General features: G+C 37.2%; 1 protein-coding gene across 1 annotated transcript; it reads left to right on the top strand.

Moving 5' to 3' along the window:
- The first annotated feature begins 4,367 nt into the window (after nt 1-4,367).
- PPP6R3 (protein phosphatase 6 regulatory subunit 3) lies at nt 4,368-42,997 on the top strand. The gene is made up of 24 exons (XM_074149473.1): nt 4,368-4,379; nt 6,625-6,857; nt 8,270-8,456; nt 9,347-9,484; nt 9,999-10,064; nt 10,362-10,474; nt 10,663-10,776; nt 11,486-11,615; nt 13,445-13,597; nt 16,022-16,171; nt 16,688-16,752; nt 19,326-19,441; nt 19,808-19,893; nt 24,450-24,536; nt 27,840-27,937; nt 29,989-30,043; nt 30,761-30,891; nt 32,116-32,234; nt 33,665-33,818; nt 35,125-35,231; nt 36,139-36,289; nt 38,847-38,864; nt 39,182-39,304; nt 42,946-42,997. The coding sequence occupies exons 1-24, from the start codon at nt 4,368-4,370 to the stop codon at nt 42,995-42,997; spliced, it is 2,658 nt and encodes an 885-aa protein (XP_074005574.1).
- Nucleotides 42,998-60,948: the final 17,951 nt, after the last annotated feature.

Raw genomic sequence — 60,948 nt, 5'->3', positions numbered from 1 at the left:
CTTGATCTTCGGGTGGCCATCGCTACCATGTGGCTGATGGTGCCCCTCCTCTGACGCTGCCTCCTCTTCTGTGTCTCCTGCAACCACCCATCTGCCTTCCCACCCAAAAGTGGTCAACCACTTGCCTTGCTCTTGTGGGACCTCTTTGTTCCAATCATCCTTGGAATCCAAGGGCCTCAAAGCTCAGCAAATTGAGCCAGCTGCCAGGTTCCCTGTATTTATAGGGCACAGAGCAAAAGGCAGTGAGGTGGCTCATGACATCAGGAGGACCACTGTCAAGGCAATGTGTGTGGCCTTACATGGCTCTCTAGGAGTTGGGGGGGCTGTGGCCTGAAAAATGCCCTCATGTGGGAGAAAGAGGAGGGCTGGGGGGGCTGAGGTCCCCTTTCCTGGACATTGTTCCCCTGTGCCATTCTGCTGCCCCTTGGGGACAGGGACTACCCTTCACCTCCCCTTGTATGCCTGGGCTCCAGCCTCATCCTGTGCTTGGGGTCCCCTGGACAAGATGGTGGCAACAGTGTTGCAGGAAGGCCAGGACTCTTTGGTGACCTCCCCCACTGACCAGGTTCCCCAGAAGTAGAGGAGTCCCATGTGGCTGAGAGTGGGCAAAGCATTAGACATCCCACAGGGAAGGGAGGTGCAGCCAGCCTGCCCAGGGTCTCCCAGCACTCCATAAAAGAATTGTTGATTGGTTTTGTTTTCCTTTTAGTATCTTTTCTAGTTTGCTATGTCCTTTTGCAAATAGGAGGACTAGAACTGTGCACAGAATTTGAAATACGGGTGCAAAATATATTGAATTGTTGAAGTAAAGGTGTTTGTATTTTGTGTTCTATTTAATTCCAAATCGTCTATTGGCTCCCCTCTCCACAAAGTTTCTTTGAAACTTCACTAGCATATAATCATTACATTCTAATTGTTAGTTTAAGTAATGGAGTAATTCTCAAAAATGAATTTCCACTAGGGCTCACATTTGTGGCCTGGACAGGCTCTTCTGACACTGAAGAGACTGCTACATCTTACTTTATGTTCACATGAGATTTATATTCTGTCAAATTGATCCTACATTTTGTTTAAGGAACATAGAAACAGTACCATGAAAAATCTCCTGTATTACTCTTTTGGTTTTTTGTTGTTGTTTTCTTTTTTATTTGTGATTGCTGGATGTAATGGAATATAGTTAAATCTAGGGACTTGGAACAGTACCTTATGTCTTTCTAGCTAATAACACTCGCAACAAACCTCACTGCTTTAATTGAAAATAAATTTATTCTCAAATAGGTTATTGGGTAAGTATGGTCTCTCTTGTATTATTTGAGTTATTTAGAAATGAAGCTAAGGAATAGTTAAGAGCAGAGTTCTTACACTGTTTAAAAATCATGTTATTTTAATGGGATAGAAGATAATTCCTTATTTTCTCCCTGAGCTCTCAGTGCAGAAGCAGGAATGTAAGTGTTGCTGTATATGAGAGATTTTCTTGCATTTATCAAGTGGAAAAGTGGTGAATTTAGTTATGGCATAACTGTATTGCTATAAATTACCATTACTTTATGGAAAAGAACTGTTTTGGTCTAGATATTCAAGCTAGAATGCAGATGTCTTAGTTTTTCATATTTTGTTCAGGTTGCCCTTGATTCCAGACTAAATGCATAAGTGCTTAATTTTCCCATTCTTGGGATGGTCTTGGGATGTTTAATGCCTTGAGGAATTGTGCCCTAGCTGCAAAGGACAGGCAGTCGTAGACAGTAGGTTCACAATGAGTGATGCTCTGGCTGAGCGAAATAGGCAGTTTAAGAAGTAGCCACTAGAGTGTCTTTTCTGTCAGTTTGTGTGACTGGTAGTTCTGCTCTAAATTTTTTTTCAAACATGCACTTGTGCTTAGCTTTGTTTTGAACAGATGGTCCATTTCCAGTGTCAAAATAAGCACTTTATAAATGCTAGTAAGATGTCTAATTACTGTTCATTGTTTGGAGAAAGGAGAGAAAAAAAGAAAACATAACTGGGAATTAATTAATTATACCTAGGGACTAAGTGGTTGAGGTTATGTGAAGCTAGTAGAAGAGCATGCTTAGTCTTTTAAAGAAGTCAATGCATTTAAAGGTCTTTAAAATGTTGGTAAATTCTCTTTTAATTATAAAAGCATAGGAATGTCTTCATTATTGCTTTGTCCTTCCCCAAACCTACCTGTCTATTTGGTTTTTAGAAGGCAATGGATTGTTTACTTTGGAAATGGCTTTTATCACTAAGAAATATAAGACCTTCTTGAAAGCCTGTGGTGGTACCAAGGGCTTCTTTGGTGGTTGCTCTCTTTGCATCCAACAGCTCAGTTTTCTTTTGCTAGTTGCTACACAAGAATTTTAAAAACATGTTTTACTGAAGTAGGCTACATTATTTAGGATGTGTTTCAATCATGGAAAAGTTTGTTGGTGCAAAAGTAACTGATTTACTTTTTTTCATGTGTGCACTTGAACCCGGTAGTAAGAAAATAATGATGGTATATAAAGAAAATTGACAGTTACGTTGTGAGTTTACTTTCATGTAATGCAGTCCTTGTTACAACTCTCTATGTAGTGTTTCTCAGGCTTTCATGTATTACAGAACCTTCAGCTTGATACTGATACACTTTTTTTTTTTTTAAAAAAAAGACTTTATCTTGTTTGAAAAAATGAAAATGGGTATTGCTGTAAAATCTGCAAAGTTCATACCAGAAGCTCTGTGTACATGCTTTTAGCATCCAGTTGTCAGGTAAAACAACCTTCAGCTGGCTAGCTGAGGTCCTTTTAGTTTGCTTTCTGCACTTGTCTAGATCTCCATGTCTGCCTGTAGCTACTAATACTCAGATGTTAGGTAGAAGTACGAGGTAATCAAGTTGGAAGTAACTCCTTGCAAAGTATGTTTGACTAAAGTATGATGCTTAAAGGTTTAAATGAGCAGCTTTAATATTTTTCTTGTTTATTGAAGGGACTTCTGGGTGCTTTAAAGTAACAAGTCTGTTTTGTAAAAGGTTCAATATAAGAGACATTGTCCAAAATTAAACTATATGCTTGTCTGACTGGAATTCATGTCTTCGTCCTGTAGCTTGGAAACAGGAATGCATGTATTCAGGGAAGGTGTTTCACAGCTACATTAATTGGAAGCTAGAGAGAAACTTACTGATACAGTTGTTACCAACTTTTTTTGATGGAGATTCCAATTAAGCACTTGGCCTCTAGAGAGAACCACATACTAGTTACTGTTAAACAAGACAGAGTGTAGTTTCTTCAGCTGTAGTATGCAGAAGACTTCAATTCTTTTTCTGGTCTGAAAGGATCACTTCTAAGCTTTATTTCTTCACTTCAGCAAACAATTCAAGTGAAAATTTCAGTTACCTGTATCTCGGAGCAGTTGATGGATTTTCTTCATTTTGGTAAACTGCATTTTTCTTTCAGATTTAAGTCAGGTGTTTACTTCATGGAGTGTTATGTCAGCATTCATTTAGAGAAGAATCTGTTAACAATATTAACTAAGAAAACAAAGCGATGTTTTTCTGAATGCTAGGCGTTCCTTAGGATCTTGAATTGTCATAACTTGTATATCAGCGAGTTGAGGTAAGCTTTCAGAAGTACTGTTTACATGAATTGAAAGTCTGTTAGTCTTGCTTGCTGGGAACTTTCAGAGATTATGGAAAGCTAACTCAAGTTACAAAAGACAGTAAAATATCTGCAGCAGCTTTAGCGTCTTTTAACACAGTTTTTTTTCCCCACATCTCAGTGTTTTTAGTATTATCCTGGATTATTTTCCTTCTTGTAGTATCTAATCTTGAGCATGTCTCATTTGGCAGTCTTTTGCATCTTTCATTGAAACCAAATGTTGTGATTTTTCTGTTCATACTGGCAATGGAGTTGAACACTGGGAGTAACACAACCCAACTGACCTGTGGAATTTGTCATAAATTTGCAGATAGTGAAATTTTGGGCGGAGCACTCCTGATTTGTGGACATAAGGCCTAATTCTGACTCTGTTAATGGGACAGAAATTTGAAAAAGCATGAAGGTAATTCAAAATTTCAGAATTGGTAGGTTTTGGGAGGGCAAACAGTAGGCTGTGGGAATAATAACAGTAAGTTTTTGTTTTTAATACTTCCAATCAGAACTATGGTAGGCTGATTTTTAGATTATCACCAGTGATAACACCTAAGAAAATTCTCTTCTCTTCAGGGTTCCTGGACTTCCTCTTTGGCACATTTTATGTTGTTTATTTTTCCTTATTTCAAAGGACCTGGGCTCCTGTTGAAAAGTGATGGAATAATCTCTGGCCGGCACCTGACATGTTGAGGGAGCACACCCTAAAAGAGCTTGCCTGGGAGACAGTTTGTGAAATAACGCAGTAACATGTTTGCAGTAGTATGCCTCTTTTCTTGTTGTTGCTATTTTCCGTTGTTGAATTTCTCTTGAAATAAGTAACTGAGAAATACATTGAAGCTACTGAAATGAGCTTTAATCACTTCAGAGGGATTTACATCTGGAATTAGCATTGATAGTGGTTACTTGCAAAGATGCTACTTTCACTAACTGGGGCAAAGGGAAGGATTTAATCTACTTCCTGAAGGCTTAAAAAAAACCCAAACAAAAAATATCCTGTGACTTCAATGCACTAGTTTCACTTGCTTACAGTAAGTCTTTGTGCAGCCTGAGTACCCACACATTTTTAAGAACAACTTTGTATACAATTTGATTTAAGCTAATTTGTGAGATCAGGTGTTTTGAACCCTGCTTTGTAAATTTACTAATACTTCTAGTAGAAAAGCATTTTTTTCTGTTTTTTAACCACTTAATCCTTGCATGGGGTCTCAGATGATTATAAGTGCCGATGCTGCAATTGAAATTCTGTACCTTTTCCTGATAGTGTTGTGTTTGAAAATAGGGGAGTCAACTGCTTCTAGATTACATTGATTTTGTTTATGTATGCTTACAACATTTGACAGAAGGCTGAGCAAAGTAAGGTTGTATTAATTGATTAGTGTGTAATGGTTAAAGTAACAATGAAAACCCTAAAAGCAATTAAAACTTCCCTGTAGTGAGTATACCAGGCTTTTCAATATTTAGGACAAATATTGGAAGTCTTGCTAATAAAGTGAGTCATAAGGGTTTTGATGGATCCTTGGACTTGTGTCTGTTTTCTAAACTGCTGAAGTACTAAATTTGATACTTCACTGTTCTAAGTAGTTGTAGTGTGCATACTGAATCCAGTTTAACTTGGAAATAAATGCTTATAGCTGTCTATCTCTTAGCTTGCATAATAATGTGATATTTCTATTTTAGTTTTTGTAGGTTTTTATAGGAGTGTATGATGACAAAGGCATATTTGATTATTGTCTTGAATGTCTTTAAGCTTGCTCCTGCATATAACCTGCAGCTTACAGAAGTGTTCTTGCTAAAATAGTACTATTCACCTACGTTCTCTGGTAACTACGTGTCCTCGTAGCTGGTATCACTAATGCCCAGCAGTAATTAACATATTGAATCAGTCCTTCACACTTGGAAGGCAGTTATTAAAGGAGTGTTTCTTTCCTTATTTAAATGAGTACTGCTCAAAACCATGCTGCTTCCAACTGTAAGGAAAGAAAACTTTTTCTTACTGTTCTCTAATATCTGTATTATCTCTTTCAATCCACTTGAACTGTGCTGATACTGACCAGCTGATACTGTGTCAGAGGTTAAATGTCATGTAAAAGCCCTGGTTTGGAGAGGGGGTAATGGACTGAATGGTTATATTGAACTTAATGAGAGCTGAAAGCAGGAGTTAATTGCATCTATCATACTTTGAAATATTTTTTTCTGATAGCACAGTTGTCTCAGTAGCAACTGCTTGCAAGGTGTTGTAGAGCAACAGAATTAACATGGAGGTGCCAAAACATTTTATAAGGAAAGGTTAAGTTGCTCATCCCTATATGCTTCTGTTATGGCCTTTTACAGTGTTTCAGTGGTTGGGGCCACTGCGCTTTCACATGTTTGCATAAGATATTTTATTGTCCCTTATTCTTCCTCCTGTGCCAAGTTTGTGGAGGGAGGTACAGCGAGAGAGTAGATCCTGTGTTGAAATTAGCTCCAGCACTGTGTGCTGCCTGTAAGATACAGTTATTAGAATTTATCCACCTTTATAGATGTTTTCTTCAATGGCAGGGGTGATGCTCTAGTGCATTTGTACAGTGCCCATTTTATCTTCTCCCAGCTCTAGTAATTGCTGAGCAAGTTGTTTTGAATCTGAGACTTTCTACATAGGTTCAAAACAAAGGTTGGGAAGAGCAAATTCAATAAATTGAAAACCAAAGTTATGCTTTTTTCCTTTAATGCAGATTAGCATGTTCCTTTCATGTAAGTAAAACCCTGGAGCTGCCTAAGTTTATCTTTGGATGTTAGAATATTAACTATTGTTGAAGGTACAAAAATTACTAAAGAGTATTCAGTCATTATTTAATCAAGCCTGGTTTTGTAGCTCTTGATCACCAGCATGTACTGTTTTATTCAAGTTCTAGAAAGTTTCCATGCATGCAGGTACCTTTGGGGTTAGAAGCTATGAAATGCTACTATGAAGTGTTACTATAAATAGATTTCTAACCTTAATGCTCTGTGTATTCTTCTTATCCAGACCAGCATGTTTTGGAAATTTGATCTCCATTCATCATCCCACATAGATACGCTTCTGGAAAGAGAAGATGTAACACTGAAGGAATTAATGGATGAAGAGGATGTTCTGCAAGAGTGCAAGGCTCAGAATCGCAAACTTATAGAGTTTCTGCTGAAGTTAGAATGTTTGGAAGACTTAGTTTCATTTATTATCGAAGAGCCACCTCAAGACATGGATGAAAAAATTCGATATAAGTAGGAAAACTTTTGGGGATGGGGGAGACTTGGGAAGGTGGAAAGAGGGGTAACTTAATCCCACTAATTTGATAGTGTGTTTTGAATCCCTGCATAATGATGTGTAGTACAATGCTGGTACCTTTAGAGTAAATTTGTTTTCAGTGGGCTTTGTAGAACTTTTAAATAAATTGTTCTAATACTTGCATATTTTTCAAATGGAATCCTCTTATCCACAAATGCTTCCAAAACTAATTGCTGTCCAAAGAGACTTAAAAAAAAAAAAATCAGAACTTACATGAAGAACCTTGTAGCTGTGATTATTAAGAAAATAGTTGAATGAAACCTCTTATTTGGGTAGTATAATTAAGTGCTTAGCTTTGTTTTATTGATGATTGGTAAGATGTTTTGAAGATGCTTTTTAGAGGGTCTGTAGCACTCCTTGGAAGAATGTACTTAATGTCTAATTGCTGGTATTTTCCTTTGCAGAGCTAGAAATGTAAGGATTGGGTATAGCTATGACATGAGCTAGTTTGCTGAGAAGGTTCAAACTCAAAAGTCAACCCGGCAATTCATATAAAAGCACTTTTACTATTTTTTGCCTATTTTAGAGTTGTCTATACAGAAAGCTGTTTTTTTTTTTCTTAAAGTAGCATTTAAAAAAAAAAAGTGAAATGAGTTACGCTCTTCATTGCAGCACTTCACTGTTTCTGGTAAACCAAGCCTCTGCTAAATATTTCTAGTAGAGTTTGAAATTGAAGCGTCTTTCGTGTAGAAACCTTAAGCTGCTGATGCTGTCAAAATTACTTTTAGTGTGAGTGGGTAATAGTGCTGCCAAACGCAGGAAACTGCTGGTATTGATGGCTTAGTTTTGTCTTAGTTTAATTAGTGTTCTGAACTGTACTTTGTCAGACTTTGAATAGTTTACTGAGTTAAAATATGTATATATATAAAAAAAAAAAACCCTGAAGCTATTCCTTTTGACCTTTTTAATATAATCCCTCTTACTAGAAAGGGTCAAACACTCTTTAGTCTGCTTAACTTCTTGGTAACTAACTTTTTTCCCTTCAAAAAAAAAAAGTGGCTTCTGAAATGAGAGATGTGTACTTGAACAGATGGATTTAGCAGTAGAACAGGTGGATTTAATAATAGATCTTAAAATAAAAGCTTGCCCTTTCCTTTCCCCACTTCCCTAGTGTTGTCCTGTTGTTACTGGAGAACCAAGTTGTTCGTTTCTTGAATAAAAGAACAGTTTCTAGGCTGAACATGCAGTAATGTTACTTTACAGTAGTTTGCTGCTTTAATTGGTGCAGACCAACCCTGCTTGAAAACTTTGGTCAAAAGCCTTACCAGGTTCTGAATTCAGAGCTGAAAGTGTGAGATTTGAAGCATGAGGGATGGATAATTCTTTTTTTTTTTTTCTTTTTCCCCAGATACCCAAACATATCATGTGAGCTGCTCACATCAGATGTCTCACAGATCAATGATAGGCTGGGAGAAGAAGAATCCTTACTTATGAAACTGTACAGCTTCCTCTTAAATGAATCTCCTCTAAACCCTCTACTGGCCAGTTTCTTCAGCAAGGTGCTAAGTATTCTTATAAGCAGAAAACCAGAACAGGTAAATACTTACAAGATTTCCAGTTTAAAACTAGTTGATGTAATAAAGTTGTAGTGCTCTGCAATGCTGCTTTAAGACTACAAATTTGAGGGATAGCAGCCTTGTCAAAAAAGAGCATTCGCCTTCCATACTAGCTGAAGACACTAACTTTTTTTATGATATACACAGGATTAAAGAAATATTTCTGGATGAGTAAGATATACTTGATTCAGATTTGCCTGAGCTGTTTGTGCAATCAGTGTGAGTGTGCTTGCCTCAGTATTTTATATGGTGATATTTGCATTAATTGCTGTTAGAGGTGAAGGTAAGTGAATCAGTGGGAGTGAGTCTGATTTGGTGTGAGGCATTGTTATAGAAGGAAGTGAGAGACATTTGGAGTACTTGTTCGGAAATGTCGTTGTGCTGTGTGTTCATGTGCCCTGATACGGCAAACAGCTATAATGAATGGCTCTTGTACCTGGGCACGCTAAGTTTGTGACTCTGTTCTGTATCTTTAATTTACCAAGCTCTGTATTTGCTTGTATTGTGTTAAGGTTTTGCTGTGTTGAGCTTTACTCACTAAGCAGGGATGGGAGTAGTTCATACCAAAAAGAAAGGCTGACTGTGCATTGGATTATAAGTAGTTTATGGTCAGCAAGTTGGGCTTGAGAGGAGGCCCAAGACACACTGCACATAGTATGCAGCTGTCCTGTGCCACTTTTGCTACTTTATAGGTGTGTATTATTTTTTTATCTTGCCTTGTACTGTAAGCTTTAGGTGGCAAAAGTGTTTAAGAAGTTCTCATTTATTTTCTCCATTTGGTAGGAGAAAGAAACTAAAACTAGTTGGTGTAATTTACCATGTGAAATTATAGATAAGCAAATGTAAGCTTACTTCTTTTTAATTTCTAGATTGTCGATTTTTTAAAGAGGAAACATGACTTTGTGGACCTCATTATTAAGCACATAGGGACCTCTGCTATCATGGACTTGTTGCTCAGGCTACTGACTTGCATAGAACCTCCACAGCCCCGGCAAGAAGTACTAAATGTAAGGAAAATGTCTCAAAGGATTTTTGTCTGACATGTGAACTGTAAGATGGCTTAAGTTCTGCTACTTTTGCTAAGTTTATTTGTTAAATGTGCTGAAATTAGATGGGCGGAGGTCTTTTTGGTGTGGTTTGGTTTTTTTTTTGGAGCTGACAGTACTTTGCCAGTGGACCCACAGTGCTGGTGTGGACAACTTAGAACCTGAGTTCCGAGTTCTTGTCTTTAATATCTAACTTACAGATGCAGTTTTAAAAGGATTTTGGACCTTACCAAATGGTTTTTTTGGCACCAGAAAGTTTATTTTAAAATTATACTTAATTTCTTTTTTAGAATTGCTCAGAAACACGAATTTTGCTTTTTTCCATTTTTCTGAAGTTTGTTAGTCCTTGTTTAAAAATATCAACAGTATGACTCACGGCAGTTGTCAGACAGCTTCTTTTAATTTGTTAATTTTAATTCATTTAATTCATTCACTTGAATAACATTCTTACTAACACCCACAAACGCTTTTACAGTGGCTAAATGAGGAGAGAATTATCCAACGGCTTGTGGAAATTGTACATCCATCTCAAGATGAAGATGTAAGTATCGGTCTGACACTCTTCCGGGTCCATCTATTCAGCAAGTTGCTGTACAATCTAGTCTTAGAACTTCTAGTTTTATTGTTTTCTGTTTGTGTTTTTCAGTAAGCTCATTTCAGTATTTAAGTGTGTTTGTTTCCCCTTCCCCCTTCTTCCCCACTTCAGGCTTTTGCCTGAATGTGTTTTGGGCAGGAGAGACTCTTGTCCAAGTTGAAATTTTGAACTTTTTTTAATTGAAGAATTACAGCTCAGCATGTTATTACTCTTACAGTGAAAAGCTATGTTTTTCTATTCCAGAGGCATTCAAATGCATCACAGTCACTCTGTGAAATTATTCGTCTAAGCAGAGATCAGATGTTACAAGTACAGAACAGTTCAGAACCTGATCCACTGCTTGCAAGTCTAGAGAAGTAAGTTGGTTTGCTGAATTTCTGATTTTATTTTCGGTTCATAAAAAAACCCATAGTTTTTAACTTTTGACATTGAAAACCTTACTATTATCCCTTTATTAATTTCACATGGGTGAGTGGTAGCTACTTCTGTTAAAAGTTGTATCCTGAAGTAGTAGCATATCTGATGCCAATGCTTTTCTTTCTAGACAAGAAATCATAGAGCAGCTGCTGTCTAATATTTTTCATAAAGAAAAAAATGAATCTGCAATAGTCAGTGCAATCCAAATACTATTGACCTTACTTGAGACAAGACGACAGACGTAAGTATTCTTTCACTTAAATTATGTCTGACAACTTAACTAAACTACTGTTCAGCAGTAACAAGTGTCTTCCATATACTTACGACTGAACCATATTTGTTGCCTGTTGTAGTCGAAGGAGTAAAAGAACAAAACAAGTGATTGTGGTTGGCATTACTGCACTTTGACCAAACGATTTTGGTCTTTCTGCATTTTTTTTTTCTAGAAGGTAGTTTAAGTGCCACTTGACAGATTAGACTAATTACATTTCATCAATTAGTTTCTGAATACGAGGAATAGCGCAAATAGTGCAGTGACTGGGTATTGACTTCTTTTTACAAAGTTACTTGGAATTTTATTAGAGCTTCACTTTGTGAAACCGCTGAACAGATCTCTGTGGTACATTCAGTTTATGTTGCTCAGGATAGATGAATGATGCTCTTTATCTGGCTCAAAAGAGGAAATAGAACAGCTATAATGTTTAATCCCCAAACCATATTGGAGATTTCAGGCACAATAAACCTAAAAATACTAGGGCTAGTGTTTGGGGAAAAATCCTGTTCAACCATTACTTCACACATAATTTATATTTGTAACCTTATGTTTTTACTTGCCCTCTTCATTCGTTTCATGTGCCGTCAGAACTGTGACACTGTCAAAATCATACCTTAAAGATGTTTTAGAACTAGTTTTGATATTAATTATCAGGTTTTGCTTCTGTGTGTTTTAGATTTGAAGGCCATATAGAGATCTGTCCTCCAGGCATGAGCAATTCAACATATTCAGTCAACAAAAGTGTTTTAGAAGCCATAAAAGCACGACTTTCATCCTTCCATGAACTCTTACTTGAGCCTCCAAAAGTAAGTGAAACCTTGTGTTATCAAATTAATTGAAACAAGGCTGTCATTGTGTGACTGTGTTTTAGGCAGGTTATAATAACAAAAAAAAAAACCAGTTTGACAACTTTCGTACTAGTGCCCAGCCTCCTTTGCAGCCTGTTGTGAGCTTTGCTGTTCATTATTGTTGCTTCTGAGCCAATGTGTTGTGCTAATTGACATTCTTTTCCAGCTTAAACTTTGTTTAATTGGCAGAATAGCCTTGAAGCAATTGCTTCTTTCTGAAAGCAATGAAAAGAGATTTGCTATATATTCTTAGGGTAGGTCCTGTTTTCTGCTTGGAAATCCTGTTCTGGATAAGAAACATAAGCTATGGAAGTTTCAGTTGTTTGGCCCACGAGGCCTGCACAATTCCTCTAGACTTGCCCAGGACCCAAGTAGACCAGCTCCACGGCATGCACCCTGCACTCTAGGCACGTTAAATTCTTCAGGCTTTTTAACTGATATAAGCAGCTTACCTATGTCACACTGTTGCAAAAGATAAATACAAGACTTATAAATACAGGGTTTACCCACGATCCATGTATGTTTTTCCACTCAAATTTTCACTGGCAGAATTTCAGCTGGGCCACTGCACCCTGAACTGGGTGCCACAGTCCATAAGAGGACCTGTGGGCCAAAGTGAAATAAAGACCTAAAGTGTATAAAATACTGGACGGGAAAGTCAAGGTAGTGTTAAAGTTTATTTTAGCCTGGAGAAGATCAGACCTCCAAGATTTTCAAATGCTGAAGAGGTAATAAAATGCAGAGAAACTCTTTTCTTTATTGCAATAACACAACCAGTATGCAGGTCAATATTACAGTAAAAGCAGGGTCACATAAGATACTTAAGTATTTTCTGATGGTCGATCATACTTAGCATTTGAAAAAAGTAATCTAGTGAAGTTAATGAACCTGTTGTTCATTTTGAGCACTAGTTAAATAAGCATCCTTAGACTTTTGCCTTACATAAGGACTGGACTAAATGAACTAGCAGGATATCCATCTTTTTTCTGATGCATCGGTGGTGCTGGTCAAGCAAAAATGACATCCAGTGTTACAAAAGGCAGTAGTGTGTTTGTGCATTAAGATAGGAAGATGTTTTTATTATGAATTCCCCTTTTTGTAGCATATTTGCTGCTAGATTATTATTTTTTTTAGCTACTGTAAGAGCTAATACCAGACTTAGTTATGTGACAACAGTTCTGGTTTGTTAACCAGCTAAAGTTTTATGAAGGTTATGATTTGTAATACAAGGACTCATTAATGCACGAAAAGAGATTCTTGCTGTCTTGGAAGTAACTCTTTGAAAGATTACAGATGGAGCTTGTTTAATGTATAACATTAGAATAAGGCAACAGAGTAGCTTGTTGCTTAATGAAATGGGTTCCAAGTATACAAGCTAGGGTTGTTGAGGCATTAGAGACTGTCCACCTAGCTATTTTGTGTATGTTGCAGCAGGATAGACAGTAGCTGTACACAGATTAACCAGTGAGAAGTATTTCCTAGGAAGTATCTCTTAATTCCTTTGAAGGTTAGGTAAAATGCATCTACTTTGAGATCCTGTTTGTAGTTAACAATCAATTTTTACAGTGTCGTTGGTTTCATGTAGCTGTGTTAGTGCTTTCTGTCTATGGAGTTAAAATAAGCTATAGTGTTCAGAACTAAAAATTGGTTTTTTGCAGTGTGAAGGTAAGACTGTTGCTCAAGGACTGTGTATATTTAAGTGCTACTGTCATCGTGCATAGTAATGATGAGCTGTTGTTTAAAGATATTTTAATGGATTTCATGTATGTACCTTATTCATTTTACAGAAAAGTGTCATGAAGACAACCTGGGGTGTATTGGATCCACCTGTGGGAAATACACGTTTGAATGTGATTAGATTAATATCTAGCCTTTTACAGACAAATACAAGCAGTGTGAATCAGGAGCTTATAGAGCTTAACAGCATAGGAGTAATACTGGTGAGAACTTCATGCTGCCTTCTTTATTTTTGTGGATTGCTATTAAGATCTTGTTTGTCTTTTTTCTGTCAGTGAAGATAATTTGTAGTATATTTTCCAGCCTAACTTTTCAGCCTGTTAGTGTTGGTTTTGTTGCACTGTTGAAGAACTTCTAATACTGGATTTTACTGTGAAATTCATCTGTCTGAAGCCAGTGTTTTCCTCTGATCACTTGAGTGGTTCTTACTTTCGACATCTTCGTAAGTATATGAAGTGGTCTTGTGGTTTAACTCCAGCTGGCAGCTAGAACCACGCAGCTGCCTGCTCACTTCCTTGCTCCCCAGTGGGATGGGGAGAAGAATCAGAAGAATAAGGAATAATTGTGGGTCGAGATAAAGACAGTTTAATAAAAAAAGCAAAAGCCGTGCACGTGAAGCAAAACAAGGAATTCATTCTCTACTTCCAATGGGCAGGCAGGTGTTCAGCCAACTCCAAGAAAACAGGGCTTCATCATGTGTAATGGTTACTTGGGAAGACAAAATGCCATAACTTCGAATTTCCCTCCCTCCCTTCTTCCCCCAGCTTTATATAGAGTGTGACATCATATGGTAAGGAGCATTCCTTTGGTCAGTTGGGGTCAGCTGTCCCACCTGTGTCTCCTCCCAACTTTTTGTGCACGCCTAGCACATCTGTCTGCAAACCCAAGTTACGCAGAGAAATTGAGATGAAGACATTACAGCTGTAGCTGTATTAATTAGCTGTATGAATCGCTGGTGGGGCAATATGAGGAGCAGAAAATGCCTTGACTGCTTATCAAAAACTAAAAACATTAGTGCATTATCAAGATTATTCTTGTCCTAAACCCAAAACCAGCTGCTAGTAAGAAAATTTAATTCTATCCCAGCCAAAACCATGAAAAGTCATTTTCTGAACAAACTTATTTTTTTCATTTGCATGTTCTCAAGCTTTCAGCCATGTTCAAGGCTTCCATACTATTTTCATTCTTTTCCTAAGTTGTTCCCTCAAACCCTCTTTTCCTGTCTTAATATATGGCACACCAAATGGTATCTCAACACTATCCTATAAAGGGACAGCTATTCTTGGTAGCTGATATGCCTTCAAACCTCTGAAAATAAGATTTGCACAACAAACTTTGAGTCAGTTAACTCAGTGCTTTTGGCTAATGTGGAATCCCTTTTTCCTTCAAGTAATTAATACAGCTATGGTTGTAATGTCCTCATCTCAGTTTCTCTGCATAACTTGGGTTTGCAGACAGATGCTAACTTGTATACAAATAACTAAATTCACCGTAACTAAAGTTTTTCCTAGATGTGTTTTCTAAGGGAATGTACCTGCTATGAACACTTGCATAAGTAGATTATTTTGAAAAACTAACTTTAGTGAGGTTTGAACATGCTTCTCTGTTGCAGGTTTTACATAACAGGCGGGGGGAGAACGTAATTGTAGCCATATAAACTTCTCAGGGCTTTATGCTGTTTACTGAAATAGCATATGCTTTACTGTGCAGACTTGACTGTTAAGAAAAGTAATTGTCTAGTTCCAGTAGCATATCTTTATGGGAGGATGTCATTAGTTTAGGAGGACTGAAGGAAAGTTGGAGATCTTCGGCTGTATTTTAAATGAGACTTGAATTGTCTAATACTGTTCCACTCACTGCATGTACTTCCATAACTAATTTCATTTTACCAGTGACAGCAATCATTTAAGTTTTGCAGTAAGCAGTAGTTTAAAGTAACTGGACATAAAGCTTGAGAAAAGTCTTTCCTGTGTTTGAGAGGAAGAATGTTGAGAACCAGGAGCATGACTAAATGAACACTGCTTATTGTATCTCAGCCTCAGTATTTGTCTTGTGGAAGGCGTTTAGTAATCTTAAACTGCATCTAGATTATCTGAGGTAGCCTTGTGTAATAAAAGAATAAAATTAGTAGATGACTGGTTCAAAATAGGTAGATAGGATTTTGTAAGGAATGTCACTGAAGTGAGGAGCGCATAATAAATGGTATTGTAGATACTAGGAGGTTAAATGAACTCAAAGAAGAGTAATCTGTCAAGGTCATAAGGTCATAAATAACACTTTTGTCTCTGGGACTCTCTGGGCTGTGGCTAGCAGAAAGAATGTAAGTGGTGAGTGTCATTCCTCCCTGTCTTTGTTCTCTGAAAGTGCATTATTGGTTACCCCTGGGATAAATACAGTTGATTTTTTGTTCTGATCCAGTATGATAGTCCTTGTGTTCAGGTAATAGCAAGCACAAGAATTAACTTTTTTGCAGGTCACAAATTTTCTCTTGTGCTGTAATACTTACTGTAAAACTTAAATAACTTCTTCCAGTGTAGTCATTCAAATATCTTGCTGGGGTGACACTATTGGTTATAGTCAATGAAAAGACCTTGGTTTGTCTAAACCTTGTTGAATTTGTTTTTCAGGACATGTTCTTTAAGTATACGTGGAATAACTTTTTGCATACTCAAGTAGAAATCTGTATTGCATTGATTCTTGCAAGTCCTCTTGAAAGCACAGAAAATGGCACAATTACAGATCAGGATTCCACTGGCGACAATCTCTTACTGAAACATGTAAGTTGTGGGGTTTTTGGGACTTTCTTGAATTTTCCTGTCTCCAGGGTATCGTAGCAACTGTTCTTACATAAAATATACCCCAATTTTACTTTATGTATAGAAAGAACAGGAATATTTTTCTGTTTTTCCTTAAAATGTTAGTTCAGGGTGTTAAACCTGAAAGTGGCATAGAGTAGGCTTTTGCTGCCCCAAAGCGAATAGGTGTGCAGAGCTGCAAGTGTTTATTTTCCTTGAAGTTCCTCTTATTTTTAAGAATTAAAGTTGCTACTTCAATAGCTTTATGCTACTACAAGTCAGCAGTTATAGAGAGAAGTAGAATTAATGTAGGTTTAGCTTTTACGTTTCTGGTTGGGATCTGACTGCTGCTTCTGAACTACAAACCCTTTAATGAAAGTATTTCTCCTGAACCTGAAATTAGTTGTCTTGTAAGACTTCAGTATTTGTTAAAATCAGCTGTAAAATGCAAAAAAGTTCCACTTTACTGCTACTAAGCATATTTTGCTTTTTTGATAGCTCTTCCTTAAGTGCCAATTAATAGAACGAATACTTGAAGCATGGGAGATGAATGAAAAGAAACAGTGAGTAATTAGTTTTCTTATTCCTGCAAATGTCTACATAAGACTTGAATTGTGAACTGAATATATGACTGATTCATAACTGATCTTGATGGTTCTAAAAACACTTGTATGTTAATACTTGTATTAAAGCTTTCTCTCATACTATTTTCTGGTAGCGTTCTAATGTTTGTTTTTTTTTTCCCATGACCATTTGACAATACAATAGTTTGTCACTCTTGCCATGTATAAGATATTACTATGCTCTTTAAAGTCTACCCATCTTCAAGTACAGAAAAATAACACCATAAGTTTTGAGGACAGGAAATACTTTTCTCTAGTGAGTGATTGAAAATTATTTATAAACACATCAAAACATATGATGTATTGGGGAACAGCAGACTCCAAAGCAGTAAAAGCCAAGACCTTAGCAATGTAATATCTTCTATAAGTATGTGTTTGTGAAAGGATAGAAGTTTCAAGTAGCTAACATTGTCTAAAACTGTTCATAGCAGGAGAAAAAATGCTCAGCCTTCACCTGAGGTAGTAAAACAGAAAGGCTCTTAAGTTTGGCTTGGGAGGTACTGAACAGTAAATGTTAGTTCTAACTTGTCAAAATACTGAATTAGCTGACTGGGAGATACACCAGGAAACCAGCAACTGTATTTAGACAGTTCTAATCCCCCAAATATCCCTGTTCCTAATTGATGTGAATCAGATAGTTATTATATGGCTAATGTAATTGACCTGAAAATAAGGATGTTGAAGTAGATGAAGAGGATGGTACAAAGAAAGGGAATGTGGTTTAATTTAACCGTGGAAAACGTGCTCTCCCATTTGTATCATATTCTCATGAGGTTATAGAGAACTGCCAACTTTATCAGCAATTAGAGTCTCATAGAAGAGAAGTGTGGAAAGTTATTTCTATAAATCCAACCTAAAGTTATTCTTTGATTGGATAAGAATGTTCTTGATCCAGTGTTTACCATATTTAGTCACGTGTTTGCAACTACTAAAGCAGAAGATATTGTTGTAAACCTCAGATTGTGTTTTTATCCAGAAAGAATTGATTTTTATTTGCTAGAAATGGGAAGACTAAGTAATACACCCCTTTATCCAATTTTGTACAGGTATGACCCCAAATATAAAAGATAAGTCTTTAAGATAAGGTATTTTTAACTTAGTTGCTTCAGGAAATGGATTTTTTTTTTTGATGCTGTTGTGTTCTGTCATTTAATGTTACTGTGAGCAGTTCTAGAATCTTGAGGGTGACTACTTTCTGCTGGTAAAAATCTGACTTGGTAAAAATCTGACTTAGTAAAAAGCTGTTTGATTCACTGGCATTTTCTAACAGAAGATAGAATCATATTCTAGACTTTCTGGCTAGGCAATGACAAGTCAGTCCACTTTGTCAAACACAAGCACTTTTTATGGCATATCCTTTATTAGAAGTGATAACCTTCACCGTCATCACTTGTTGCTTGTTTTGAACGTACTTGTTACTGTGGTCAAAGAAGTAAGGAGTCTCTCAAGTAGTTCCTGTAACAATGTGATACTCTTTCATTCATGATGCCCGGCATTAATGTAACATCATTTCAGTTATCTCATGTGTTAAATGATGGTGGAAAACCAAGTAATGTGGCTTATGTTTGCATAACATAAGCTACTTCCTGAACTTCTATCACTTTACAAAGACTTCAGTCAAGCACATAGGAGGTTTATCTAGCCAATTTAGTGGGTCTTTCTCAAATTTTTTATTTATTTATTTTTCCTGCATTTAAAAAGCACAGAACCTTAAAAAGCTGGTACAGCAAACATGTGGTTAGCTTGCAGCTAAATGCTAAAAATTCAGTCCAAGTTGGAGCTCTCATTTTAGCTTTTGGGTCAGATCTAGAACGGGTCTAGCTGACCATAGCTACTCAAAGAATTACTCTAAAAACTGGTAATTCCTGTTTCTACAAAGCGGTTCATCCTGTCACGTGAAAAAATAGTCTAACTGCCTTGTAATTTTACCTCTGGTATGCACTTAAATGTCATTCCTAAACTTGAGGAAAGCAATGGTCCTAACTGATATTTCAGTTGGTTATTCCTGCTCTGTATGTTAAATGTAACGGAAAGAAACTACAAAACTAGAGCACACTTAAGATTTAAGAATTTTTCTGCTTTTGGTCATCAACTCAAGGCTCTGAGGGAATGTTCAGTGTATTAGGGTTTTGAAAAATGGTCTCAGCAACAGAAGTTTCCTAAAAAAAAAAAGTGGGTCAGTTATTAACTTGGTTTTTTATTTTGTCTTTTCTTTTTACATACACAAACACGAAAGCAGAAATAATCTGTTCAGATACTTTACACTTCCTTCTTGGTAGTTTACATGCTTGTTAAGTCTTCTAAACTGGCTCAGTGTAGTCAAAGCAGTTGGTATCTTAAATTCTTCAGTATTTTTGTGAACCTTTGGTTTTAGAATGAAACTTTTCTGCTTAAGAACCTCTATGCTATTTGTCTTGTGTAACTGCTAGACTCCGGTAGAGTGCTTTATAACAAAATATAGTAGCACAGTTGCCCTGAGTGTGAGGAGTTGAATTCCTTTTTATCTCTTGCAGGGCTGAAGGAGGAAGACGACATGGCTATATGGGTCATCTGACAAGGATAGCAAACTGTATTGTGCATAGTACAGATAAGGGGCCAAACAGTACACTAGTCCAACAGCTCATTAAAGGTAACGTTACTGGTCTTAAGTTTGTCTTCATGGCTTTCATCATCAAGTTTTGAGGAAACAAATCAAATTAAAAGGCAACTGTTGAGTAAAAGAAGAAAATATTGATTAGTTCTGACGCATTCAATTTAAAACCAGCCATCCTTAAGTCTTTTTTTAACAGTATCAAAACTCCCTGAAAAAAAATGCAGAGAACTGCTGACCTGCTTAATTTGGACTTGTTTGCTAGATGAAGTAATCCTTATGGATTTAAGAGGATGTATATATTCTTTGTAGTGTTTCTGGTAGAGCAGAAGAGAACAATTAAAAATTAAGCAATGCTCTGTTGTCAGTAGTATCAAATTGGGTTTTTTCTGTTTCCTGTGCTAGAGCTTCCAGAGGAGGTCAGAGAGCGATGGGAGACTTTCTGCACAAGCTCTTTAGGAGAAACTAACAAGAGGAATACAGTAGACCTGGTAAGCTGTGATGGGTAAGGTATAAAAATTGCTGCTGTTAATTTGGGCCCCAGTTTCAACAAGTACATCTAGTTGCTGAACTATGGAACCGGCAATTTTTTAGTTTACTGTTCAACTAAAGCCGCATCACTAGTATTTTGTATGGGAATCTTGCAATAGCTCAGTTTGTATAGCTCATCCCAGACAATCACCAAGAAGGAAGATTTCTGTGCAGCTTGAAGTTAGTGTCCTTGAAAGGTCCTGTCTGCTTGAAGAGTACAGACTAAAACTGCAGGAGCTGGCAATAATTGCTTTATTTACAGTATGTCAATGAGCCTATGTAAGTTCAATGGGAAAATAGTACCTACATCCCACTGCAGGTGTTATTGACCTTGCTTAAACAATAACTTAGCATACTTTTTGTTGTGCACCTGTCATTTCTTCTGCAGTAGTGATTACACTTTTAGAAAAAAGCTAAACTTGAGTATGAAGAGATTTTGTGCAATCAAGTTAAACATACAGTTTAAGAGTAATCACTTGGAGACTTTAATAAGCAGAGGCTGTTTGCAATGTCAGCAGAACAATTGAATTTTAATATACCTGACATCTCCAGGAATACAGTACTTTGCATGTGGCTTCATTAACTTGTGCTTGTGCTATATTAATTGGGCTATAAGACTGGTAGCCTGTTAAATTTGCTATTTCAACATAATATAGCAACTGGAACGTAATGCTAACATGATGTGTGTGGCAATAGGAAATTAGTCTGAAACTGTGCAACTTGTGGACAGGACCAAATGATGTACAGACGGTATTTTTTCCATGAGTCTGTATGTGCAAAGAAGTTCATAGTGCTTGTAGAGTGACGATATTTTCCTCTTGTTAGAAACTGCTTCTTGATCAAGGCCAAGAGAACAGTCATCTAGAGAGGCAGAGTTTTAAGCTGATTTATGATTAATAACATTGTAATTAGCTTTAGATATGTCATCATTTACTTGGACGTACTTGATGTAACAACAGTAAAACCTCATTTAAAACATATTTCCAAACTCCACAATATTCATTTGAATAGAAATACAAAGCATTAAAACATTCTTGTACTGAAAATGCCATTGGGGAAAACACTGTGTCTTTGAATTTCTAAAGTTACAGGCTTTGTTTCTGCTTGTGTGATGATTTCACATGAACATTGGATTAGTATTTAGTTCAAAAATAAGCAGTAATGGACAGTACAATGTGGTGTAGGAGATACTAAAAGACAGATCTCATAGAAAACTCAGCTGCTTGTTTTACTGAGTCATTTGTAGTGGTTATTGTATGGGTGTATCCTAAAATCACAGCCCCACAGTATTTCTTCCCAGTCATACTGTCCCCTAATATCCATGCTTTTGGTCTGTGCTTTGGTCTCCATAGACCTGTCCTCTGGACATAAACCTGGACAATTTGGTATGTGTGAGTGTTTTACTTTCTTCTGTAAATTGATGGATGCATCCTAGGTTAAAACAACAGATTATCAGAACTGATGTTTGTACCAGGGTTAAAGTGCAGATTTTCAGTGTCTCAAGAGCAAGATCTTGAGCACACCTTTCTTAATTTTCTGTGGATTAGCCGTATATTTACTGCTGGGTAGATGAGTAGGCTTATTTACTTGGTTTAAGGTATTCCTGTCCTGAGCGAGCTGTTGAGCAGAATCCAGTCATGGGTGATACAGTTAAGCACACAGTTCCTAACCTGAATGACAGAACTGTGGTTTACGGTTATACTTGATCTTTTTCAGTCAAATTACTGGATTTACTAAGCTCAGATCTGATCTTTAGGTGTATGCATACTCTTATGATATGAAGTTCATTAAGAATTATGTAAATAAGTTAGCTGTGTGAAGGCTATGGAAATAACAGGTCTTGTGAGTACTTCTAATGCTTCAGTCATTTGGTGCTGATCAAAGAGAGCTCTTCTACTATAACGGAACAGCGTATGTGGTCCTTGAGTCCCATTCATAATGAACTACTTCTGCAGCTATGAGACTATTCTTTTTCAGTTGTTTTACATGAGGAATGTTGATTCTAAATCTATCAATGTTTTAGCCCTTTCATTCTCTTTCTCTCTTTTTAGGCTTTTCTGTTCTTTTTTTTTCTTCTTTTTACATTTTTACATTTTCTAAAACAGTAACCGCAGACTTAGAAGCAAGCATGTAGCAGAACTACCTCATTTTCCCCAAAACACTTTACAGACTTTACAGGGAGTTTATTTTTATTTTTTCACTGATAATTGTCCTTCTGATAGAAGGTAGGCAGTACTTCACTAAGCTTGCTTACCTAACCTTACCTAGTTTAAGATTCAACAAATGTAGAGTAATTATTCTTTGTCTCTTTAGACAAGATGCATTGATGATGCTGGTACAGTGAAAAATGCTATACAATTTGTAGTAATATGTTTGTACAGGAGACTTTGTATGACTTCAGTTGTGTCTCTTTATGGCATCCTTCCAATATTAGTTATGATATTGAATGTTTGTGAGGTATGCTTAAAGACTAGGTGAGGATACCTAGTCTAAGATACCTCCCCTAAGCCTAAAAATAAGGCTACAGGACAAATTGTTCATGATTGCCTTAAAAATCACCATGTAGTTCCTTTCTCTTAAGGGAAATCCTTCTCAGTATTACCAGGAAATGAGGTAAAAAATGCCACACATTAGAACGAGTTATTTGCAAAAAGTACTACTTCTGTGTGTTAGTGTTAGGAAGCGACTGGTCTGAACAATGAGGAGCTTTCTTAAGTAAAGAATTAATTCCTGGAATTTGCATTGGTCATTCTCACTCCTTCCGTGGCGTAATTCTGCCATTTATTTATTAGGGTAGAGTAATGCTAGTTTCTTCTCTCAGGTTTATGCTTCAGCTAGAGCAGCTGTCAGAAAACAAGAGTAGTAAGTCATTTCTTAGGCCTTATGTCCTGTTGATTCTCAAAGGGAGAGTCTGGGGGAGAAGACACTGTCTAGCTAAATCCTGAGCTTGTTTCTGTTACAGCAGTAAGAGTAGGATTTCTACTGGGGATTAACTCATAGTAGTAACTAAAACTAAATAAACAACTTTTTACTTGGTTTTGGGTGTCTTTTCCTTCAACAAGTTGCAGTTGTAAAAGGAGTAGGTACATTAACTTTTGTCCTCTCAAAATGTGCCTACATGAGGGGGACAGTATCTAAGGCAGCTCAGGTTGTGGTATGGAATGCCACATAATTACCTTGAAATGCAAGAATATTTTCCTAAATATACACTGAGCACTGATGTTCAACGGACTTGGTCTGTCATTTGATATAACAGTTCTTCTCCAGACATAACAAGCCCAGAGATCATTTCATGCATTACTAGTATTTCCCAGGGTTTTAGTGTTGATAGGGAATTTCTGAAGGAAGCTTGACCTAACTTAAAGTCAGGGTACTTCTAGTATTTGCAATGCAGGGCTGAATGGCAGATGTGTGAGAATAAAGCACTCCTAACTATTAAAGTAAGCGTTCCACTAACAGAGGAAAAAGCATAAAAGCACAATACATCTCAGGTAATAACTTTCTACATTTCTCTTGCTGATGTGTCTGGACTGTAGCATTGTCCTGTGATATTTGTGGGAGCATAAAAAGGTGTCTGTCTTGTATGAAGACTTGTATGTGTTTCAGTACTCTTTTTGTATAGAATTGTATTTTCTTCAAAAAATAAAAATCTACGAACCACTTCACTTCGCTTGAGAATCTGTAATGTGGATTTCTAGGAGTGTGTAGAATAATGCAGTATATTATAGTGCAGTATAAATTTTGTCATCTGTAGACTTGCTTTATACTAGTGATCCATTATAGAGTATGTCTTAAGGATCAGCTGATGCTGCTGTTACTTTATAGCTAATTGCTCTCCCTGCTAAGAGTGCTTTTGGAGTGCTGTTCTCATTGAAGATGAGTACTTCCAAGAACATGTTGCTTATAGCAGTGTCACTGAACAGACTATTCCCACTAGTTCTGGCAGATCATCAAAAAAAAAATCTCTTCTTTCAAGGATAATAATGAGAAGAGCAGTTGCTGTGTCAACAACTGTTTCTGCAAGTACACCTTGGTTATGAATTTCTGAAGTTTTAATTCTTTTACCTTTTTACCAGTAAATGCTGCAGATACTGAAGACAGTTTCTCTTGAAATCTTATACTTTATAAATAGGAAAGGAGGAGGATCTCTGTATATGGTCTAGTATTTTGGTGACTACTAATTCACTTGTTCATTATATTTTGTGCAGTACAAAGACAGGATGCAAGTTTTGTATCATTTTGTTTTAGATAACTGTCAGCTGTAGGACTGGCTTTTTTGTTAAATAGTCATTCTGAAGTAGTCAAAAGCTTTGGCTTTTTTGAGTACCTCATACTCATGTGTGTGTTAATGCTATTGAAATATTTCAGGGACTTTTTTGTGGTGTAGCAGTTGGGAAAACTTAAAAAAAAAAAACCAAACTCTGTTTTGATACGAAACTGAAGATTTTGCCAGATAGTGTGGGTATACTTGAGTGGCTGTCATATACTAAGCAAATGACTAAATTTCTTTGTGTAGGTTACTACCTGCCACATTCATTCTTCCAGTGATGATGAAATTGATTTTAAAGAAACTGGCTTCTCACAGGATTCTTCTTTGCAGCAGGTGAGTTGAATTCTTTTAACAGCACAAATTCTTCTTTCTGTGAAAATAAATAAGAAATTTTTAAAAAGCAGTGGAACTTGCATTTATCTCACAAGCAAATAAAAATCTTGAAAGTTTAAAATAAAACTTAGACACGTGTGCATGCACACAGCTGTGTTTTCTCAAACCCAGAGGTATGGTTTTTAACACAAGTCACGATTTCTTGGTGTGCCTTCCAGCTTTTAGTCTTTGATCATACAGTGTATGCAAATCTCTACTCATTATGCCTAAGAACACGTTATATGCCAGCTGTCTGGCGAAGTAGAATACAGTAAGAACTAAAGTTCGCATAAAAACTGTATGTAGAAGTTTGAAATGGTGGCTTCTAATTGTATTTTCTGGAAAGTGTGAATTACTATGAAACCAAATACAGATTTCTGTTTGGGTTTGCTAATTTTTTTTTTTATATAATATTGACCATTATTTTGATGAGGAAACAGGGAGGACTGGCTATTTGTTATTACATGCTTTTAGTTTTTGACAAAATGTCGAACTCTAGCTGTCACAATGATACAAATGGAAGAGCTAAGTATGCTCCTGTGACTGATTGTATCTAGTAGCTCTAATGTTTTTAACTTTATATAGACCCTTGATACCTGGCAAAGGTACATAGCCAAATTTCCCTGAACCAAGTTTCCAATGAACTTGATAACTTTATTTTTTAGATTCAGTACATGCTTTTAACAACTCATTTGTGAGTGTTTCGGTATCGTTTGGTTTAATGAAAAAGAAAATTAAGAATGCATAGGGAATTTTCAGATCAGCCAGGCTGAAACCTTTTAGTCAAGGCTGTGTCCACCTTGAAGTTTTAATGCTTTCATAGCTGTCTATGACAGCAGTTCTGTAATCAATACTGTCCTATCTGCAATATGCATCTCTCAGTTCTTTCACTGGTGGTAAAAGTGGCAGACATGCAGCACAAGACTGCTGATAGATCCCTTACATGGAACATACTGCTTTTCTGGGTTGTTCACCAAAATGTTTTGGCTCACAATAGCAGCTATGTAGTAACTGCCTAGTCTAAGACTGGCTTCGGTAATTTATGTATTTTCTATAGTTTTTATAATAAGTAATTGCTTATTGAGTTTGAATTGTGGGTGGTGGGTCAAGTTTTAAGAATCTGATGTGTTTTTATCTGATTCAGTGATTTAGATGCACGTAGGATGCACCTGAATACAAACTTGCTAATTTGGGTGCTATCTGTAGCAGCTCTAGTGAGAAAGTAAGATCTTCAAATGTCTCTGCACTTTTCATGTATCCACTTAGTGATGTAGTGACATAATGTGCCTAGGCAATCCCAGCAGTTCCAGGTAGTTAATCTGCACAAATTCATTGATGAAGGTGTCTCTGGCTTCAGCTAGAATACCCTGTTCTAGACCAATAGTTAAAGGAGGAAACGGAAAGTATAGTTCCAAAATTCAAGTGGGCACATTAGGAATTGAACAAGGGAGGAAAATACTAAGGAACCTACTCATCTCTGGTTTATTTTTGTCAAATTTAACTTCTGCCTGCGTAGAATTTCATTTGTTGTGACTTCTCACATCCATATCTAGTTCAATATTGTTTTCTTCTAATGAATATCCTTTATTCTAAGAAGGGGAAGCCGCCTTCTCCCCCCCCTTTTTCTCAGAAACACTTTTTATGTAAGTTTCTGGATAACACTTCAAAACTGACGTTAGTGAAAAAGTGTTCCATTACCTAATTCTGGGTTGTAAGGTTTCTCATGCCAGCAGTATTTAATGTGCTGTCTTGCTGTGGTGCTGGAAACTTTTACTCCAGGATGGCTTTATTGTTCTGTTCTCCACCAGCTTAGTACCACATTTTGTCTTTTAAGTATCCTGAAAATATATTAGAGAATGGAATAGAACTGTCTAGGGTCTGAGATACACTAGCCATTTATAACTGCAATTTAACATACTTTTTAGACAATTTTGATGTAGTGATAAGATGTTCTTAATGGTTGTACCTTCTGTAAAACAGAAAAAGTCTGCTTAATTTCTTTGGGCTTTTTCTTCCTGTGGAGGTAATTCACTAATGTCTTTCAGTGACATGCACTTTTTAATATCCATAATAGTGAAAATAATTTACAGGAAAGGAGAGCTCAGTAACCAGAGTAAAGCAGAGTAGTTACTTTATAGGGAAGACAGTCAGTAATGGATTGTCTACCCATGTAATGTTGATATACTAATTACGTTAGTAGCAAATCCTGAAGTTTTTCAGAACTAACTATCAGATTTTAAAATTTAGGAATGAAATGTAACAGAGTTCTTGCTATGGCCTGACTTAGCATAGTGACCCTGAGCATTTTTCAGACCCAGTCCTGGTACTGTCTTGCTGAATACCTCATCCTTCTGTATCTCCTTTCTTTTTCCTCCAGTTTTCATAATGCCTTAATGCAAACTTGCTTTTTTTTTTACCTTTCTATTGCTTTCTTTCCATATTCACTTTGTTCAGCTTTACCACCTTTTTCAAAAGTTTTGTCTGTATACTGTGTCTCTTTGGCTGCCTGGGCAGGAAACCAAGAGAGTTGATGTGACAACAGTAATTCCTAGAGTTTATACATGGAAATAACACTATTAAAAATCCCTAGAGATTGTGTGATAATTTAACTATAGTCCTGGGAAATAAGGGACAAAACTATTGTTAAATATAGGAGAAAATGCTCAGATGTGTATATACCCATCTGCTCACAGTTGACGCTGGCATCTTTAATTTTTTAAAAAAAAAAAGCACAGTGGAGTCAGTGACACTGCATTGAGATGTAAAATGTTCAATAGTTTCCTCCTCCTAGATGTTGAATAGATGCTGCTGGTGTATGTGCCTGAGACTGGTATTTCTAGTGATGACTACATGATAAATACGCAATTGTGCTTTAGTATCTATATATAATGTACTTTTCTGGTTCTTGCCATTCATAGCTTCATGCTGTTCTGAACAAAGAGAGCTTTTTCTTTTATCTAATACATGGTGTTGTTTCACTGTTTCTTTGGGGTGCATTTGAAAAGGTGCTGATTAGCACGTGGTTGAACTAGAGATCTCACTTTCTTATTGAGAGCTGCTATTAGACTGGCTTTTGAGTCAGTAAATGTAAGTAGGTATGTACTTAGTGTTACCATTTAAAATTCAATGGTAAAGGACAGGAAAAGGATTTGTCTTAATGGTTACATTAGAGAGACTTTTATTACTTTGGAGCAAAGTGGGCAAGTAGGATTTAGAGTATTATTAGAATCATTATATCACTGTCGTTGGTCCTGGGGTTGCCAGGCCTTTTCTGATTATCAGATGCAACAAATGACGTCCAATTTTATTGACCAGTTTGGCTTCAACGATGAGAAGTTTGCTGATCAAGATGACATCGGCAAGTGAGTATAACATTATACTGGCTTTGATTATAGTCTCGGGAGTTTCCTTTCTTATTGTGTATTTGGTTGTGGTTTTGCTGATGATAAATACAAGCCTTTACAGATGTGAGGCAGTTGCCAGTCAGTCCTGTCTTTCTGTATTATCTGTGTGCATTGATAGAAGCCTCCTTGAACAGGTTATAGGAGAGCAACAGCGTATCTTCCATTTCTATTGTCCTGGTTGTGCCAACATGAGAGCACAGTGCTTGTGAATAAATAACTAACTCTGCTTTTGAAAGCTACGTCTGTCCAATGACTTGGTGTTGTTGGGGGCACTTTCACTTCCTCTGTGCCTCAAAGTGATTTTTTTTTTTTTTTTGGTTCACTGCTGAATTTGTGTACCAGACCACATGAATAACATTACTTTTAAGTTTTCCTGGAAGAGATGATAGGAACAGCACATCTATGAGTGTAGGAGACAGTAAGGAAGGGCATTGTAAATAGACCTGTGTTGTCAAGGTAGTTAAGACTCATTTCTACAAATAGGGTAAGTGATGAGGAAATGAGAACAGTCTTGGTCAGGTGAAAAAACCAACCAAACAAAAAAAACCCAACTGAAACAAAAACTGGTTTCTTTCTTCAGTTCTAAGTAAACTGATACCATGATGGGAAAGGAAAAGAATGAGGATTCTTGCTGAAAATAGACTTGTTCTTGATTTTTTGGTAAGAATTCATGGCTTAGGATGCAAGTACATGCAGATAAGAGCAAAAAGCATTACTTGAAGATGGTTTCTAGAAGGGTAAAATATGATAAAATATCTGAGTGCACTTCTGTAAAACATGTTTAGTAAGTGATGGTTGACTGAAGCATGTGCCATCTAAGAAGCATTGCTGCCTTTTTACACCACGTAATCTGCTGAGATTATAGATTAAGATATGATAGGAGAGGAAGCAATTTAGGATACTCTTAAGTAGAAGCAAGTGGATTTTGGCCAGTATAGGAGTTGGAATGCCTTTAAGATCATGACTTTTTGGTAGTGTATGGTCTTGGTGGAAGGAAGATGACTGCATTTGTGAGCAAATCTCTTCAGATTTGTGATAGATATACCGATGATATAAGTTGAATTAAGATGTAGATAAAGTTATGCCTTTTTTTGTGCAAGAATCAGTTACAGTTTAGATTACCTGCTTACTGTTGTACAGTAATTCAGATGGTAACTTAAAACTTAAACTTAAAACTTATGTTTCTTTAGACCACTTTTTTCCTTACATTGTAATGCAGTGAGGATTAGAGAAAGAGTAGGACTTGCTCTGCTGAATGCATTGTTATATGTGGCTAGAGGAAAAAAAAGACTCTCTTTTGAGTCTGGTAGTATTTCCCATCTTTTCCTTCTCTGTTTCTTTTTGCTTCCCCTAGAGATTTAGTTTGAGTAATGCTATTTTTAGTCTGACATATTTGTAATTACTTAGTCAAACTGCTCAGTAGCTCAGTATCTGAAGATATGTAAAGCCTAATAAAAATTTAGTGTTTGGTTTGGAAAAAAACTTCAGTAATCTGTTAAAAAAATAGAGATTATTTTTTTTCTTTAGGAAACAGAAGTTGATACTACATCTTTCACTTTCTCTATTCTTGTTGAGAAGGTCCTTCTATGAAGTGGTGAAATCAGCTAGAAGGTGTAAGAAATGTGAACTCGGATCTTGGCAGGATTTTGAGCTGTATAATGTTAGTCCATAGTCAGATTAGGTATTCTTTAGGCCTACTTTTTTTCCAGCACATAACAGTACAGCATTTGAGATTTGCATATATCATTTCAGTTATGCTGGTTTAGGCTTGTTGCATCTTCACAACTAACTATAGGGTAGAGATGACATTGTTTTGTATTTTTGTTTAAAATGTTTCACAGAAAAATCACATGAATGCCAAGCCTTGTCAATGTGGAATTTGACTTTTATGTTGGAAGCTTTGTCTTACATTTGTAGATTATTGGAAAATAAGAAACCTAGGAGAAATGAAATGTCTTCATGTCAGAATACAACATCTTGTTTTATTGCATATGTCTGCTTTTTTGTAGTGTTTCTTTTGATAGAGTCTCAGACATCAACTTTACCCTCAATACGAATGAAAGTGTAAGTATATGTTCCTGTACTGTCAGAAAAATTACTGTCTTTTAAACTTTGGTGCAACCTTAAAGTTTTGGTAGTGGTGGTTATATTTACTCCTTTGATGTGTAGTCTTTGGAAAATACTACCCTACCTTGTTCCTGTATCATGAGATTTTTCTAATTGGAAGACAATGTTCTTTGTGATCCGTATTAAAAAGAACTGCTGCTAATTTGTATGGCCAGGTTCAAGAACAGGCTTGGATCCTATTTGTGCATATCGCACACTTGTGTTTTATGGGTAGAAGCTATTTCAGTCATCCAATGAAACTGTGGTGACAGAGAAGTAAGGACAGGGACTTTAACCCTACATATTATTTGTGAGTTGAGCTGAAATGAACCCCGTTATAGAAAATAAAGCTGGAGTTCTTGGTGGTTAGTTATCTGAAAAGCTCTTCAATGTCACTCCTGCACGCCGTTCCTAAACAGGATGGAAACTCCTAGCTGTTCTTCGATGGTCCACTCGACTTGTTAGTAGCTGAGTAAAACAAGCACCACTGAATATTTTCTTGACAAGCTTTTAAGTTGTTAAGACATTCTGTTTTTCTGCTGTTCTTGGAGAAATGTTTTTTCTCCCTACTACTTTAAGATTCTCTTCAGAATAGTCATACACTTACAAAGTGTTTGCTAATGTAAGTAGAATGGTTAGTCATAAATACAGATTTTATACTTTTGCTTTATTTAGGGCAATATAGCCTTGTTTGAGGCATGCTGTAAGGAGCGGATACAGCAGTTTGATGATGGTGGCTCTGATGAAGAAGACATTTGGGAAGAAAAACATATTGCATTTACACCAGAGTCCCAGAGGCGTTCTAGGTAAGAAATGTGTTTTTCATCCAACAAGCAGTATAGTGAGCCCTTGATACTGAACATGTCTTTTGGTTCACACTGACTTAGCACAGGCTGTCCAGCATAACTAGGTATTTCTTTTCTGTGGAGAAATGAGTAGGGGGATGGCTCTAGTGTCTGTCTTGTAGCTGTAATTTGCAGAAGATGGCAACAACTGCCCTGCCTACTCAGCTCTTCCTGCACTTCAGCTTTTGTGGCTTCTCTTTTTTTTTTTTTTCCTTGCTGTTTATTCTTTCCCTCTGCTTTTAAACCTGCTCAGCTCTTCCTGTCTTGTAGAAGGCAGTCTAGTTCCACACCTCTGTAGACCTTGCTGTCTTCTCTACAGTACCAGTGGGGTTATGGACAAAGCTGCATAGGAAGCTGCATTGAGAGGAAGGAGTACCTGGTCCCCAAAACTCTCAGAGCTGTGTAGCCTGTCTTGATATCTACTGAATTTTGTCCCAGAGTAGTCCTGGCTTTTCTGACCTTCTTGTGGCTTCAATCACAAACGTGATCTCTTCTTCCATTGCAACATTTGAAATGCGTGTTGCTAGTACCTTCTGTACAAAACCGATTGTTTTGTTTGATGGTGTTGTGGTTACTTAATGTGATGTGTTTCAGTGACATCTTTACCTTCTCACCTTACCTTGCTTTTTGTGTTAGTTGTGCTCACCAGGAAGAGGGAGATGCCTGTAGGGTTTAAAGCATGTCTATATGTAAAGAGGATGGGATGGAGTACAATTGGGGAAACTTTAAAGTAGATTTGTTAAATCTGTTGTTATATTTTAAAATAGATCAAGTTACATCTTGTTAGACTGGTGTCAGAGTTTTGTATTTCAGCACTCCTGTATAGTGTGAAGAGACCAAATAGACTAACAATCTCTCTACATGGATCTGATTACTTACTTTCCTTTTCCTGTCCCTTTTGCATGGCAGTAGTAAAACCAATTTTTGTCTTCTACTTGCAAGGCGGGGTGGGGGAGGGCGAGAGAGGGAGAGAGCCTCTTCACACAATCAAGTGAAAAACCTTAAACCTTGTTTTTTTGAGAGAGAAATGAGGGGAATGCTAACAGCTAACAATTATGCCTCCAGTTAATTTATCAGAAATGATAGCTATTCTAATTCTCTTTAGCCTCAAACTCTCCAGTATTTCATTGTGCCAAGGGGCTGGTACTAAACCTAGAATGTAAACTATCTCTTTGTATTTTTAAGTTCGGGCAGTACGGACAGTGAAGAAAGTACAGACTCTGAAGAAGAGGATGGAACAAAACAAGACTTGTTTGAATCACACACCAATACAGAGGACAAAATGGAAGTAGACTTAAGTGAACGTACGTAGCTTTTCTCCCAGCTACTTTGAGTTACAGGAAAGTGTTAGATCTAGCAGTCTTACTTTGTAGGAGTTTTCCTTATCTACCACATATTCCAACTATCTTAGTAAAGTAGTCTTTCCCACTCTAAAGACTGCTTGCAACAAAGCATGCAAATGTAGGGAAGTTTGAGTTCCTTAGGTGTCTTGAGTCAAGTTATGTAGTCTCTCTAAAATTGATGTTTCTAGTGTCTTCAAGAGGAAGAAATGGAGGAGGAATCAGACAGGGAAGGGTGAAATGTAATCAGTTACACATCTTGAATGCCTGTAAAACTAATGGGTTGTTAGTATCCAAACCTGAAATATATCTGTTTTTACTGGAAGCCTTTCAGACCAACTTTTCATCTAACAATGCTCTTCTAAAAAACTTCCTACGAAGTGAATTTGCATTAGTCTGGTTTCATGTGTGAATGGAAGATGCACATCATTAGAATCTTATGGGGAAACTTAACTGATGTAATTGGTTTAAGTATGTTCACGTTCCAGTCGCGGTAGACTAAACTGGCTTTAATTAAAATGGTGATATCTGTAGGTAAAAGCCCTGTGTTTATCTAGACTGTAAGGAATTAAATTAAAATAGAAGGAAAAGTTAAGGGTTTTCTTTTCTTTTGTCAGATTGGTGTCGTTGGCATCTGTGTGTCAAACAAGTTTTGATCCATGTGGGTCTCCTCCCATATCTGCCTGGGTTGGAATTTCTAATTGCTAGTCAGAGCTTCCTTTTCAGCCTGTTTTTTTGTATGTAAGTGTTAATGAAAAACATGTTTCCCTTGGGTAGGCGAAGTATTTTGAATTGACCTATCCTAAATTAGATGCTGTTAAGTCACAGTTGCTCTGAAATTTAAAATACCAATAAATATTTTAAGCTGTAAAAAGCCTCAAACTTTTCTGAAACTTGGCAGTGGTGTTAGTGCATGAGAAATTTAGAGACTGCCCATACCTAAGTTGACATGCTCATTTTCTGTGTTCAGGAAAATGTGCATAGGGAACTGAAAAAAGGGATGAAAACTTTTTTTTCCATTATAGAAATTAGTTTTGAAATAACCAATGTTGGTGTTAGTTTAAAGAATAAAGTGGGATTATACTTGTGATCTAGTATGGCTTATTGGTTTTGTTCTTCAGATAAGCTGTATTGATTTCTAGCAGAATACTCTGAGTTACTGTTTTTAAAAATTCTGTCTTACTAGCAGAATTTCCCTTCTAGAGAATGTGGTCATTGTTTGGTTTGTTTTTTTTTACAGTATATAGAGGATTCTTCTGCATGCGCTTTAAAGTCTAGTTAAGGATTTTGCTGATTTCTTTTTAATGTACATATAGAGAATGAGTGTTAGGCATATGTGCACTCATGTTCTTTATTTAAATTTGTTCCTAATGAATCTGTTGATGGTTTTTCAGCACCAAACTGGTCAGCTAACTTTGATGTACCCATGGAGACTGCACATGGTGCCAATTTGGATTCTGTTGGGTCTGATGTGTGGAGTACAGAAGAACCTATGCCAGCAAAAGAAACTGGCTGGGCTTCCTTTTCAGAGTTCACATCCTCTTTGAGGTAAGAGTGTTAGTAATTCAGCAGGTTCTTCATTACTAAATGTAATGGCAGCTGCCATTTGGTTTCCTTGGGATGTTGATCTCTACAAGCCTGTGTTGGTAGTGTTCTGGTGGAATACCAAGTGTGTAGTGTCTGAAGCACCCCATGTGTTATAACAGTATGTCTTTGTATGATCTAACTCACAGCAGGCTTTTGTAGGATGGGTGGATCCTATTGTGTCATTGCTTTTGAGGGTTTTTAAAGAATATGAAGGGTTGGACATGGAACTGTTGAATGTGAAGGTCATAAAATGTCTATGATGGTTCTGGTTTATGGATGTTGTAAAACAGATGGTTTTCTGGTTCTTTTTTTGTTGGGTTTTGGTTTTTTGGTTTTTTAAAACTTGCATGGCTATGCAGCTGTGACACCTAGTTTAAGCAGCTCTGTACTATTTTGAGAATGCCTGAGATACACTTTCCTTTCTTGCCTTGAACTCTACTTAAAAAAATAACTGAAGTCCTCTGTGTAAGTACCTAATATAGATATAAATTTTAAGTTGCCAAATGCTAGCAGTCAAGAACTGATCCCTTCTCCAATCAGAAGACTCTTCCTTTTGTACATCTGGCTCTCAATTGTCTGTCTGGGCATTAAACAGCTCTGATATAAAATTTTTATTTTTGTCATACTTCTAATCATATTTTTTACATAAAACATTACAGTGTTTATGCTTGAGGCAGGTAAGTTGATAACAGAATTACAGATTTAGAAAATGAAGACTTGGAGTTGCTAGAAAAGACGTTATTCTCTTAATGGTGAGAAGTGTTTCAAGTGGCCAAATCTTGATTTTTGAGTGTTCCTTCAGAATGCAAAACGTGTAGCTATACTGTATATACAATTCAGTAGTCTGTAGTGGATAATGAGGACCATGTGGGTAGTCTCAGCAGAGAACCATCTTTCAAGTTGCAAAGAGTGCATTTAGAAAGTCAGTTAAAAATGTTGGAAATACTGCAAGGAGCCAGTGATACTTGTTTGCCTTATTTACCAGGAACATGTCCACTACTACTTGTAATCAAACCAAATAAAACATGTGAAAATAAAACCACCACAAAATAGATACTCGGTCAGCTCAGTTCTGGTAGATTTTTGCATTACTAAATTTCTATTTATCATGTCTTCCCAAGACCCCTACAGACAAGCTTGCTGTCATTCGGTTTCAGTAGAGTTCTAGGCCTACAAGCTTTGATATAAGACTAAAAATACTATTTTAAGAACACTCCATTCTGCTATTCAGAAATGTTTCTAAAGGTTTTTTACTTTATATTTGAAGCTCAAAAGATTCCTTAAGAAGTAATTCTCCTGTGGAAATGGAAACAAACGCAGACCCGGTTGATCCCTTGAGTGCAAATGTACCTGCTCTTGCAACGCAGCTAGAGAGTAAGTACTCAGCATTCAGAAATGCAAACAGATTGATTTTAAGAGTTGTACCTGAGAAAGATCTCCCTGAACTTTAAAATTTAGGTTTCCAGAGACCTCTCATCTGCTTCTGCTGCTGTTCTGCCAGATAATGAAAATGATTTGTCAGAGAAATCCTAAACTATTTAAAATAGTTTCCTATTTAAAACAGGAGCTAGTGTTACTGTTGCCTGTAAAGGCCTGCTCATCATGAGCAAAAAAGGATTACAAAAAAGCTAAGTGTGTTCTGTTAGAGAATCTTCATCTGTTAGCACTTAGTTTGCTGAGCTGATGCCCGAGAAGAGTGGTAGTCTCATCCTATGTGACTGTAGGCCAGTGCGCTCCATGTGTTCAAATTTCTCCTTCCTGCTCATTTCTTTCCAAGTTATCTTCACTATGCATGCACAAATTTTCTTCTACATGTATGAACTGGTTAAAGGCCAAACATGTGCTAACTAGGTTTTTGTATATATTATTAACAGACAGAACAAGAAGTGCAGATGAGAAGTCCAGGGAGAATGACTTCCCAAAGGCTTGTCTGTACTTGGAAATGTACCGTCAAATTTCTACTCTCTGAGCTTGTGTAAAGAATTTGACTATACATCACCATAGTCCTACTAAAGTCTTGTTCAGACAAACCTGTTGCAGTAACCATTGTCAATCTAAATCACTAAGTGGCTTGCAAAATAAAACTAAGCCATCTGTAAGATGTACTTATGCTCTATGTATGTGTATCGTGAGGGTTACAGAAAGGTGATTTTCTCTATAAGGAAGAGTTCGAGAAGTATACAAAACTGCAAAAATATCCTTCTGGTCATATTGGCTCGTATGCCTGTTCATGAAATGGAAACATAACCAGCCATGTACTAAACTACTTCTGTATATCTAGCTCCAGGAAGTGTTGCTATGGAGGCCAGTTCAGATGGAGAGGATGATGTAGAAAATACAGACAAGGTAACTGAAACAGTAATGAACGGCAGCATGAAGGAGACACTGAGCCTTACTGTAGATGCTAAAACTGAAACAGCTGTTTTCAAAAGGTGAGAATATCTATTTATTATCCTTCCCACCCTTGTAAAATAAGAACTGATGATGGAATGCTATATGTCATCAAAAAGAGTTCTTTGCAAATGATAATTCCTGAGGCTTTAACTACAAATCTTCTTCAAAAGTAATTGTTTTAAAATTTTACTTCCAGTTAGTTGCTATAAAATAACTTTCCTTAATAATCTCCACTGATATTAAAGCTTGATAGTGGAAGACTGACTCAACTTTTGATCCTGATGCACGTTATTGTGCATTTTTTATGTACCATTATTCTTTTAAGATACAGTTAATTGCATGTCAAAGCTAAACTTTTTAAATTTTTAATAGAACTTTTAGATTTGGATTGAAATTCCATCCCTCTCATCCAGGAGGATGGAGGACAGAAGTTGAAGGCCAGCTGGTCACTACTCTTGAGAGTAATTTATCAGACATTTGGGGTGATAACTGTTGGTGGTATGGATGATTGTCAAATCTGTTCTGGACTACAGGTGCCACATAGAATTCTAGAATAACCAGAAGAACAAACTCCTTAATTTTGGTATCTTCTGATACAAAGTTTTTGATCCAGGAATAACTGTCTTAGGATTATATTCCCTATTACATATATCAACAGTGTGATCCTTTTATGGGAATAAAACACCTTTCTGTTTCATCTACTTGATCTTGTCTACTAAGATCTTGTGATCTTAGATTTAATGATCAAGTGTTTTTTATTTAATATTAAATCTCTATGTAGGGAAACAGAGGCTACAGACTTTCTGACATGCAAAAATAATTTTGCCTTCATTAATTGAAGCTGGTATGTTGCCCGTGCCCCTCCCCCTTCCCCAATCTTGACAAATATGAACATATTACTAGAATTTTGGCATGCAACCCTCTTCTCATTCTTTTAGAATAACTTCATAGTATCTGTCCCTATTCTAGTTTTAAATATTGACAAGAAATTTTCTATACGTCTTGGAAGTTGCTTAAAAAAATCCCAGTCCATTTCAGCAGAAAAAGCTTCCCTTGAAAGTGTTCCCTTGAACACTTTCAGGGATGGGGCATCCACGACTTCCACGGGCAACCTGTTCCAGTGTCTCATCACCCTCACAGTAAAGAATTTCTTCCTAATATCTAATCTAAATCTACCCTCTTTCAGTTTAAAGCCATTACCCTCATCCTATTGCTACATTCCCTGATAAAGAGTCCCTCCCCATGTTTCCTGTAGGCCTCCTTTAGGTATTGGAAGGTTGCTATAAGGTCTCCCCAAAGCCTTTTCTCCAGGCTGAACAACCCCAGTTCTCTCAGCCTGTCCTCATAGGAGAGGTGTTCCAGCCCTCTCATCTTTGTGGCCCTCCTCTGGACTCGCTCCAACAGGTCTTACATGGGGGGGCCCAGAGCTGGATGCAGTACTCCAGATGGGGCCTCACAAGAACGGAGTAGAGGGGGAGAATTGCCTCCCTCAACCTGCTGGCCACACTTCTTTTGATGCAGTCCAGGATGCGGTTGGCTTTCTGGCCTGCAAGTGCACATTGCTGGCTCATGTTGAGGTTCTCACCCACCAGCACCCCCAAGTTCTTCGCTTCAGGGCTGCTCTCAGTCCATTCTCTGCTCATCCTGTATTTGTGCATGGGACTGCCCCCGACTCATGTGCAGGACCTTGCACTTGACATGCATAGCAGTTAATTTGTGAAAAGCAGCAAAGGACAAAAATGTGGTTTCTGAACTTAAGGATGAGAAGGGAAGAATGACAGCAGAGACTCACCTTTTTAAAAAACCAAAAAAATAATTAGGAGTCCAGTTCTGATGGGGATGATGACAAGTATTTTATTTTGAACAAATAGTGAGTATCAAGGCAAATGAGATGGGGAGATCAGATGGGGAAAAGTGGGTCTTGATGAGAGATTACAATGCAAAAGAATATTTTTACAGCCTCTGTAGGTGTAAGGAGGCAGGGGAGGAAAGAGAAGGATTCATTGAAATTTAAAGGATCCGTTAAAAGGCAAACTCTAAGAATAGGAAGAATAATCAGCGGATGAGAGTGGCTTTAAAATGTTCCTGACTTCTTGCATAAATAGATTTGTTGCCACAGAGGTACAAGATTGATGTTTGTGTCTACTTCAGAGCTACCTTATAGCTGTTTCTTGCAGGTATATGGTCAAATTTGTGTTTTAGTGCACTTGTAATGATGTGACTGAGGTGGCAGAGGGTGGAATAGAGAGGCAGGAAAGCTTTAATTTAGAGGCAAAACACAAGTATTTGATAGCTAATGACTTGAGGCTGCCTAGTTACATGGTAATGGTTTATATAGTATGAGTATATTGGTTTTTCTGTTTGATTTTGTCTCTGAGAGGAAGATCATTAAATAGATTCAGCTACAGTCTTTGTACTGCATAACCCATACACTGTATTTCATTGTGGAGTTATCTGGGGGCTTAATAAAGATGGTGATGAGTTAATGATTCTGCTGATGTTTCACGGACAGGCTTTATTTATGCCAGTTTCTGAGGGAATCTTGAATTTCTTTTATACTTTCTTCCTTCCATTTTTGCATACTTTTGGCTTCAGAGTGTTGAAATCCTATCGGTATGTATAGTAAAGGATCATGACTGTGATTGTTACCACTTCAGGCATTTCACACATTCCTTATTTCTTTTCTGATCTCATTTGTAATCACTGTATTTCCTGCCCTTTTATCCAGTCAAGTTCTAATGAATGTAAACACTGGTGCATTATTAGGTGTTTGTAAAGTCTAGAGCCATGTGCTTGATCTTCATGTTGCAGTTGTAACTTAAAATCCATTTGCATGTAAAATATGGACCCATCTCCCAGTTTTCTCCTGTTGCCTGAAATTACCCTGTAAGTAAAATTAAAAATTAAATAACTTTTCTTTTTTTTTTAAGTGAGGAAGGAAAATTGTCTACCTCGCAGGATGCTTCTTGTAAATATGTAGTAGAAGAGAACACAGAGGTTGCAGAAGAGGCTCCTTCAGCTCTGCAGCCTACTAACAGCAGTCCTGAACAGAGGTAACTGCAATCAAGGATGCTTTCAGTCCTTTAAATAGCAGTTTGCATGTTCTTCTAATAGGATTGATCTAAAAAGATTAATGAATTCCTGTTAGTTATCGGCTCTGAGTTTAGCATAATCTAAACATGTGCTTGCATCTACTTTATAAAATTCTTACAAGTTGCATTTCTTGTTGATTAAGACTCTTGAGTTGTGAAAAAATGCATTTGCCTTATACTATTTGTCTTGCAGGGTGTTGTAAATATCCCCATTCTGTTTTGTGATATGTTATCAAGTTAGAATAGTGAATGACTTAAAAAAAAATGTTAGGGGAATAAGTTTGACTTTATCCTGAAAATTTACTTAAGTTAGGTCTACCATTTTTTTTATTCCATATTCTATACTGCAGAACAGTTTGGGGGGAGTCCACTAGTGCAGTTGTATGGAAAGGAAATGGTGCCTTAAGTCATGCTTGTTTGATTTTGAATCGGTTATTATTTGCACCCAGGTATTAATCTGAATGCTTGCAGATTTGGAGAAGATTTTTCAAAGTGCATAAATAATTTGTTTCAAATAAAACTTGCCTGAAATATGGAGCAGCCTGGATTGCTCAGCATACTTATTGGAGGAAAGAAAAGAAGACATTTTTCTTTGGCAGCTTGGCTACTACTGCAGTCTTGGAGAATAGTAATTCAAGATACAATTCTGAGGGGACCACCACCAAACAGAGAAAGCTGCTCTTGCCTCTTGCATAAATTTGTTTCTCTTAAATTGTCAGGTAGTACTGCTTTCTCAAAAAAAAAAAAAAGCATTTGACAGTGTTTCTTCTGCTTCATTTCCTGTTGAAGTACTTATTTGGGGTTTTTTTTGCCTCCCAAATTACAATGGTATGGAAACGTACACAAACAACTTAAGTCTAGTATGGTTTCACCAAAATCAAATGCAAGTAGAGTGACATTAATCACCAAATGTTAGAAATGCTTAATGCAGATATTTTGCATCTGAGCTGGTTCCTAGACTTCTCTCAGAGCAGGATTCATCTTTATCATAAAAGCCTGAAACAATGAAGAGCGTAAAGTAGGTGAGAAGATTTCCATCCTTGAAGGCAGTATTGAGTTGAGACTTTGCTCTGGAACTTAAGTATTCATAAGTATTTTAAAATTGATATCTAGGAAAGACTTTACTGGTTTCCTAGCAGAATGAATGGATTGTTAAACATCAGGTACAATCCCTCTTGATTCTCAATGTAAAGGCAAAGGGTAGCATGTTGCCCTTTCTTGTTTTAGATGTAATTCAAAGGTGCCCAGAGGAACTGTGCTGTCTCAAAGAAAACCCTTGTAACAGGAAGATCTAAATGTGTAATTACTAAACTCTGAGTAATCCGTAGGATCTGCTCCTCTTCAGTGCAGGGCCTGGGGAGTCAGAGCTGAGTGTGCTGCCTTCTTTTTGGGGAGTTGAGGGGGTTCTGAATTGGGAGGGTGTTCTGAAGGGAGAGAGGATTTTGCTTAATTAGAAGTAATTCCAGGAGTCACTTCTGCCTTGTAGAAGCAGGGGTATGATTCTGAAAATCAGAGTTATAAATATGGTCACATATGTATTTTCCTGAATCTGTATTTATCTAGTTGCTTTAACAGTTTAAAAGCTGTGGTATTTCTTGACTTTCATAGGTTTTGAACTATTATTAGAGAAACATATTTCTCACACAAATCCAGTGAAAGAAGTAACCACTTTTAAGACTTTGGACACTCATATATCTTGCTTTGTAGTGAAGACAAAATTGAAATGCTTTTGTTAGCAAAGATTTAGATTATAGCTCTAGATACAACACAGAACTGTACTGCATGTTCTGATTATACTGTATGAAGACTAAGAAAGATGCAAGCATGTTTGTCAAATTCAGATTCTGTTTTTTAGACTTGTTTATGAGCTAGTATGTCTTACCTCTATGGTACTGAGTGTTACACTCAAACACTGCTACCTTTCCTGTAAACCAGAACTTTATACTCTGCATAAATTTCATAAATTTAATCAAGAAGTGGATTCTAAAAAAAAAAAAACCAACCAAAACCAACTGTGTATACTAAGTTAAAGTGGGAAACACAGAAACTGTCTTTCACAACCTCCTCTTTATGTGGAGGTAGTTTTTATCAAGACAACATTTTTAATGCTGATAAGCATAAATTGTGGGGAAGAAGTCTTTGGGTACTAGGTTTGCCTTTTGAGTAAAGAATAAAGATGTCTGTCAACCAACAGAGGGCTCCCAGAGCTAGCAGTTCGTTGGAGTGCTTTTCAGTTGCAGGAAATCTCGAGGAACCCCTTTCTTTGAATCCAGCTGGCTTCATTGAGGCTCAGTACTTTCTCTAAAGGTGGCTGTCACAGCAGATCCTCATATAAGCGCAGTATAAATGTCAAGATAAACGTAATTGTGCTTTTGGGGCTCCATGCATGTATGACTAGTGGGAGGAGTCCCCTAGGTAGGTCTTTGGCTGGTGGCCAGCAGTAGTAAATCTGCTAGGAGCCCTGTTCTGTCATGGACTCTTTCCAGTTAACAAGTGACTTACTGCTGTGTGGACTGTCAGACTTCCTGTCCATGCAAGCACTTGTTTCTTACCTTCCAGGTTTCTCTAACGAAAGTGTTTACTTTTGTCTAGTGCTGTCTGTCTTTTTTTCTAATATGTACATATTTTTTTAAAAAGTGTTTTTATAGCTTAGCAGCCAAAGACTTAGCTAGGGGACTCCTGCTGGTCATGTGCATGTAGAGCACGGACCCAAGAGTGGCTTCTCTGTGATGTACACCATCAGAGAACAGGAGTTACAGGTAACTTTTCTCATATGTAGTTCCAAGTGGTATTTATATTCTTTAAGGGAAACTTCGAATGTATTCAGTAGATTTGCACTGATTGGAAATTGAGTTTTTTGCCTTTTTTGCTTGCAATTCTTAATGTTCTCATGCACTACTGATTTGATCCTTTTGTTTGTGTTAGTCCAGAGCAATTGAGCCCACATTTACACTAAACTTCTTATGTAGAAATGTATATACTGTCATTGTTTCCACTTTTACAGGTTTGCTCCTTATTTTCCTCCTTACTTCCTGATATTTTCATGCTAATGGACTGACATTCAAAGTATTTGTGAAGTGACAGTTTATAGATTAGATTAGCAACTAAAGCAGGTTTTTTTTTTTTTTAAGATACTGTTGTTTTTCCTGTTGTGTCTTAGCAGCTCACTTTCAAATGCAACCTTAAATACTTCTGGAATCACACTTTGCCTCACAATAAGATTTGGAGAAGTGTCAGAAATGTGCTTTTTATTAGTGATTCTCTTGGGGAGATAGTGCATCTCTAGAGATCACTTAGTACCTCAGTTAATAAGGATCAAACACTCTTGAATGGTGTGCTCAGTTAATTAAAGTGCTGTGCTTAATTAGGCAATAAGGACTCCAGAAATGCTAGACTCCAGAAAATAAATGGGATGAGCATGTTATTAGCTAGCATTTCTTCTCTTCAACTACACATGCTACACATGATCTGGGGTTGTTGGTTTTGGGGTTGGATGTGTGTGGTGGGATTGTTTTGGTTTGGGGGTTTTTTTGCACCTACCCAAATTTGGTTTGGACCCTTCTTGTTTCTTGTATACTTAAATCTTTTTTTTGGCCTCTTAGGACTGATCAACACACCCATTTAGGAGAGGCATCTGTTAATGGCCCTGTATGATGTGTGATGTCTACTGCCTTGGCTGAAGAAAATGAACTGATATATCCAGGTGTTCGAGTGTTTCTTGAGGATTTCATCTAGACCCTGTTGAAGCCAGTCACTGCTGCACTAATTTCGCAAGGGATCAGGACCAGCAACATTTATATTCTAGATTTTAAGACATTGTACAGAAATTCATAAGTGTAAAAATATTGCACATTGAGAAATACCAATAATTTTTGCGTATGTTTATATTGTATTGTTCTAAATAATGGGTGGCCTGTGAAATAAGATCCTGCTACCCATGTAATGATGACAGTAGTGTTACTATAGTTAAAATGGCTGTAAGAATAGTTTTATAAAAAAGTGAATACACAAATCTAATGTATTTGAGACATAACTATTTGACTATTAGTGTGACCAAAGTATTTAGCAGTTTTCATACATTTTTCACCTTGTAAAAAGAGAAGAAAAAAAATGAATTCATGTTTCTTCTGAAACTGAAATGCCCTATAAATGTTATTTTGGTTGTTTTAGCTTACAAAAGTGATTTAAATAAGAATTTTTTTGGTGTTCAGCATTTTACAACAGGTTTTTAAATTGGTAATTGTTTTCTGTATTGTTTAAAACAGATCAAAAAATGTAAGTCTATTGGTAGAGATTTTAAGTATTTATTGCTACAACTTAGTTGACAAATTGATGTTACTGTAAAGCCATATGTTCTGTTAAGTCTTGTTTGCTTGAAACAATACCTTACAGGTGAAACACTAGAATATTTGAAGTGCACATGGCTTGTTGTGTTTAAGTGATTCACCTGCCTTTTAACCCATTCACCAAGATTTAGTTTAATACCAAGCATTATACAATGGAACATTTCAGAACAATCTGCGTATTTAAAACGCTATAATCCTTAGACAAGTCAAGTAAATGAAATGCCTGTGCTGCTAATATAATTACAGTACATGCATTTTAAAAGTATATAGTGTTTTTAATACAAATTTTGGCAGCAGAGCATGTTGATTGTTACTTTCACTGTACTGATCTGTGTGAGGCTTTCATTTGTATGTTCTAAACCAGCTTTTTCACAGCTGGTTTGTGTATATATAGTGATTATGAAAACTAATTCTGTGTAATTTATAATTTTCTATGTCAGTGTAAAATTCCAACAGCCTTCTCAAACAAACAGAAGCAATATACTGTATATTGCCACATTGTCTGGTGAAAGGGTTAAAGTACTTCACCTCCTGCACTTTTAGATGCAAATCCATTTTTGTTTCTGTAATAGTTATATTCATTTATTTTTTACGTCATTTGTTTTCCTGACCAGTATTTAAAGCCAAAAGGATACTCTAAACAATGGCCAATGTTTTATTTTAGAAGGCATCCCAAGCAACGTGCCTAAACATTACATTGCATACAGAAATAAAAAAACAAACACATATGTATAATGGCATTACCCTTATTGCTTCCTCTCTTGCATTTTCTGCAGCAAATTTCAGTGGCAGTTGTCATTGCAAACTGTGACAAACTGATCAGTTGTGTGAAAATGGTGGGGGAAAAACAAAGCAGGATTGGTGAAATTGGTAACTATGGTTGCCCTTTATACATATATATATATAAAAAAATATATTTACTTTATAAATAATGGAATCCAGTCATTTTCTAAGTTGTTTCTTCTTCAGTTTGGAATTACTTCCAGATCAGCTTGACCAAAAATGTTTTGTATATTAGCTTTAAGGTTGGCAGCTGTCCTTTTATCCCTTTCTGATCTGTTATTGAACAAGCAGTTTTGGAAACAAAACAATGCATTTCAACACATGAATTGCAATCCAAGTAGAAAATCCAAATACAAGAGAGCAGTGTGTTGGCTTACATAATTTTGATGCTTATAAGAAATAAAACCTTTTTCCTTTGCAGTGGAGCTATTTGTCCCTTGCTAACAAGTTGAATTAACAAGCTACATAGCCATGAAAAGTGAAGGAGATAATGGTAGCAAATTAGTTGAAACTGTGTTTCTGCCCTGTTGCCTGCAGTTCGTCTTCTAGTATGCCATCCTTCCTTCTGGTAATGAACTGTTGCTATCAGTCCACCGTCCAGTTCATACTAAGCTCAGAATTGAAAAAGGGGAGTGTTTTGTCTCTCTTCTCTCTGTTCCTGAGAGATAATATCAATTGAGTGGAGGTGTGAGAAGTGGTGGTGAGTGAAATTCAGCCTTCAGTGTGGTTTGCCTTCTAATTAAAGGGTGCAGTAGAGGTAAACTAGGTTGTTTTACCTGATGCTGATTCCAGTGGTATTGAGGGTTCTTCCTTACTATTGCATTTAATGTTAGTTTTAACAGCTTGTGTAGGAAATGATTTAAACCTGGGATTTAATCTAGATTTGAGGTAGTGTGAACTTGTTCTGAGGAGGCATATGATGTGTTTTTATCCACTAACTGTTACTTGTACGAGGAATCCTCAACTTAAAGGGAAAGCTTTGGACTTGTGTTTTTGGGAGGGTGTATGGTGCTGTGTGCACGTACACACACCCACACATACCTTTTGCCATCTTTTACCAATGCTTTATGCTGCTCACATAGGCTTACAAAGGTCTGAACGTACTTGAAGAGTTCTTCTGAATGTCTGTGTTACCCAGCCTATTTAATCAAATTTGACTTGCATGCAATGGATTTTATGAGTTGTCTTTATTAAAAGATACTTTTAATGCATTTGTGAGATGGACTAAAGTCTAATAGCTTTGTACAGATTTGACAGTGTATTTAGCAGCAGTTAGGATGAAATACGCTTGGTTTGAATGGCTCGTCCTGATACATGCTTTGCTACATTTCACAATGCTTTTTGAAATGGCTGGAGACTCAGTCACTTGACACTGAGGAATAGTGGTCAGTGGATATCGAAGGGCAATGGTTTTAACCTTCAGGACTTCTCTGGTAAAGGATTTTTACTCGAGCATGAGCGTGTTGCAGAAGTGGCTACACCAGCAATCTGTGCAATAGCTCGTTGCCTCTTCGGACTCTGTTACCTGGCGGAGTGGATGAATCATGCCGCCTTGACCAGTTAAACCATTATTTTTAAGTGTAAGCTTTGTACTATATTTTATAGCAAGATTATTCCATTTAAGTACAAGTGTAAGCTGTCATCTTGACTAACATTATTATTAAGCAAGCATTCCTCTTGTTCAGTGAGTTGACAGATTGTCCCTAAGATAACAGGATAGTTGAAACAATCTCATTGTATCATTGTAAGCGCAGCCCAGCATAACCACGCTCTTGGGTGAAACCTGCTGCCTTGCCTCTGTTAATCCTCCCATCTACCTCTTGAAAGCAGTGGGTTCTGTATTGCCATCTGCGTACTCCTGTGGAAACTTACTGTGACACTCATTCCTTGCGTGAAACCCACTGAGGAGTTACGAAAGACTTGTGAGGAAGATGAATCAGGTTGTTAACTATCGTTCGTTATAAAGTAATCTTCCTGTTTAAATTAGCTCTAATTTCCTTGGAGACTGTTTTGTTTTCTGATGTGTCTTGCACAAATCAGGAAGTATTTATTGTATATAACTGATGGTTGTAATAATATACTTAAACAATCAACTCTGACTTTCTTCAGTGTAGTATAAGTGCTTCAGTTTTCATTATAAAAGTGTCTGTGGTGTTTCCCAAACCAGGATGGGAAATGGAAATTAAGCAGCAGCAAGAAGCCTTTTTTTCTTTGAAGTTTTTAACTTCTGTCTTCCAGTTTCTGCGTCTTGCTTCCTAACAGGTAAGGATTTGGCATCCTTCTGCTCCATTATTGTCTGAACATGTCAGGTTACAGCATGGAGAGGAAGACTAAGGCAATAAAATTAAAATAAAAAATACTCTTAGCATAAAAATAGTCATCTTCCTGCCTGCTTTAGCTTGGACAGTTCACAAAATCATCTGGGCTTGCCCAGACCTGGCTTGGCTTTCTGGTTCAAATTGTTCCAAGCCTGTGATTTGCCCTGTGCTTAGTCTTGGATAATGTCTTGTATGTAATTACGCTTAAAGACATCACAGGGAAGTCGGTGTGTGCTTCCCACTCTTCTGCTGCAAGCTGAAGCAGTAACGAGAACTGAACTTTACATTGTGTTTTGCTAGTAATAGTCAGAATTTCTCTCTCATTAGACGAGTCTGGGCTTAGTGTTTGATGCATCTTTTTCCATTGGGGTGGGGAACTCTTCCTGCATTTTTATCTCCTATAAATCGCTAAGTACCTTGCAAAAAGAAGTAGAATTCCCTTTAGTTCATCTTTCTGGCCATAAGTACTGAAAGTCTGATTCTAGGGCCTTCTTCAGAAGGAGTGTTCTCCCTTCTCATTCTGGATTTTCTCAGTGGTGTGGGTTCTATGTTCTCTGCATCTCAAAACATGGATTCTGAGGACTGTAATTTATATTGTGATTATCTGTTGGCATACCGTCATCCAGAGTAAGAGACCCAAATCTTGCCTAGCTGTGGTTGAGGAGATTTGTCACTTGTGCTGTCTGAGATTCAACTTACACATTAATTACTGCTTCTCTCGTAGTCCCAGCTACTTGATATATTTGAGCCTTTTTGCTCACATTTATAGCTTCCCAGAAACCGAGGCAGGAACTTGTATTTGTGATTATTGAATCAACATTGTCTGCTTCAACCAAAAAAGCATTTCATCTGTAAACTCGTACTGATGCTGTTAATCTACTAACTGCTGTGCTTCTGCATGCTGCATTGAATTCTCAGTAGAGTGGTGAGATCTGGCTGCTTTGGCAGCTGTCACCAGTACTATTCTCTGTCAGAGGAACACACTGACAGGTCGACTTCAGCTTTGAATTTGGTGTTGCACAGATGTAAACCATCATAACAGCCTGTGTGAGAAAGGTAGGGTCTCTATAATCCACCTGCTCCAAGGATTTGTCTAATGCATCCTGAAAACAGTCCAAAGGAAGTAAATTCACCTGGCTGGTTACCTGCTGTTCATCAGGAGTTTCCTGGTCTCTGCTGGAGGAACAAATTGCCCATGACCTCACATTAAGTCCAGAGAACAGTGACTACAGATGGTCCATGCAGGACCTCCTGCCCCCAGCTGTCCCAGTGTCTGAGCTGAGCAGGCTGCAGAGAAAGGTCTTTGCAGATGACTTAACTCTGAAGGAAGCTTTCTTCATATGGTGAGGCATATCCAGTAGGAGTCTCCAGTTATGATGTTGAATGGAGTATCTCAGAAAAAGGCTTTCATTGTAAAACTAAGTGCAGGTTAGTGGTTATGTTAAGCTTGAATGTGCATATGAGGGTGCTTGGTGCTCTTTGAGTTATTCTTCGACATCCTTTTCTGTCATACGAGAAAGCATGAGCAAGGTTATAACTGACTGACTAACTGGTTCCTTTAGTGAGATGCATTCTTGGGCCAAGTGTCTGGAGAGGAATAAGGACAAGTAGTGTTGGGGTAGTGTGACATATTCATATGGAAACTATGTCACCCAGTTACACTGAAACATTTAATTAGGAGGAAGAAATTCTTCATTAATGTGCAAAGTCTGTCACCAAAAGGTAATAGGTAGGTGTCGTGGTTTTGACCAGATTAACCAATCAGAGCGACAGATGGCCCCTCCCCCCCCAAGGAAAAGAGAGGAGAGGGAGAGATAAAAGAGATTTATGAGTTTAGAAAAAACTAAACTACTTTAATGAAAATATTAATAAATAATGAAATAAATAATAAAAAAGAAAAAAAACAGAAAAAAAAAAAAGAAAAAAATATACAGTATATACAAAACCGTATCAAGCTCCCAGGGTGATGATCACGTCACCAGCAGGCACAGGGGAAAGTCCCAGGCTGGACTCGGTGATGGACAGGAGCTGGAGTCAGGATTGCTTGGATCGGGATCAAAGGCAGACGAACAGACAGGGTCCTCCTCAGATGTCGGCCATTGAAGGAAGAGAGATGACCCTTTGATCCCTCAGCTTTTATACTGAGCATGATGCAGATGGGATGGAATACCCTGTTGGTCAGTTTTGGGTCACCTGTCCTGTCCGCTCCTCCCTACAGGTGTGACCCTTCTACGCTTTTCCGCTTCCGACCCTCCAACGGGGCAAATAACAAATTTACCTGACCTTGGTTGTTATAGCAATAAGTATAAGCAAGGGCCTCTCTGCATACCATTCCTTGGTATTATCAGGTCTTATCACTATGAGAGCAAGCAGTTTCTGAACAATATGCCGTTAATTTCAGAGTTTAGTTAGAAGAGGCCCAGCTAAAAAGGAAAAATTACTGAACAGAAAATTAGTTCTGTTTTACCTCAAACCAGGACAGTAGGTAACAGTCAAATGGGAAGATCATCTCTTTTGCTCAAGTCAAGATACTGGCTTGAAAGAAATAAAGCAGATAAATTACCCAAGTTAACCTTTGGGGGCAGGGGAAGGGGATTCGTAATTCTTAATCTCAAGCAAGCTCTTGTTTCTCATTTTGGTTATTGCAGCAATTAAGTGAGCTAGAAAAGGAAGGCTAAATCTTCCTAGTTGGCTAACTGCCTGCAAACTCATGGACTGCTGTAAACAAGAACCTCTGAATGGCCTCATGCTCCTGGAGAATCGTTTTCAAGTAGTTCATGGCCCTGATGCCTGTGTCAATCGTGAGGGAAAGAGATGAAGTTGTGAGTTGCACTAGTAGAAAGAAGCAGGATGCACAGTAACTGAATCCTCTGAGTAAGTTAATATGAGCTCAGAATTTATACTGATGGTGTGGGCTGAGTATTATGTACTGAATTCTGACCCTTTCGAATGTGAAGATTCAGAAATTCAAGCGACTGCTGCTGCTAGACAAAAATGACAAGGTTATTCGTCTTAAGAGACTTATTCTTCTGTCTAGACTTGCTATGAGGACTGGAGGACTGCAGATTTAGTCTTCACTTGCATGTAACAATATGTCATGTTTGAAAGGGTAATTAGTAAATTTTTAGGACTATTTTTGAGACTCGTAATACCCAATCATATATATCACCAAGGTATCCCACAGGCTCTTACAAATAAGAACTGTAGAGCTTAATACAGCCTCTGGACTTTTTATTTGCTCCACCTTTGATCCAAACTAGTATGTCTGTGCTTGAATACTTTTGCCATTGACAATCTTCACTCTACGTTCTCAAACAAAAAAGCTTTTTTGACCTCATAGCAGAAAGGTTAATGGGGCAAGAATGATGTTTTTGTTTTGTTTTATGAACAGTGTATGGTTTTGATGTGCACTACAAACCTCTAAGAATGTTTCAGAAACTTAAGCATAAGCTTTTGTATTAGCTACAACTTTTCTGTTGAGAACAATGTTTACTACTAGGCTGACGTGCATTTATTAGGTCTTCAGCTTACTGAATATATGTGTAAGGATCGCTCACTGCTTTGCTGCTGCACTAGCAGCTTCTATAGCTGCTGTGGATGGAATTGGTGAAACACTGCAATAACCATACTGCGCGTATAGCACTTGAACTTTGAGACAAACTGCTCTTACTCTAAGAAGACTCTATGCCAGCACTGCCCAGTACTCCTCATTATAAAAGACTTGTATCCCTCTGTGTAAGAGCTTTATCAGGATAATTTTGTGCAGAACTTAAGGAAAAGGAACAGTGCCAGAGATAAGGTGTTTTTTTCTACATTCAAAAGACAAGCACAAATAGGGTGACAGATAAAGGATTCCAGCTTTGAGTTACTTTTACAGTACGAGTAGTTTTTGCTTTCTATGCACTAAGAATCCCGGCAGTGTTGTGTTTGGCCTTCTTTCACCTGATGTCTCATGGAAGATTTCACAGAACTAAGTTTTGTGACTCTGCAAAGGTAGAATGAACTGTTACTAGAGCTGCAAAAACCACATACTCAAAACATAGGTACGTATGAAGTAAATGTTCCTTTTTCATATATGTTAGAAGCTAAACAGAGATGATGGCTGATAGATAAAAACATGTATGTCTAAAGCTGAAAGAGGTGTAACAGACTGGAACTTCATTCCTATTGCAGTTGCTTTGAGTCCAGTAATTTGCCTCTGACTGGTGAACGTTAGTGTTATTAATTGACGGTTTTCAATAGATCTGGATAAAGTAACTTGCTAGTAGCAATCAAGAAAGCACATCATTTTAGTAGTGTAGTTTGTAGTTGATGATACGGCTAAAATTCAGAAGTGGCATATATTCTATAAATCAAGGCATTAGATTAACTGAAATAAAAAAGCTGTTCTTAACCTGTATCTGAAGAGTTAAATGATGCAGAAAGAAAGTTTTACATCTTAAGTCTTCAGCTTACTAATTACTCATGCAACTGCAGTGCCTTGCATCTGGAATAAGATTTTTCCAAGAGCAAAAATTAAGTACATCACACATGTACCTTTTTCTCGGATATCACGAAGTTTACTACAATTTTAATTGTTTTGTCTGCCACAATGAGGAACTAATTCAGAACTGCTTAGTTTATTTCTAGTGGTAATGTGAAATAGAATTAACATCTAAGCACTGAATGGAAATCCCGCAACACAAAACTCATCTGCTGCCGAGCCTTTAGACTCAAACTTCTTGTAGCTTTGTTTCCGTAAGTGTTGTTTGGTTGGTTGTTTTGCTTTTGTTTCTTTTTTTTTTTTTCCTTTTCACCCCCTCTAACCCACTTAACTATGCTAGATCAGCTTGAACATTGGGTCTGTCACGTTATGTGAATAGCTCCATTTAACTTAGTGATATGCAGTGTAATTCCAGATCATCTGTGCTTAAGTTCTTGTTCTATTTCTCCTCCCTTCCCTTGCCCACTTCTTGACAACTGGCAAAATGGTAGAAATTCGAATAGGATGTATTTTTCCTCTCTAAGACACTGAAGCCTTCCTGTTTAAGGAGAAAATAGGATCCTGTTCTGCTGCAAGAGGAGTAAGAACTGACATCTAGGCAGTGAGCAGAGGCTTGCTTGAAATCTGATGCCCAAGATGAAGCAGAACACTTAAGGGGTGGCAAAGTCCCCAGATTTGCACCCCCTATGGCTGTCAATGCTCAGCATGAGTCTCAATTTGTAGAGTCCTCATGCCCTGCAGAGGCTGAGGATCAGTGAAGTTCAGTATCTCCCTTTGGTAGTAGCAAACACTTCAAAACCTTCTGAGCTGCACAGCCAAGTTGCGTTGTAAGCAGAAGGGAAAACATGACCACTCCTCCCATGTCACTTGTTGTTTTCCACTATCCGTTCCTATCCTCTTTCTAAGGATTTAAAAGATTCTAAAGCATTTCCTATAATATATTTTACTACTGTCAATATCTTTAAAGGAAGACATTTGTTCAGTTTAAAGATGAAAGCTTGTTTGTAATAGATTACAGGTGTTAAATAAAAAAAATGGATAATTAAATGGGTTTGAGATTACAGCTTTTATTTTCATCAAGTTTTACAACTGTTTATGACTTCAGAGAATCAGTAGTGGTGACGTTCTCAAACAGCTGGTAATGTGATATTAAAAGACATAGCTGCCCTTTCAAAACCAGTATAGGGAAAAAAATGCCCCCTTTTCGTAGATTTAAGTACAGCTAATAAACAGTATAGTAAAATTCAGTTACACGTAGCATCCATCACACCATAAGCACTATAGAAATCTGACTGTTGTGGCCATGAAAGAATAAGGGAAGAAGAGCTCGACAATTTTAACTTACAAGAAAATTTTTAAATTCTTAATCATCTTACTAATGTGGACTGATTCCATATTTTAAAAAAAGGTGGAAAAAACCAATACAAACCAACAGTCTTGAGTGTAATACTGGAATTCTGTCATTACTGGAATCTGTAATGCTCCTCATGCACTTAAAATAAAAACTCTTAACACGTCGTTAAACTGAGAATTAGTCAGAATTGGGCTCTTTTGTGTTGGTGAAACATTTGCTGTAGAAAATGCATTTGAACGATGACCAGGATGACTTTTTTTGTAAATTACTGGTATTACGTTCTTGATATAAGACTAGCATTATTAATTGATGTAAGACTAGCTTGCACTTTTAATATCTAAAACTTAGATTGATTGTACCAATCTATTAATACCTTCTCATATTTGAGTCTGACTTAATTGGTTTTTTTATATTTGAGAAGGCAGCATTCCTGAGCTGCAGTAGATAGATCCAAAGTGTTCCTCTAAAGGAACCTGCCTCTCCAATGATTCTCAGGAGAACCTAGGGAAAAAGCTAGCTCATGAAGCCTATAGCTATATTAACCAAAATTGAAGGATAAAGGCAGTCCTTTATTAAAAATTATTTGGATTTTCTTTCCCTGAGATACTCCTTACTCCCATTCCATTAGCCTTTTAATGATAGACTGACTTTGTATCTATGGTGGGGGAAGGTGAGAGACAGACCAGCTTCATAGTTATACTTGCAAATTCCTTGCTTGCTGGACAGAAGTACAATAAATACAAATAAAATTTAAGTTATATTCTTTGACATTAAACAGAAGTTACATAGGTAGTAATGTATTGTATTTCTTTCTTGGGCAGGTCAGCTTGCCCCTCACTGCTCTACTTATCTATTAGACCAGTAAATGATAACTTTGTAGGATGTAAAATCCAAAGTGAGGGCAAGAACCATAAAACTTTTAAATTACAAAAAGACAAAACTTCAAACTGAGAAGGATAGCATGAAGGAGCAGTGACAAGAAAAATGCTAAGGAATTAAGTAATTATCCTATGACTTCTTCAAGTCGCAGCATACAAATGAAGCACCTCAGATGCATCTCAACTCTGATCAATAAATTAAAAAACCTGAATTTAAAGTATGTTCCATTTCTATTATTAGGATTAGCTTTCCAGGGCACAATGCCATTTGTAATGCTGTAGCTCAGATTTCTGAGGCACAACTTCACTTTAACTTTCCATGTTTGCCAAAAGATCACATTTATCTACTTATTTTCTAATTTTATTTCTTATTGCAATCTATGCTTGCTTGTTATTAGCTTGATCTCCTTAGAAATACCTGAAAAAAAAAAAGGTCCTATGTTTACAATTTTCCATTCCTCTGGTATAAAGTAGCATTTATTATCAGTTATTCTCTATTCCACCTTTGATAGGCAGCACTTATGTCAGAGGATTTGTCCACCTCGTGGAGACAAATACATCAATGTGAACATCGCTAGACTAACTGCTGCAGAGTCTCCACCCAAAATTCCTGAGGGCGAGCGTGAGAAACATAGACATTTTCCTTTCATTGTTGTCCCTCCTTTGGTTACAAGCTAAATGGTTTCTTCTCATAATCAGTCCATGAGGTCTCGATATCGCTTTTTTTTTTTTGTGGTTGCACCATATTTCATCATGCCCACTCTCTTCATATCTTTTCAGAAACATTTTCTGTGAGTCTTATGGCAGGAAATGATCCACCTGTTGGCTGCACTGACCACAGAGTTACAGTATACTTCTGTAACCGAGATGAAAGAGCACCTAAACTTGGGTCCTGAAGTCTTCAGATGTAATATATTCTTGCAAAGCTTCTATGCCCAGTCATCCACGAGACAAGGAGTCCTAACTGTGCTCCCTGGGAAGGGTTTGTAAGTATCCAAGCCCACCATATCGGATAGAAAGGGTGAACTGTTTTTTAGTGGTGGTGATGAGCTTCAAAAACATAGTACTCTTGGGTATATGCAGGTTGGGGCTTTTTTTTTTTTAGAGGTTTCACAGAGGTGGATTACTGATTTTTATGTTCCCAAGCAAACATAATGACTGTTTCTTATACACACAAGTACTTCTGCCACTAAAGAGTAGTTGGGTTATCCAACTTGGTGAAGTTATCCAAGCTGTCAAAATTTTAAAATCCCCAGAGTCTATTTGGACTACTTTGGCTTTTCAGTAATCGGAAGATTTTTTTAATTAAGCCATCTAAAAGTTAAATATTTTCTGAAACCTAGAAGCATAGGTGAAAGCAAGCCGCTATGATAACTATCCTCTGAGCTCGCAAAAAAGTCGCTCAGATCTTCTGAATAAGGTATCGTGAAGTTTGTGTTGTCAGCTGATAAAATGGAGGTTAATTCTAGAACCTGCAGTTCTAGGTATGATTTCAGATTTGTATCTTTGATTTCTACTGGATGTCTCAAAAAAAAAAACTCCACCCAACAAACCAAAACCATTTGTGGTCTATGTAGGCCAAAAAAAAATCCAAGAAAGTGAATCTGATTAAAAATTTGATGTTTTGATGTTGGTAAGGATCAGATTCTTTATATCTGTACAGTTAAGTTATTTTGTGAAACTTAAGACTCTTCTACAAAGGAGTGAGGGTACCGACACTCATGTCACATTAACCACAGAGGCAGGTCATGGTGATGCATATAATTCATATGAGTAATATCATGGCAAACTCCAAAATTATGAGGATTTTTATGAGTAGATCTGGAACTTAGTGTTAGAAAATGAAGAATGATGAACAAATGTAATGACCTGATCATACTCTGAAATGGGATTAAAAAAAAAAATTGCAAGCAACTGGGTACCTTTTTGAGTAATGGACATAGACCTGAAATCTGAAGTGGAGAAAGCTTGATAAATTGCTGTAAAACAAAAAGGGATCACCAGAGCTGTTCAAAGAGCAGCTTGTTCCCTTTACTTTTATCTGTGTCTCTCCGCGTAAGTTAAGATCAGTTGGTTTGTCTTTACTGATTCCGAGATGATATGATAGCTCTACGCTTTTACGTAGCCAATGAAGCTGTGAGGCCTAAGGCCAAACATCAGCTGAACATAAATCAGTAATTCCAAGCAGGTGGATAAAAGCAAACTAAGAAGTGTAGCAAGTAAGGTAACACATGAACTAGTTACTTCATGCAGCATAGGCAAAAAGCCTCAGCTGGAGACTTGGGAACACCTTTGCGTTTTCAGAAAAATGGACTCATTTGCATGGAGAACATAAAAATCTATGTGAATTAGAGAGGTCTAGTAAATGTAACTTAAGAAAAACACTTGTAGAAACTATTTGTTAGCTGTTAGAAAATTGAAGGGAGAAGGAAATGTTGAAATAGGAAAAAAAAAAAAAGACTGCTGCAAAAAAAGTAAGTAGTAAACTTTGGTCTCTAAAGCTGCATTTTCAGGCAACTGATTCTTGAAAATTTAATGTTGGCCCTTTTGCATTGACACAGCAAATAATTACTGTTCTATTTACAGATAAGTGCGTGTCTATAATAAATGGTGCAAAAGCCTGGAAAGTTCCTCTTCCTGATAACGATTTCTCGCGACTTTCCAAAACAAATACAAAATTAGTCTTTTGACTCATCTATTTTACTGTGAAATACAGCTTGTGGTCTAAATCGATTAGATGAGTGTTCTGTTGCAAATAATCTACATCCTGCAGAAGGGGATATCAGACTGTATGAAAAAGAAGGAAAATGCAGGTTTATTAATTTAGCTGAAATCACTTATTTCAGAATAAGTGACATGGAAATGTTTCATATCTTGTTCTCTCCTGTGCAGTTCTTTGTTTGAAAAAGAAAATCAACTTTTCTATCATCTATTGTAGTAACAGAATCTTTGATACAATAATATGTGAAAGAACACCAATGCAGACAACAGACAAGTGATTTAAAACAGATGTGAAATTCCCTCTATGTAGAAAATTATAGGCACTGGTGATGACATTAGATGCATATGACTAATCACAGTTAATGCTTGCTGTTGCCAATTAGCTTTATTAGCACAAGCAATTTGAGCACAGGATGACATTACTTTAATTACTGTAAGCAGCTTGTTCATTTATTGAGTAGTGTGCATTTACAAAAGGGTTATTCTATCTGCGAATTAATCATAACCCTCTTATCATTAGAAATTCAGGAACACTGAGGGGAAAAAAGACTTTACCATGCAAATAGAAAAAAACGGGTGATGAAAGTCTGGCAGTAATTTTAGTATTTTACTACTATTTTATTTTTTGATAAAAAGACAAAAGCTATTGTATGATTTCTGTCTGAAAGCTGTACATGAGTGAGACAAAATTACTACCATTAGAGTTAAGGCAAGACATTATGACCATTAGGTGGTAGCAATGCAAAAAAAGTCTTGTGAAGGTGTACAGCAAAAATAAGGCTAAAGTTATCTAGAAAAAACCAACCCATAAGCCAAACTGCACAAGAAACACAGAACTTATTTTCTCCTTTTTTATCATATAAAGATATGTTTGTTGATCTGGGGCAAGGTATCAATTTTTCATACAAATTTGCATATGAGGATACAATCTTTAAAGGGTTGAATATGCATAATTTCATTAGCAAAATGCAAAAAGAGTCATTGTGCAAGTATATTTGCTCAGAAATACTACAGCAAATGAAACGGAGCTGCAACTATGAGCTGACTTCATTGGCACCACCACACTGGCTCAAAAACTGTTGCTGCAGTAATGTCAAAATCATGTTGATGTTTTGGAAACAAGAATTCAAAATAAGGTGTTATTTTTCTTTGTGGGTTTCTCCTAAGTCTTTATGATATACCATAAAATGCTAGTTCTTAATTCAAAAAATTCAAAAGACAAAGCTTACCTTTCCTTTATTTTAAGTCTACAGATAATTTGAGCTTGAATCAGGAATCATATTCTCCATGTTTTACAATAACTATTTGCAATTTTTCTTTTAAGCTCTCTGTTGCAATTCTTGTTTTGGACAAGATATCCACTGTTCAAAACTGAACTTTGAGGGGTCTTAAAGAATGATGGAGTCCTTTGCAGTTGTTGACTTCTGTAATGTTGTTTTTTCTTCTCTCTTGTTCATCCACAATTCCTGTGGAAGCAGTACTGCTAGAGAAAGTGGCCAGTCTGTGGCTGGTGTTATGTGGGCTCCTGTGGCAAGGCCATGTCACCTAATCAACTGTGGACTCTGCTATATGCAGGCTGCCAGGACATGTGAATCCCTGCTGTGGGATAAAAAAAAAGAGTGAGTTAGTAAAGGCCAGCAAGGCTGGTACCACTGGCTTGCCCTTGGTGGCACAACCAGCTAAGGCTGGTGAGACATTGGAAGAGGTTGCACAGACATATGGGAGTGTGAGTTTGGATGGAGCAACCTGATCCTAGTGGAAGATGTCCATACCCATGATAGGGGGGTTTGAGATAGGTATTCATTAAAGGTCCCTTCCAACCCAAAACATTCTGTAATTCTATGAGTCAAAGGTTCAACCTGCAGTGGTGTGAACTCTCCAGGGGCCACTGTTTCCTTCTGCATGTACGCTGCTTCTTGAAGTCATCTTCTCGTCAAGGTAATACATGTGCCTTGCAGGCCTCTGGCTTGTCAGGTGCTTCCTCATTTATTTAATGGTTTTTTTGGGGGGAAGATTTTGTTGTTGTTGTTGTTCATCAAGGTCACAATTTTAAAGTTTCTTTCCTCGAGGTGCACACAGTGCGCAGCATTGCCTGAAAGGTTACGGTGCTTGTCAAAGACTGGGATCACAGCATCATTCTGCGAGAACAGCATTAAAATAGTTGGGAGACAAGGATGAGGTTCCATCTTCCTGCCTGCAGAGGAGAAGGACTTTGTTAACACTCTTTGAGAGCAAAGCCTGAAGGAGAATGAAGTGGTATTTCAGACACAGTAGTGTATAAGCCATTCTAACAGGAAAGGGCAGCCGTTGTCTGCAGTGGAACAGCACATTCATTTCAACAAATGTTCTTCACTGTCTGTGAGCATCCCAAACTGATGAAACACAGCTTGGCACAATACCTCTGAGAGGATAAAACAGTTCTGTTCCATAGAAAAATATTCCTCTTCCCCCCTCCCGTTCTCGTGACATACCATTATTCAAAGCAATCTCATTTACATAGGGATTTACAGCATGTTAATAACCCAGTGTGAGGAACCCAGTGAACCCATGATGCTGAATTTGCATCACTGCAGCGTTCCCTGCCCACCCCCCCCAGACTAAGCAATATTGTTTCAATCAGATGCAGGGGGGCAAGAAAGGAAGAGGCAATTATGCCACCATATTTAAAGCTTTTCCTAAATCTACAGATTTAGGAAAAAGACCTACCAATGTTTTTGATATTTTATGATGAGGTACAATTAAAACACATTTACTATGCAACTGGTATTTTGTTTTTATACGGCCAAAACTAGCTATTGGAACTATTCTAAGCAAGCTTTATTCTCTGTCCCTGCTGATGGCTCTTCCCATAATGCTGCCACTATTGTATTCAGGTTGGTGGCTGGGCCCTCCTCCTGCATTTGGCTAGTTTTGGATTTAGATATCCCTGTTTGAGTCTGTTCCCCATACTTAGGAAACCCTGCTAGTCCCGGCCTTATCCCACAACTATGGGGTAAACTGGTAAATTTCTAATTCTTATCAGATTGCATTTGTACAGACAATAGGGTTCTTTCAAAGACAGCAGTCAAAGTTTGGTATCCAGGTTTAGGCTGACAGAAATAATGTAGAAAAATATAATTGTTTTCTGTGTTTGTTTCATGATCCGAGGTACTATTTTGGCTGACTAAAGTAGTCAGCAGCATCCTAGTCAATATGGACAATAGGCAAATCTTATTTCTATAATGGATGCATTTTCTGATGCCGAACTACCCACTATGCTCACATTAGAACATCACAAATGCTTCTTATTCTGTCACACCTAGCCATATTGCTCGTGGAACTAATAAAGAGCATTAAGTATAATTTAATAGGGCCTGTTGCGACAGGACAATGGGTAAAGGTTTTAACCTAAAAGGTAGGTTCAGACTAGATATAAGGAAGGAAATTTTTTACGATCAGAGTGGTGAAACACTGGCCCAGGTTGCCCAGAGAGGTGGTAGATCTCTTGTCCCTGGAAACATTCAAGTTCAGGTTGGACAGGGCTCTGCCGCAGGTACTGGCTAAGCCTGTAGAGTAGAGGGACAGCCTGATCACCAGCTAGTAGAAGATTTTTCTAACTGTAGTGTTAAGAAAACTTACTGTTCTGTGAGATTGTCTTGGTCTAAATAGCAAACCTCTCAATAAAATGGCAGATAAAATTCCACGTTGACAATTTCAAACTGATATGCTTAAGATTAAAATAACTGACAACATATAGAGAGAATCTTATAATAGACTAATCTAGCTACTGCACTGGGGAAATAGTCTTGGGATTGGTCTTACATTTTTTATTTATTTTTTTTTTTTTTAAATATTGACTTTATGCTGAGGAGGTAATTAAAACCTGAATAGAGGCAGCCAGGCCCTTTGGCCTCTAAGCAGTCATCACACACAAAGACAGGGGAATCATTGCCTGGTTCTGTGGACCCAGTTCTGCTAAAAGAGGTTCATTGTAAATGCTAATGAAAAGCTGTAGCAGCAATTAAGTTGCTAAGCATTTAAGAACTATCCTGGGTGGTGGGTGTGGTACTGAAAATCAGATATACATCCCACAGGGTCTCCAACTGGAGGAAAGAGTCTCACCAATCTTCTAAAAGAAAAAAATTAGGGTTGAAGGGGGAATAACCACCAACTAGCCATCAATAGAAAGGAAATAATCACAGCTGATCCTTCACTGAGCAACTGCTCATCATGAGATACAAGAAGTAACTCAGAATCAGAGCCACAAACATTTTCTCTAATTATATAAGCCATCCAACAGGCGTGCCATGGAACAGAGGATACTGAGGATGAAATAATTGCATTTCCAGATTTCTGTGTGAACAGATCTGGGAATAGGTGCAACAATATTGGGGACTGGAGATAATAAAATTAAGCCCTAAAGCTGTCATCTCTTACTTTTTATGTACCTGAATGGCAGACATACATCATGGAACAGTGCCAAGGTTGTGAATTTTTCTCTCTGACAAAGCTTACTTATGGAAAAGGGAGATCAAGATCTTGTCATGAGCCATCACCTTTGTCAGTAATATCTGTTACAGGCTAATGTGGGTGGAAATATTGCATCTCACAACTCATAGCAGTGAGGAATATCGGCCCATTTTGGGTTACAAGTTGCAGGAAGCCACTCGGATAAAAATGAAGAACGGTTCAGTACTGGAGCTAAGGATTGTTGATTTTTACATCCCAAGATATTTCTCAAAA

This window comes from Numenius arquata, chromosome 6 (assembly GCF_964106895.1).
Source record: "Numenius arquata chromosome 6, bNumArq3.hap1.1, whole genome shotgun sequence".
Classification (NCBI taxonomy): domain Eukaryota; kingdom Metazoa; phylum Chordata; class Aves; order Charadriiformes; family Scolopacidae; genus Numenius; species Numenius arquata.
The sequence above is the reverse complement of the archived record's forward strand: the minus strand, read 5'-3'. Positions and strand labels throughout refer to the sequence as shown.

Bases quoted from the DNA above. Each gene is read 5' to 3' on its own strand.
- PPP6R3 (XM_074149473.1), top strand. The intron at 27,938-29,988 runs GTGAGTATAACA...GCTTTTTTGTAG, and splicing joins GATCAAGATGACATCGGCAA to TGTTTCTTTTGATAGAGTCT. The intron at 30,892-32,115 runs GTAAGAAATGTG...TGTATTTTTAAG, and splicing joins GAGTCCCAGAGGCGTTCTAG to TTCGGGCAGTACGGACAGTG.